The sequence below is a fragment of the Bidens hawaiensis genome, unplaced genomic scaffold (genome assembly GCF_021521415.1).
Source record: "Bidens hawaiensis isolate Kalapana, Puna unplaced genomic scaffold, B.hawaiensis_p1.1 tig00035458_1, whole genome shotgun sequence".
Classification (NCBI taxonomy): domain Eukaryota; kingdom Viridiplantae; phylum Streptophyta; class Magnoliopsida; order Asterales; family Asteraceae; genus Bidens; species Bidens hawaiensis.
Genome location: NW_027496162.1, coordinates 133,583 through 197,452, shown reverse-complemented (window position 1 = coordinate 197,452; position 63,870 = coordinate 133,583). Strand labels below are relative to the sequence as shown.

General features: G+C 38.9%; 4 protein-coding genes across 9 annotated transcripts in view; 2 read left to right on the top strand and 2 right to left on the bottom strand.

The window, feature by feature from the left end:
- The first annotated feature begins 3,865 nt into the window (after window positions 1-3,865).
- Window positions 3,866-6,893, top strand: LOC143587323 (uncharacterized). Its single transcript, XM_077068646.1, has 4 exons — window positions 3,866-4,585; window positions 5,209-5,454; window positions 5,941-6,091; window positions 6,783-6,893. The coding sequence occupies exons 1-3, from the start codon at window positions 3,866-3,868 to the stop codon at window positions 6,070-6,072; spliced, it is 1,098 nt and encodes a 365-aa protein (XP_076924761.1). The 3' UTR covers window positions 6,073-6,091; window positions 6,783-6,893.
- Window positions 6,622-14,034, top strand: LOC143587324 (G-type lectin S-receptor-like serine/threonine-protein kinase At4g27290). Its single transcript, XM_077068648.1, has 8 exons — window positions 6,622-7,976; window positions 8,072-8,200; window positions 8,422-8,549; window positions 8,771-8,951; window positions 11,606-11,635; window positions 11,722-11,959; window positions 12,035-12,185; window positions 13,443-14,034. Exons 1-8 carry the CDS (start codon window positions 6,695-6,697, stop codon window positions 13,746-13,748), a joined length of 2,445 nt encoding a protein of 814 aa, XP_076924763.1. The 5' UTR covers window positions 6,622-6,694; the 3' UTR covers window positions 13,749-14,034.
- Window positions 14,035-17,471: 3,437 nt separating this feature from the next.
- Window positions 17,472-31,063, bottom strand: LOC143587322 (cold-responsive protein kinase 1-like). 6 transcript variants are annotated; one of them, XM_077068643.1, is made up of 7 exons: window positions 31,014-31,062; window positions 30,903-30,974; window positions 19,820-19,935; window positions 19,211-19,421; window positions 18,887-19,124; window positions 18,645-18,795; window positions 17,472-17,948 (listed from the first exon to the last, which is right to left on the bottom strand). In XM_077068643.1, the coding sequence occupies exons 2-7, from the start codon at window positions 30,970-30,972 to the stop codon at window positions 17,544-17,546; spliced, it is 1,191 nt and encodes a 396-aa protein (XP_076924758.1). In that variant the 5' UTR covers window positions 30,973-30,974; window positions 31,014-31,062; the 3' UTR covers window positions 17,472-17,543. The 6 variants fall into 6 exon arrangements, with proteins under 6 accessions (XP_076924758.1, XP_076924755.1, XP_076924757.1 ...); XM_077068640.1 differs by lacking the exons at window positions 30,903-30,974; window positions 31,014-31,062 and adding exons at window positions 20,032-20,104; window positions 20,234-20,539; XM_077068645.1 differs by lacking the exons at window positions 17,472-17,948; window positions 18,645-18,795; window positions 18,887-19,124; window positions 19,211-19,421; window positions 19,820-19,935 and adding exons at window positions 28,248-28,771; window positions 29,407-29,557; window positions 29,646-29,883; window positions 29,966-30,176; window positions 30,697-30,812.
- A 27,762-nt stretch (window positions 31,064-58,825) lies between these two features.
- The window catches only part of LOC143587327 (DNA repair protein recA homolog 1, chloroplastic-like), a 7,266-nt gene continuing 2,221 nt past the window's right edge, over window positions 58,826-63,870 (bottom strand). The window contains exons 4-13 of the mRNA XM_077068649.1: window positions 62,647-62,709; window positions 62,444-62,573; window positions 62,234-62,319; window positions 60,809-60,934; window positions 60,577-60,681; window positions 60,377-60,433; window positions 60,207-60,269; window positions 60,040-60,116; window positions 59,854-59,926; window positions 58,826-59,111 (exon numbers count right to left, since the gene is read on the bottom strand). Of these exons, the coding sequence (XP_076924764.1) occupies window positions 59,004-59,111; window positions 59,854-59,926; window positions 60,040-60,116; window positions 60,207-60,269; window positions 60,377-60,433; window positions 60,577-60,681; window positions 60,809-60,934; window positions 62,234-62,319; window positions 62,444-62,573; window positions 62,647-62,709 (888 nt within the window). The 3' untranslated portion in view covers window positions 58,826-59,003. The remainder of the gene's footprint in view (window positions 59,112-59,853; window positions 59,927-60,039; window positions 60,117-60,206; window positions 60,270-60,376; window positions 60,434-60,576; window positions 60,682-60,808; window positions 60,935-62,233; window positions 62,320-62,443; window positions 62,574-62,646; window positions 62,710-63,870) is intronic.

Sequence of the window (63,870 nt, the reverse complement as noted above, 5' to 3'; positions counted from 1 at the left end):
CCGATAAACTGGGTATGAAGAAAGATTGAAACTTTGCTCATCAAGAAAGTGGTTGTGAGGGTTAAATGGCAAGTGTTAAGAATGTGGTGGATGTTGGTGGTGGATGATGATGGTGGGTGGTGGTGGTTGATATGAGTACGAAGAAAGATTTAATCTTTAGTTGAGTATCAAGTGTAAAGAAGATGGTGGATGGTGGTGGTGGGTGGTTGATATGGGTTTGAAGAAAAATGTATGTAAAGATTATGGGACTTTAATAGGTTTGCCGGAAAATGGTGGTGGTGGACGGCGGTGGACGGTGGTGGACTATGGTGGTGGTGGTTGAAATGGGTATGAAGAAAGATTCAATATTTGGACATAAAATGCATGGAAAAATTATGGGTTTGATGTAAAGATTCAATCTTTAGAGGTAAAATGTATGGAAAGATTATGGTGGTGGTGTGGTGGTTAGTGGTGGAGTTTGAAAAATGTTAGAACAAACCAATACTTCCGAAAAAATATAAGTTTCATCTAAAAACCATCGAATATCATATATTTGTAACAAAATTTATCTTTTTTAACATCTATTTTTTCTATGCAAAAAAGATGACTTTCATCTAAAAACAATCGAATTGCAAAGATTTGGAACAAAATTCATCTTTTCTGACAACTTTTCTTTTTATGCAAATAAAGATGAATTTCATCATAAATGCATCCGAGGAGATGAATTTAAAAAAAACGCGGAAAACCATGACTTTTAAAAATTCACGGGCCGGTAAATTTCATTCGAAAACCATGATTTCTATGGAGATGATTTTAGCTTGAAAAGTATCTAGGAAGACAGATTTCATTGTAAATCTCACGTCACCTTTACTCGTCTCATAATGTGACTGGTTAACAAAATCTCACGTCACGAATACCTATGTGTCGCCGGAGATGATTTTACTTGGACTATTTGGGACTTTTTAAAATTTTGGGACTATTTTGGGAATCTCTCTCTAACTTTGGACTATTTTGAGAATTTTCCCTTTATTATAAGGGGGGAAGGTGTGGTTCATTGTGATGGTTTTTCCATTGATTTGAAAAAATTTCACGAACCAAACGTACCATTTATTTTAATAATAAGAAAAAATGATCCAGTTACAACAGAGAGGCAGGTAAGCGGACAACAAGCTGCGCCGCCACCTCCCTTTTCCATTACTTTGACCACCCAATGATGTTGTGCCACATCACCCCACCCAAATCCATCATTAGTGATGGAATTTAGTGGGAGTGGTGTGTGTTTTTAGTTTTTATTTTTTATATATTTTTTAATAATATTACAACTTAAAATTTTAAAACAATATTACTAGAACATATTACAACTTAAAATTTAAAAACAATATTACTTCGTTTGCCCCTCGCGCCGTAAGATTCTTGAAACCATTCTTCGCTTGCTTCGACGTCGGCTACAATCTTTAGAAATAAAGATTTTGGCAAACGAAACCGATCCCTAAACTTCCCGTCATTGTATTTCGGTAAACGATCCTCCACAAAATAATCTTTCATTAGCACTTCGTGGGCATGTATACGATCACGATCCACAATTTTTTTTCTTTGGACGGCTCGAACCTTCAAGTTCGTTATATAACAACGGGAACCATTCAAGAATGTCATCGTCCGAAGACGAAGAGTTATCGGTGTCTAGCGGAAACGAGTTGCTTGGAAATTCCATATTTTTTTGTTTTAAAGTGGTGAAAGAAATAGGTTTTTGTAATAGAGCATTGAGAGTGTTTTGAGTTGGATTTAAATTGTAGGTTATTTATATTGTTTAAAAAAATTAAAATTTTCTTTTTTAATTCTCAACGATCACAACTCAACCCCCACCCTACCCAACGGTCATTTTTAACGCACGTGATCACCACCAAGGTCTTTCCCCCATCACGCGTGATGGGGTGCCGGCAACGATGTTTCACGCTATACAACGCGTGGTGGGAGCTCTCATCACGGACCACCCCCACCCCCTAATAGTATATAGTAGATTGCTCCCTCTCCTTTCTTGCATAGGACAAAACCTAATTAATGCCCTTGATTTGTCAATTGTTATAAGTCGTTGTAAAGATGTCACATTTGTTTTTTTTTTTTTTGAAGTTATTACAATGTTATGGACTTCAACCTTTGAGACAAATGGACAAAAGGAGTATGAAGTGTCAACTACGTATCACTGTGTCATTTGCATTCTCCTTACATTATTTCTTAGGGTCTCCTTTCTGTGGGTGGTCAGGGGTTCGAATCTCGCTGGGAGCGAAAATTAGTCAAAAGTAACTTCAAGGGGGGTTCCGAGGTGTTGGCCGTTCAAAAAAAAAATTTAAGCAAGTCCTTCCCCACAATTTGTTTTGAGAGTTTGAGCCTCTTGCAATATTAGATGCTCCATCATATTATCTACATATTTCAAAGGGTCTCAAGTTCTACATATTCACTGTATCAAAAGATAGATAATAGAGATACAAGAGAAGTGGTGTTTGAGAGATTCATTTTAATATCTGGTTTGATAAAAAATTACACAATGATAATCAAGTAATCAAACTTTGATTGTAAGGTAGGATGCTTATATGTTGAAGTTGTAATAATGTAAGGAGAATGCAAATGACACAGTGATGTACGAGGAAAACCCTTGATCCTTAGGATTGCCGGCACAAAACCTCGGGAGGCGACTGAACGTCGACCTACCTTAGACAATATTATAAATAAAATGAAAGATTACAAGTTTGGAAGTGTTTGATCGCTACTAGTAGTACAAGAGAGTGTGTATGAGTGTGTATTTGTGTCGTGTTACGATCAATACAACTTCTATTTGTAGTTACAATGATTATAATAAGTAATAACAAGCAATAATGAACATTAAATGCTCCGAAGAGGATCCTGGAACCGTTAGGGATTGTGTATCTTTGCCATTGACGAGTTGTAACTGCCTCCAACGTCCATAATCTTCAATGTTTGACCGAGTCTTCAACTAGACATTAATTGCTTTGTTGCTTGCAAGACTAAGTCAAGAATGAAAAGATAATGATAAGTAATAATGAAACTTACTGAGGATCCTGTTTGTCTGTGATCCTAATGCACTGCGAGAATTCTTCTGACGATTCTGCCTGTCAGGATCATTGAAATTTCACCCACAATAATATCCCTTTTCAACACCCATGTTTAGGTGAGTGATTTGTTTGTGAGATTTATCCCACTAAAACATATACAAACTTACGAGAGATTAACCCTTTTAAGATTTGGGAAAATATGTAAGGACAAGTGTGAAATGTTGAAAAGGTGATCTACTACGTAACCTTATCTCGTGGAGTATAATACGTAACGACTTAAAGGAAATTAAATATTTTCCTTTTCATTCTATCCTCTCTTTTCGTTTCTTTCATTTTAATAGAGATCCTCCCAAAATACTCTTTGTTTCTTCTAACTTTCTATTTCTTTTTTTTAATGGACTCGGGAACACACATTTTGTTTTTTCCTTTCTTTAACTGAGAACACAACAATTTCTTTCCATCCATCCATTTCCTTTTCTTTCCCGCCTCTGTTCCCAAATTTCATTTAAGAAATGAAAAGAAAAGCATGAGAGGAAAAGAAGAAAAGTCTTGTGTTTCCAAGCTTTATTAAAGGAAAGAAAAAAATGAATAAATAAAAAATATGTCCTTGAGTTTCATTTAGTGAACTCGGGAAGACAAACAAAAGTCGGGATGTTCAAAGTGTAAAGAAACAACTAAAAAAGATTAAAGAACCGACTACAAAACCAAACCGATAACTAAACCAAATCCTAAATAAACAATATTTTTTCCTACAATAACACCTTAATATATCCATAATCCATGTAGCTTCAATCAAGAAACACCACCACACCAACACAATGAATCTTTCAATTTTGGCGCGAGCCACATCATCTCTCCCAACAAGAACAAAAACACTCCATCGCACCATCTTCTTCAAACCCATTTCATGTTCTTCACTTCCATACACACCCACTTCACCAAACCCTTTATTCCTCCGCCCACCCATCTTCACCACCACTCTCTCAGACCTCACAAAGTTTCAATCTTGGGCCAAAACCCTAGCCTCATCAATCGGCCCATCTTTCGCAGAAACCGACAACGGCCCGGATGCCGAAACCCTCCACCGAGAACTCCATTGGCTCATCCAAGACACCCTCCAAAACCCTGATCAGTTTCCACCCAAATTCGATGCATTCGGTGTCGAAAGCGATAAAGTTTTGAACTTGAGGGTGGAATTGGGGGAATTGTATGAATTATGGAAGGAGCGGATCGAAATGCGCAGGCCGTTGCAGTATATTGTGGGGTGTGAGCATTGGAGGGACTTGGTGTTGTGTGTGGAAGAAGGGGTTTTGATTCCGAGGCCGGAGACCGAGCTGATTGTGGATTTGGTTGAGGGTGTGGTTAATGGGGATGTGGGGTTGAAGGATGGTGTTTGGGTGGATCTTGGGACGGGGAGTGGGGCGATTGCGATTGGGATTGGACGGGTGGTAGGGGATGGTGGGAAGGTTGTTGCGGTTGATGTTAGTCCTGTTGCGGTTCGGGTTGCTAAGTTTAATGTTGAAAGGTATAATATGCAGGTAATTTGGGAATGCCTTTTACATGTGATTAGATATAAATTAATAGGGCTGTAAACGTAATGAGACAAGCCGAGACAGGCTGTGTTCGGGCTCGGCTAGGCTAGGCTAGGCTAGGCTCGTGTATCCAAAGGAGTTGAAATATTGAACTCGAGCTCGAACTCGGCTTCCCATTTAGCTTAAAGAGTCGAAATATTAAGCTCAGGTTGGCTCGACCCCGTTATCGTTCAAATATCGAGCTCAAGTCGGCTTGGCCCGTTTATCTTAACAAGTTTAAATATTGAGCCCGAGCTCAAGCTTGGCTGGTAAAAGGCTCGAGCTGGCTTGTAAGAAGATTGATTCTGGCTCATAAAAAGCCCGAGGTGGCTTGTTTATCTAAAGTAAGCTTAATTTTGTATTTTTACATGTACTAATATGTATAAAAAGAAAAGAAAAACAGTATTACTTTTAAGATGCACATAATGCATAATTAATAAACTACAAAATTTATAATTTGTATATATTAAATATGGGTTTTAATTTAAACGAGCTGACGAGCCAGCTAAATGAGCCTAACAGGCGAGCCACGAGCCGTGAGCTTCTCAAATAGCTTTGCAAATTAACAGAAGATTCCTAATTTATATCAGGATAAAGTTTGTGTAAAGCAAGGGTCATGGTTTGAACCATTAAGCGGGTTTGAAGGTCGAGTTGCAGGGCTTGTAAGCAATCCACCCTACATTCCGAGTGGACACATTAACGGGCTCCAAGCGGAAGTTGGTAGACATGAACCGATACTGGCTTTAGATGGTGGTCAAGATGGCTTGTCTGACCTTCTGCATATTTGCAATGGTGCTTCTGTTATGCTAAAATCTGGTGGATTTTTCGCCTTTGAGGTAATGATTTTGTTATTAATTATAATGTCATGTTAGAGTGGCGGTTTTGACCCGATTAGTTAAGAAGTTTTGTTTAGGGCAAGCAGCCCAGATTTGGCGAATTTGAAAATTTAGTCAATTTAGTCAAAAGTGGAATGGGTCAAACGGTCGAACAAGATTTGGTCTGATGATGCTTAACCAGATCGGGCTTAATGAAAAATGTCTTAGGCCCAGTCGCCATAATTCAGCCCATTGGGCCTAACACGACCCACACTCCTAACTATTGACAGTTATCAAGTCTTTTTTTTAAAGCATACAACCTCAAAAGTCGTTTTATTTAAGTTTTTTTCTAAAAGTTTTAGAAAAGTCAACCCAAATTGACCCAGTTTGTTTAGAACTGCACCAACAAGACCTCTTTTGACCCGTTAATTCATCTTTAAGATGCTATTTTGCATTCAAGTTTTAGTGCCATTTTGACCCATTTTTATTTGTGATTTTTTTTTGCAGACGAATGGTGAAGATCAATGCAGGTTTCTTGTAGATCATATGAAATCTGTTCATAAAGACAGCTTTTATGATCTCAAGATTGTACCAGATTTTGCTGGAATCCAGCGTTTTGTAACCGGGATCAGATTATAAATTGTTAAAAACTTTACCTGTAAGATGTAACATTATTGCTGCTCATTTCATACATGCATGAGTTTGTTTTTTGTTTTACATGAACATTTTGACCCGCATAATTATAAATGGTTGACCTGTTTTTTTTTTTTTTTGTTTTTTTTTCTTTTCTTAAACGGGTCGAGCTATAAAATATAACTAATAGTTGGATACGATGAAAGTCGAGTGGACACATGGCACGTTCGACACATCAAAGATCTTGTTTTAAGCATAAACAAACGGTCATATAACCTGTTAAAAGTGTCTTGTTTTAAGCATAAACAAACGGTCATATAACCTGTTAAAAGTGGTGGTCTGTATGAACAATATCGGTCACCACTTTTTCTATATATATAATTATTAAACCTCCCCTTTAACATTAATGGATGCCAACCCTGATGCCTTTTAATATGTAAAAACATAAAAAAAAATAAAGCCATCAAAATGGACTTTTGCTTTAGACATAAATCATTAATGGATCCACCTTTCAGTCAACAAATCAAACCCCACAAGGACTAAATTCTTAGGCCATTGAAAATGGACTTCTGTATTTTATTTTCCAAACTAAATCTTTATATTTGAGTGTTACTGATAATAGAATTTGATGGAGGAAAGAAGTGTGATCAAGACCAACTTGATCTTTCACTTTCTTATTGTGTTTTATGCATCAATAACTTCTACCTTCGCTGCAGACACGCTGTCTGTAAACCAAACCGTTAGATATAACGAAACCATCGTTTCCCGGCAAGAAACCTTTGAACTCGGTTTCTTTCGCACCAGTAAGTCCATGAACATTTATGTAGCAATCTGGTACAAGAAAATACCAAACCGGACCGTTGTATGGGTAGCCAACCGGAACATGCCACTCGTACATACCTCCTGCGAGCTAACTCTCACCCTTCAAGGAGTTCTCATCATCCAGGACGCCACCAAGGGCGATATAGTATGGTCGTCAGTGAACTCGTCAACCACGTCAGTGAAGAATCCGATCGCTCAGCTTCTAGATACCGGCAACTTTATAATTCAAAATCAAGGAAATCCCATATGGCAAAGTTTTGACAACATGACAGATACTTTACTTCCCGGAATGAAGTTAGGCTGGGATTTAGTTACGGGGCTTAACAGATACTTGACGTCATGGAAATCCGTCGATGATCCTGCGGTCGGTGAGTTTTCATTCAGGATTTACGCCAGTGGTTACCCTCAGCTATTCATCTGGAAAGGCCAGGAAATAATATTCAGGGGAGGTCCATGGAACGGGCTCAGGTTTACTGGGATTTCTCAGTTGAAATCGAACCCGTTTTACAGCTTCACCTTTGTTATTAATGAGAAAGAAATATACTACCAATATAGTCTTATAGATACTTCAGCTATTACTCGGGCGGTGTTACTAACAGATGGTCGAATAGAGCTCTTCTTTTGGATTGATAGCAGACACGAATGGAACCCTTTTTTGGCCCGACAAAACGATATTTGTGATCAATACGCTTTGTGTGGGAAGTTCGGGAGCTGCAACGTTGACAAGTCTCCAGTTTGTGAATGTTTAAACGGGTTTGAACCCGCATCTCCTGATCAGTGGAAAATTACGGATTGGTCACACGGGTGTCGACATATTATCCCTTTGGACTGTGACCCGGGGGAAGGGTTCAACAAGTATACAAATTTGAAGTTACCCGACACTTGGGAGTCATGGTATAAACGGACCATGACCCTTGTAGAATGTGAGAAGATGTGTAAAAGTAACTGTTCGTGTACTGCGTACACGTATACGAATATATCAGGGACGACGAGTGGTTGCTTGTTATGGTTCGGTGGCCTAATTGATATCAGAACGTTTGCTGAAGGCGGGGACACTCTTTATATACGACTCTCAGCTTCCGAGTTAGGTAATTAAAACGATATTTTAATTTTCGTTAGTAACTTTATAAACATCTGTCTATAATGTCAAATTAATTAACACATTTTCGTACGGACTTGATAGAAAACACAAGAAGCTCAAATTCGGGGAAAAGAGTACTAATTATTGTCCCCATAGCAGTTGTGGTGTCGGTCATACTAGTTTCTGTATACTTGTTTTATCGTTATAATAGGAAGAAGCGGCTGCAGCAAGGTATTTCTCTACTTATGAATCACATTTTTACTACAAACATTATTGTTTAAATAAAATAATTTATTTAATTTAATTTGATTTATTTTGATGTTTAGAAGACACTATTTCTAATGAATCAAATTGACATAGAAACATCTATCTTGTCACTTATATGCACCTGCAATTTTACTAGTTCCTTTAACAAAAGCTGCGTTTTTATTTATTTATTTATTTATGTTAAGTTAAAAATGGAAGTGGTGATGAAGATCTAGAGCTACCACTATTTGGCTTGTCTGCAATACTTAAAGCGACCAACAACTTTTTGATGAACAACAAACTCGGAGAGGGCGGTTTTGGACCGGTTTACAAGGTATTATATCACTATATATTCTTCTATGTAGTATATATGGTGTTCATGTGTTAGTGCAAGATGATTTATAGCTTAAGTTATAGAATATTCTTAGTCGAATAAAAAACTGTTGTAACATATTTATGTGACACATATCTGTTATGGTGAAACATGTTGTGTTCGAAGATGTATAGAACCTATGGTGCCATACTTTATACTTATCTTAAAAAGTTATATGTCAGGGTGTACTTGAAGACGCACAAGAAATAGCAGTGAAGCGGCTAGCAAAAACGTCCACTCAAGGAGTTCATGAGTTCATGAACGAAGTCATCTCGATATCTAAACTACAACATCGGAATCTGGTCAAGCTCATGGGCTGCTGCATAGAGGGAGCCGAAATGATGTTGATCTATGAATACATGCCAAACTGTAAGGCCCCGAACCCGGTGACCCTACTTTAGCGTCGGATTTACTCATAAACACAGTTCTTCAAATCAGAGTTTATTAAAACTTTTCGCGGAATATAAAACATCAATAATTTGTTACAAAACATTAAATCTTTTCTTTGATACCATAACACAAAACTTTATATTTAAAACATCTTTACTTCTTTCTTCAGATGCCAGCCGTTCAATCCATGCCGTGTGTCATCCTCATGCTAACTCTATAATCAGCTCACCTGCGTGCATACTAAAAGTCAGCTACGCTGAGTGAGTTCTAGTTAATCGAACGCCATACAATACATACACATACACACATATCCGTAGATACATATCCATACTTCACTAGTCACCCTTCTGTTCTACATACATACTTGCTACCATACATACATACATATCTACAATCACTAACCTCAGTCTACCGAGAGTACGTTCGTAGTTCACCGTCTATACCTGTACTCAAGGTCGTGAACACGTACAAGGTTCGCAGTCCTTACCTATGTTCACCATTTATGGTACGTACAAGGATCGCGGTCCTTCCCTATACCATAGTACATCCACAACACGTACAAGGTTCGCAGTCCTTCCCTATGTTGCAACCTAATTCATAGCACGTACGAGGTTCGCAGTCCTCCCCTATGCTACAAAATCAGCACGTATAAGGTTCACAGTCCTTTCCTATGCTGAAATACATCCACAACACGTACAAGGTTCGCAGTCCTTCCCTATGTTGCAACCTAATTCATAGCACGTACGAGGTTCGCAGTCCTCCCCTATGCTACAAATACAGCACGTATAAGGTTCACAGTCCTTTCCTATGCTGACGCCTATCTACATTACGTATAAGGTTCGCAGTCCTTATCTACGTTTACATATATCATCTACTTCACGTATAAGGCTCGCAGTCCTTAACTACGCCATCACCAGCCGAGTCTATGTCCGACAGAAGCTAGAGGGATTTGCCATCCTAACTTACTATGTCGAACGTAGAACTCACATGCCATTCGTGTACCTATATACACATACTTACATTATAACATAAGAACACTCTAGGCATTCTTTACCTCATTCATTTAACAACCATACCCCTTGTCGTTACGTGCAATATCCGAAGATCGTTCACGCCCCGACAAGTATTCATTTGAAATATTCATACATCTTCGATATATAATATTCGTACCTTTATTTTTAACCTGACAGTACGCGCAATATCCGAAGATCGTTCGCGTACCGACAAACAATCATTCATATCTATCACACATATCACATATGACATACACTTATCACTTAGGATAAATGTATTAACAACACATCGAGTATGCACACAGCCCCGAAAACATAACAAGGAATGGGGCTAGAAACTCACCTGAACACGGTTACGTTCACCGTTAATCGTAATCCCTTTCTTCAGCTGTGCACGGCTGACTATATAACAAGTACACGTATCAAACAACTATCACTACTCATATCATCTTTCCAGTCTTAACTACTACCCACAACGAACGGGGGTCCGGGGGCAGCGCCCCTGGCAGCGGGGTCTAGGGGCGGCAGCCCCTAGCAGGGTCCAAGGGGCAGAGCCCCTGGCTGGGGTCGAGCTGCCAGGTCAGCTTGGAAAAAATTTATTTACATTAACTGTCTTAACACATTTTCCATTAGGTTTTTAATTTATTTTCTAAGCGAACTTAACTTTAGGCGAAGTTAAACCTTAAGCGAACTTAGCTTTAGGCGAAGTTAAACTTTAGGCGAACTTAGCTTTAGGCGAAGTTACCAGCTAGGCGAACTTAGATTTACAGCGAAGTTGCCATCAGGCGAACTTAGCTTGCAGGCGAAGTTAAACCTTAGGCGAACTTAGCTTTAGGCGAAGTTAAACCATAGGCGAACTTAGCTTTAGGCGAAGTTCATCAGGCGAACTTAGCTTGCAGGCGAAGTTCATCAGGCGAACTTAGCTTGCAGGCGAAGTTGTCGTCTGCAGGTTCTATTCGCTCTTAAATCCTTCGTTCCTTAACCAAATAACTCGATTTAGGTACCCATGGAATCGTCTGACCAGCGCCTACAAACCCCAACCATCAAATCGACCTAACATCGATGTTTAGAGGGTGCGATTTAGGCATATAGGTTACGGGTCCTTTTTATCAATCGATTAACCCATCAAATCATAACCATTTTCAGTAAGTTTAGCTTTGTTGGATTCGTTTTTACCATACAAACTCAGATCTACCATTTCTCAAATCAAACCGAACCCATACGAACGATTTCTAACCATAAACGTACCTTGAACGAGTCGAACTTACGAACACGAGCTGGTCTTGTTGCTTTGGTTCGTCACGACGATCTAGCACCAACTAACGCTTACTCTCTCTCGGATCCTGCTCGTTTATGGTGTGTGTTTTTGAATGTGTAGAGATTAGAATGGAAAGAGATGAGGTTTAGGGTTTTATGGTGGTTTAGGGGATATTTATATCCCTTAAAGCCCATGGACCTAAGGCCCATTCTCATTTAACCCATCTCAAATAATCTAACACTAGCCCGACTCATACCAACTCCTACTCTATTATTTATTTCCCGAACCCGAGTCAACTTTCCCTCTATTATTAAGTAATATAATTAATATCATTTTGGAAATTTCGGGATGTTACACAAACAAAAGCCTCGACTCCTTTATATTTGGTAAATGGAACAATAATCAAAGTAGCTAAAACATAGAAAGTTATCAAATTAACAATTACGTAACCTAAACTTCTAACTATTCGCAGATGAAACACAAAGTGAACTGCTTGATTGGCCAGCACGTTACCACATTATCGAAGGAATTGCTCGTGGACTTCTTTATCTTCATCAGGATTCTAGGCTCAGAATCATACATAGAGATCTCAAAGCGAGCAATATTTTGCTTGACAAGGATATGAACCCGAAGATATCGGATTTTGGTTTGGCTAGAACTTTTGGAGGAAATCAAAACGAGGCAAACACAAACCGAGTGGTTGGCACATAGTGAGATTCACCTACCCTAAGTGCCTCATCCAAGTTTATATAGTAAACACTTACGTTAACTTTAATTCTTCACAGTGGCTACATGGCGCCAGAGTATGCGGCAAGGGGTATCTTTTCGATAAAATCAGACATATATAGCTTTGGCGTATTGGTGCTAGAGATTGTGTGTGGGGAGAAAAACAAAGATTTTTCTCACGAGGAACATTGCAACAACCTTATTGGACATGTAAGTTTCGGCCTTTTAATATTGAGATGGAAATTTGTATAAAAAAACTAGATTCTAAAATGCTTTGCTTTTATTTTAAAGGGATATTGGATTTTAATAATCCAAACTTTGTCCTATTGGCTGAAACTAAGCCAAACTTTAAAAATGTACCACAATATTCCAAAGTTTCGACCTATTGGCCGCCAATGAGCTTTTCACTAATGGGGTTTCCGTTAATTTTTTATGACGTGTACTGCTTATGTGGTAAAAAAAATTTTTAAAATAAAATTAAAATTTCTAACCAAAATAAACGAATCGAACCACTTTTTTCAATAAAAATAAACGAAAGAACTACTTTTCAACCACTTTTTTTAACAAAGTAAATGAATCGGACTACGTTTCCAACAAAAATAAACGAACCAAACAACTTAAGTAAATAAAAAATAAACGAACCGAACTACCTTTTTTTTATCAAAAAATAAACGAACAGAACTACTTTTTTAGTTTTAATAAAAATAAATGAACCAAGCCACTTTTTGTTAACAAAATCAACGAACCAAAGTACCAAACCACTTTTGTTAACAAAAATCAATGAACCGAACCACTTTTTTTTTTAACAAAAATCAACTAATCAAACCACTTTTTTTTAACAAAATCAACTAACCGAACTACTATTCTAATAAAACACATTTCGGGTCGGAAGTGGTTCATGCCAGAACAGTGGTGATGGTGGTTCGGTTTGTTTATTTTTGTTAAAAACAAATGGTTCGGTTCGTTTATTTTTGTTAGAAAAGTAGTTCCGTTCGTTTATTTTTGTTTAAAAAGGTGGTTCGGTTCATTTATTTTGGTTAGGAAATTTAATTTTAATTTAAAAATATTTTTTTACCACATAAGCAGTCCACGTCACGGTTTTTGCCACATCATCTACATCATCAAAAACTAAGGCAATATAACCCCGTTAGCGAAAAGCTCGTTGGCAGCCAATAGGTTGAAACTTGGGAGTTTTGTGGTACATATATAAAGTTTGAGCTAGCGCCAACCAATGAAACAAACTTTGGATCAATATCCCTATTTTAAATAATTATCGTATTCACCCATATAAAGTAAATTAGTTAAAAAAATAATATTTATAATTGAAAATTTGAAATCCTCCTAAGATTACCAAAAATTGACAACCTACAAAGATTATCAGAAATCAGTTTTTTATATTTTTTCAAAAAACTATTACCAAAATAGAAATGATAACAAAGTTGGTTACTCGTCTATTGTTCGTGGCAGGCATGGGGACTCCATAATGAGGGTAGATCATTGCAGTTAGTTGCTAAGTGTCTAGGTGAATCAATCAACGTGTCTCAGGTTCTATGGTCAATTCACGTTGGTTTGTTGTGTGTTCAACGTCACCCTGAAGATCGTCCAACAATGACTAGCGTGATCCTGATGTTAGGGGGTGAGGGTCCATTGCCTTCACCCAATGAACCAGGATTTTACGTTGGAAAATCTACGCAAGATACCACTCGTTCTACAAGCTCATATGGAGCAAGTTCGAACAATGAGCTAAGCATTACAACGTTGGATGGCAGATGAAATGAAAGTTGCGTGTATTAAACTCGTCTTATCACATAGGTGATTATAAATCAGAACCTGCTTGTATACCAAGATTCTTAAACGAGGACGCATCTCGTGACTGCTACAAGATGAACAATTGGTTTGCATTCTATCATCGGTATTCCCAGATTTCGCTACTGGTCTAACTTGGTCCTCATGTGGTATGCTTCCAAGGTCGCAACGGGCGTGCTTAGGTACTTAACTTTTATATTTTCGGTTATCTTCATTGTGTTTATATATCTTCTTGATCCATAGATGTAAACAATGTAAATCACCACCAAGAAAGGTGGGGAGGCTTTGTACATATAATATAAAATAATAATATACAATGAGTTATGAGAATAACTTTGGGGACAACCAAATAGTAAATACAATGAGTTACCATGATATCTGGAGTTTGTAGCGAAACGATGGTGGACCAAGCCAAGGCGTAGCATAGACCGAAAGTATTCAAATTGAGCACAGGAGAGACGTTTGGTGAAGATATCAGGCACTTGAAGCTTCGCTGGAACTTGTATATTACTTCCATGAAGAGACTAGTTTCCAAATAAAGTGATAATCTAAGTCAATATGTTTTGCTCGTTTGTGTGAAACTAGATTTCGAGCCAAAAATACCGAACTCCGGCTTTCACAGCCTCTAAGGTTCGTTGATCCGTATGCACCACGATACGTGTGCAAGTTACATTTTTCTTTATACAGTCTTAAACAGGCTCTAGGTCGTGGTTCAACAGGTTTACTCGTTTATTAATTATTACTATAAAGGAGTTCAAGAGCAGTGTGCCACAATTCTTTATTTGTCTATCGACATGGTTCCGAGATCACTCACTTTAATTTTATATTGAATGGCATTCTTGTTACCGCGTCATCACGGTTTTTAGTCCACGAGTTTACGGTCTACTTCTGGTTATTGTTCTTTTGGAGCTTCATGTTTCCTTGCGTCGTGCAACAATTGTCTTTTGCGATAATGTCTCGGCTGTATATTTGGCCGGAAATCTGGTTCAGTATCCGACAAAACACATTGAAATCGATACAAGTATCTTATATGCAAGGCCGGCTATGAGGCCCTGGTGGACAACCGACCCCGGCCCGACACCCCGAAGGCCTGAATTTTTGTTTTTTTTAATTATATACATTTTTTTAAATGTATTTTTAATATTTAAACCCAATTTCTCAACTAATTTGAGGCCCACTTTTTTTCCGCCTTCTGCCCAAAAACTTTTCACGATTCTCAAAGACGACCTTGCTTATATGATTTTTTCTTAATTTAAATTTTCTCTGAATTAAAAGCAAAGCGTATATATAATTCACATAGAAATTTTGTTATTAGGGGGTGTTTGGGATTGCTTATTTTCATCAACTTATAACTTATAAACTTTTAGAAAAGTAATAAGGCGTTTGGGATTGCTTATATTTGTGAGATGAAAAGTAGCATAAATTACACTTTTGTAACTTATTAACTTAATGAAAAGTTATAAGAAGGTAAATAAGGAATCCCAAACACCCCCTTAGACCACTCTCATTGACAAACCCAAAATAGGTTTGTGACACTATATTTGAATTAAAAAATATATAAAAAAGCCAAAATATATGGCAAACGGTTTGGTGCACCAAACTTGTCTACAATGTTTGGGTTTGCCACATGTCATCTCTTGAATGGACTTGCCTGTTTAATTTCTTTTCCTTTTTTTATCACACTAATTAGTTTTAGCTTTAATCTTGTTTTTTTCTAATAACTTTTAATGATTAAGTTTTTAAAAAAATCAAAAAACATAGTCTTGTTCAACTTTTTTTTATGAACACACCGGTATAAATTTTATAAAAAAAAATAAGTTTGTTTAAAAATATACTTTTTAATATAAAATAAATATTAATCAATACCGAATTTTTTTATTTTTTTTAAATAATTTCAATTAGATATATATTGTTTATTTTACATAAAGAAATTATTTTTTATATTTCTAGTCACTTTTAATAAGCAAAACAACAATTATAAATTTTATTTAATTAATAAAAAGTAGTGAATGTTGGGTTGCTAATGAATGTGAAAAGTTTGGTTGGGTAAACGGAAGAGAAAGAAATTAATTTTATGATAAAAATTGGATTGGGTTGGTTTGTGAATGAGGATGGTGTTAAACAAGTCATTGAACATCATCATGACATAATCGAAGTATACTAAACCTCATGTCAAGTATTAAATCAAAAAGTAAAAACAATTTTAAGGAGATCATCCGATAAGAATTTGGGTCAAAGATCATAAATAATTTAATCGTAGTGTAGATTGCCTATGATTCCGTAACATTGGACAATTTTAAGTTATTCTCAGTATTTTAATTGTAATTTGTATTATTTAATTGTAAAGTTATTCAAAGTCACATTCGAAAATCTTTTGGTAAGAATAGCTTAGTATATATTATGCACAAGAAACGTGCCTAAAAAAATCTAGTTATATTTTTTATGATTCATATTTTTCAAAATTGCAAGAATGATTGTTGAATTGGATGGATGCTTAAAATGGTTATTAAGACTAAATTTTATATTTTGATGTGTTATTGTTCTAATTGGTTTATTTTATGTTTATTTTATAGACTAGTATAAAGTATATCTATTTACATCATGTTGTAAAAGTTACTATTGATTCATTTGAGTAATTAAGATATATATTTCATAAGTCAATGTTTAAAAAGTAGTATACGGAAAAAAGACAAATGTGTAATCAAAGAATGATTGCATTGAATTATTTTGTTTAGTATAATGGTTTGATTCTTTTTTTAAATAATCCACCAACTAGCTATTATTTTATATACATTACTAGCCTGTGGGCATGTTTAATTGACGACTTGGCGATGAGCCAATTTTAATAATTATCGGAATATCTATTTTCTAAGTATTCCAACTACCTACTATTTTATTTATATTACTACCACTAGTCTATGGGCATGCTTAACTGACGATAACCTAGTTTATAAAATTTATTGGAATTATTATGTATATCAGTATTCATTTATAAATTAATATTACTTTGGAAAATATTTAAAGATTAAAACGTACACGAAAGAAAAACAATGCTCCAAAGTATTCAAGTCAATAATACTACCATAACACCAAACTTGTCACGTGGAAAATAACGTGACTTATCCCCTCAGCCGCCTCCCATATACATTTACAACGCAAAACAAATAAAAAAACATGATTTTAAAAAATGTAAATTTGTAATACATTAATCCCACCAGCCTTAAACACCCATTGTTTAATCATCAAGACAAATTAGTCTTCAATTTGTAATACATTAATCCCACCAGCCTTAAGCACCCACCAGCCTCCGGATATTTACATCAATACCACTCATACTTTCAAAAAAAAAAAAAAATGAGTTGGTAGTGGAGTGGTAAGGAAGATACTTGATGTTATATTTAACCCATGTTCGATTCATGCCCCCCCCCCCCATCAATTAGTTTTAGCGGCACAAGATGATGATGGGGGACTAGGCGAGTAGGTGGCGTCACTAGTTGGGTCCTTAAACTGAACGGGTTTTTCTCACCACACAATGGTGCCTTCAACAAGTGTTCATGGGCGTTGGCCTTAGATAAGGGTCGTGAATAGAAAGAAGGAGCACATTTGGAAGAAAAATTGGAGGAAAAAGTAGTAAAAAACCAAACCATGTATCACCATTAATTTTCCCATTTGAGAAAATAATAAAGAACCTTTAGAAAAAAACCCCATTTTTTCAAATAACATAAAAACATCTACACATTTACATTTGTGACATATTTGCATCTAAGGAGTCTGATCCCATGTATCTGTATATGCCATGGTGTGTGGTGATGTTGTGTTGGATGATGATATTGAATGCTCTGCATTATCAGGACTTGAAGAAATAGTAGTAAATATGTTCTTTTTTGGGTCTTCACTATCGCGAGCGGTTTTACAAGGGTTGCTTCTGATCTTGAGATCCATGAAATCTGAAATCAGGCCCGGTTTTGTGATAGTGTACTTGTCGACATTTATTTGACCGGATAACATCTTGACCACGGTTGACATCATGGGTCGAAGCTTTGTCATGTCTTGGGTGCATAAAAGACCGATCTTTAAGTATTTGCATGCTTGCTCTGCATTGAAGTCGCCGTGCATTGATGTGTCTACAAGCTCTACTAATTCGTTTCTTTCGTAAAGATCCCATGCCTGTTTAAGACGAAACATAATAAAATCATTAGATGATTAGAAGCAAAATATGTTTACCCAATCATTAAAAATTGATTTGTCATTATTAGGGTAGTAAACAAGCTGAGCTGAGCCAGGGTGAGCTCGAGCTCGACTCGTTTATCGTAACAAGCTGAAATGTTGAGCTTAGGCTCAACTCATCTATCTTAAAAATTTGTATCACGTATTGATATAAATTAAAACTGAAAAATAATATTTGTAACATAATATAATGAAGAATTTATAAACTATAAAATACATAATTTATACATATTTAAATTATTACAGTTGTAACTTTGTGTTGAAGTTCTAATATATATTAATTAAATTAAATTTTAGTTACTTTTAACGCAGCCAGACTAGAACTTTCCATTATTCTTTTTCATAAAAAATGCCATAATTATATATAAAAATTTGATCTTTAATTTAAACGAGCCAACAAGCCAACTGATGAACAAGCCAACAAGCAAGCAACCTTGGCTTTGGCTCGGCTCATTTACTGATCTAGTTGGCTTGGCTTGTTTGCAAACTAGCGATTTCGAAGGAGCTTTTTTAAAAGAAAATTCAAATAAGCCGCCAAATTTTTGAACAACCCTAATTAATACATCTAGAAGCTGTCATAACTAGAATAAAACAAGATAAAAAAGTGCATAAAAATATCTAATAAAAACTACTTACCCTCTCAAGAATAAATTGTTCTTCAAAAGGCAATAATGAGTTTGTGTTGCATCTCCCACTCACAATTTCTAGGAGAAGAACACCAAAACTATAAACATCCGCTCTACGTGTTAAATGGCCTCTAATCGCATATTCTGGTGCCAAATAACCACTGATACAATAAAAAAAATACATTGGTAAATTTTAACAACAAAAAGTAAATTTTTAAACGTAAATAGATTAAAAACAAACTCAAAACTTACATTGTTCCAGCCACTCGCGTGCTAATATGTGTCATATTCGCGGGTATTAATTTAGCAAGACCAAAATCCGAAATCTTAGGTGTTAAATCTTTATCAAGAAGAATATTACTCGCTTTAATATCCCTATGAACTATATGCGGCTTCACTTCCTCATGAAGATACGCAAGCCCTTTCGCGATTCCAATGCAAATCTTGGTTCTTGTTTTCCAACTGAACTGAATTGAACTGTGGCCTGAACCTTTATATAAAAATCCAACCATTTTAGCAAAAATGGATACAAAAACAAAACATCAAGAAACAAAATATGATGTAATTGTGAAATACCAAGAAGGGTCTGAGCCAAGCTATTATTCTCAACATAATCATATACCAAAATTCTATGATTTCCTTCGACACAACACCCACGAAGCTTTGCTAAATTCTCGTGCTCGATTTCATAGATCACTTTGATTTCTGTCAAAAATTCTCTAGCTCCTTGTTTTGATTCAGAAGAAAGAACCTTTATTGCAACATATTTCCCATGTTTTAATCTTCCCTAAAGATTACAAATATGTCACAAATTAATAACCTTATATACACCTTTTTTTAAATAATGATATATTTAAAACAGAAAATAGTAATTATACTAATAAAACATTTATTTTAGATTATCCCTTATTATTTTGAAGTCTAAGTATGTAGTTTTTATTTTCAATCAAATAGTATATAAAAGTTAAATTATGTTAAATGATAATTCATGTACCTATGAAATCCAACTTTATATCAATTTTCAAATATTATTGATTTTTTTTTAATCATTTATATATATAATACATTTTTCCACTGCAAGATATTATGTATTAATATTTTTCACCAGTGCAATACACTGTAAAATATTATGTACTGATATAACAAAAGAAACAATTAACTAACATAAAAATTATTCGAACTTACCCAATAAACCGGACCGAAACCGCCCTCTCCTATCTTGTTAGCAGGGCTGAAATCATCAGTAGCAATTCTTAGCTCCTTGTAAGAGTAAACTTTAAGATTCTGAACATCTGATAGCTCTGTTTATAATTCATTAATTAACAAAAATTAGCAATTAATATAAGTGCATCAGCAAGATAAGAAATATATAAACCAATGGTTGAATAAAAGTTTACCATCTTTAAATTGTGGAAAATGTTTTTGTGGGTCAGCTCTCCGGTTGAAGAAAAAAGAGAAACAACCCATGATCTGTCAAGATTCAATTCAATCAATCTAATGATATAAACATATATAATCTTGATATATATTGTTTCAAGAAAATAATAAGCCTTGATCATTAGATATATTATATATAACCTCTATCTAAAGAAGAAATACCTGATGAACAAAGATTGATGGCGGTTGGTAAAGAGAGAGTTGGGACAATGAAATATGTGCCTCTTGGAAGTATATTAATGAAGTGAGTTAGAAAGTCAGCCAAGTTAAGCTAATGATGTTGAATTCTTGCTTCCTGGAAGGAGGGTTTGGAGTATGAGTATGAACACAAAGGGTTATATATAAAATAATGTCTTTTGTCTTTTAGTTATTTTGGGGTATGAAATGTCTGTGTGTTGAATTCTAGATTGAGCTTGTATAGTCATATATACATGGCATTCATAAACTTCTCCACGCAATACTGGAATTTGGATACAAGACCAACTTGACTAATAAATGTCAAATACAGTAATTGTTATCAAAGTTGCTTCGTACACTAAAACACTGTTAAATATTTATTTTACAATTGTGTTATATTTTTTGTTGTATTAGTTAGACTTTTGTATTAGTTACTTCATCATAATGCTACACTTTTGTATACACGATTAAATATATTACAATGGTGTTATATTATTTTGTTTTGCATTTTTTAGGTTGCTTCATTTACTTTTGAAATTAGTGTTGGTTATATACAAACTAATTTAAATTAACAAATAATGTTGATCAAAAGCATTAAGTTAAATTTTATTAAAAGAAAGTTGAATTACACATTGAACCTATTTGGCGGGCAATGTTCCTTCACAACGTTACGGTAGGGATGCCAATTTATGACACGGACCTGTTAATACGACACGTCACACGTTTTAACAGGTTTGAGTTTAAGCTTAACATGTTTCGTGTCTTAACATTATAAAGAACCGTTAACCTGTTAGTAACATGTGTAAATTTTTATTTTATATATATATACACACACACACACACTCCTAAAGTCTTAAACCTATAGTCGTACTTCCAAAAGACATTTCACTAATGTCCGTCAGAACCCAATATTATATTTTTTTATGGATGTTATGTTTACTTCAATGGTTTTTTTGTTTCAAGCATGTTATTGATTTGTCGTCTTTTGTTTCTAATTATGTTATGGATTTGTGCTTTTTTGTTTCAAATATGTTATCGATTATCTATTTTTATAAAACTTTTATGTTCGTTTTGAAAATTTTGGTTTTTACATATGTATTACTCATTGTGTCTTTAAACAAGTCCCTTAACAGATCTTAACATGTTAACCTGCTACAAAACAGGTTCGTGTTTGAAAAAATGACACGATTAGTTATCGTGTCGTGTTCGTGTTTAATACCACAAATCATCATGTCTTATCGTGTCGTGTCCGACATGTTATGACAACCCTACGTCGCGGTGCCACATGGGACAACCCTCACGCATCGAACTAAGTGTATAATGAATAGTGAATGTAAAAGTTTTAAGGATGAGTGAAGAATGATCATATTACTTAAGAAAATTTTAAATGAAAAATAAGTGGGTCATTGTTATTGTTAAACTTGAACATGTGGTAAGAACTAATCTTGTATCAGCAGAACAAATAAACAAAACAAAGAACAAAAGGTTGGCTCGTTAAGTTTTTAACGACTCTTTCTTAATAAACTGGATTCCTAATCGAATTACAATTCAAAAGAAGACTAGTATGGTTTATATAGTAATACCCTGTACAATTTGACTCCTAAACAAACTATAACAATTTAATAAACTTAAAATAAAACAATGAATCCTAAACCGATAAGGTCACACTTAACCGGATAAATCAAATAATTAAAACCTAATTTTAATTGTTATCTTGATCTCCTCCAGCCTCTCCATAAGATCGAACCGTACCACCCTAAAATATCGTCTCGTTTAACACTCCCTCTCGAAATTTGCTTCCTTCATTCCCAAGCGAGTACAAAACTTCACAAGCTTCTCTTTGTGAACATATCAACGGCTTGCTCCAACGCGTTAACGTATTTAAAATCAATTTCTCTATATAACACTTTTTCACGAATAAAGTGATAATGAACTTCAATGTGTTTCGTACGCGCATGAAACGTGGGATTCTTAGCCAACAATATCGAAGACACATTATCCCATACAAGGTTACCTTCTCGTTCTTATTTTGATTTAACTCGTTTTGAAAATGAACCAACCACACGCACTCTTGCGCAGCCATAGTCGCACCCCGATACTCCGCCTCGGTAGTCGAAAGTGACACCATAGGCTTCCTTTTGCTGCACTAAGTAACAACACTTGAGCCAATCAAGAAAACATACCGGATGGTACATTGTCTCGTATCCGGATATTTGGCATAATCGGCATCGCATAATCCGATTAGCTCCATAGTCGACTCCCTCTTAAACTTAACACCATAGTTTGGAGTCGACTTCACATACCGCAACACTAACTGAGAAGCTTCGAGGTGCGGTTTTCTTGGAGCTTGAATAAATCTGCTAAGCACACCAACGACATACGTAATGTTGGGTCGAGTCAAGGTCAAATAAATAAGACTTCCAATTATTTGCCTATATATAGTTACTTCTTCCAACTCCTTTCCTTCTTCAGCTCGAAGAGACCCGTTTGGTTTCGTGGGTACCCGTATCGGTTTGCTTCCATACCGAATTTCACCAAAATATTTACAACATATCGATTTTGGTGAAGTACAAACCCATTCTCATACTCAAGCTCTAGACCCAAAAAGTGCTTTAATTTTCCAAAGTCTTTCATGAAAAAACGAGTGCACAGATTCGCTTTTAACTGCTCCACCACGTAGACTAAATTGTTGGTTATAATTAAGTCGTCTGCATAAACGTGGCAACAACGGTTTTGTCACCTTCGGCTTGGACAAACAAACTGGTATCGGCTATTGTAGGAACAAAACCATTAAGTTCTAAAAACTCACTAATCTTACCGCACCAAGCCCGGGGTGATTGTTTCAGACCGTAAATTGATTTCTTTAACTAACAAACACAATTAGGAAAATTTTGACTTACAAAACCTCCCGAATGATCCATGTATATTACTCGATCTAAATCACCATACAAAAGCGCATTACTTACATCCATTTGCCATAAATCCCAAGCTTTGCACGCAGTGTTAGCTGAAATTACTCGAACCGAAACGAGTTTAGCTACGGGACTAAACATATCTTCATAATCGATCCTGTAATCCTGTGAAAAAACGTGTGGCACTAATCTAGCTTTATATCTTTCTATCAACCCTTCAGCCCGTATTTTGATTTTAAAACCCACTTACAAGATATGGGTTTTACAATGCCCGGCTTCGGAACAAGATGTCAAGTCTTGTTACTGGCTAAAGCTTCTTACTCTTGCTTCATGGCTTCCATCCACTTAGGATCCAGTAGGGTCTATTCTACGGTTTCGGTTCACGTTTAGTTTCTCGACTAACAAGTAAGGCGACGTTTGCATACCTCGGGTTTGGTTTACTTGCCCGTTCAGACCTCCTGACAGCTGTTGAACTTACCTCAACAGTTGCTTGATTGCTCGACTTTATGTAACTGTGCACCATGAACTGACCCATGCGCTGCCACCAGGTTCAATGTTTTCAGTTTGGATCTCAACCGGTTGAATAGTGGATCAACCTCCACTTCATTATTAAATTTCACTGAAACATAATTATCCAAACCTTTTTGCAAATCTTGAGTGTCGGGTAGCACTTCTTTACTCGGGGACTACCAAGATGGGTTTTCATCGAATATTACATCTCGTGATATATAAATTCTCACGGTACTTGTTTTACAACCACGCCAACCTTTCTTTTCATTATCGTAACCAACAAAAATACATCTCGTTGCCTTTTCTCCAACTTGTGTCTGAGATGCCCCGGGATGAACACATAACACGCACATCCAAAGACCCAAAAATAACTAACAGTCGTTCAGACTTTGAACATCTTCTCATATGGTGACTCGTAGCCCATTCCCCTTGTGGCAATCAGTTACTTACGAATGCAGCGATACTTATTGCCTCAACCCAAAATCTCCTCGGTACATTCTTGTTGTGCATCATGCTTCCTATCATGTCTGTTAGGGTTTCGTTCTTTCTCTCCGAAACCCCGTTTTTCTCGGGAGTATTTGAACAAGTAAGTTGACCTCTAATCTTTATTTTCTTTTAAAAACAAAGAAAATTCTCTGGAGGTATACTCGCCTCCGTTATCGGATCGGAGGCACTCGATGTTTTGTTTTAACTCTCGTTCAGCTTCCAACTCAAATTCTGACTGAAACTAATGCAAGGTATGGGATTTGTCCCACATCGGTTGTATGGGCAACTGATGTAGGGTTTATAAGTCAAATGGGTTCCCTCACCTATCAGACTAGTCTTTTGGGTTGAGTTCTTCTGTTTGGCTTGTAACATTGGTGTCAGATCCAACCTCGGAGTGGTGGCCCACGGAGTGGTGGCCTGGAGGAAGCCAGCCGTGACCAACGTGGCCGTGACCAACGAGGACTCGGAGTGGTGACCCACGGAGTGGTGGCCTAGAGTGAGTCATCCGTGACCAACGTGGCCGTGACCAACGAGGACGTTGGCCCTTAAGGAGGGTGCATTGTTACGGACTGAAACTAATGCAAGGTATGGGACTTGTCCCACATCAGTTGTATGGGAACCCATTTGGCTTATAAACCCCACATCTGTTGCCCATACAACCGATTTGGGACAAGTCCCATACCTTGCATTAGTTTCAGTCCGTAACAATGCACCCTCCTTAAGGGCCAACGTCCTCGTTGGTCACGACCACGTTGGTCACGGATGGCTCACTCCAGGCCACCACTCCGAGTCCTCGTTGGTCACGGCCACGTTGGTCATGGCTGGCTTCCTCCAGGCCACCACTCCGTGGGCCACCACTCCGAGGTTGGCTTTGATACCAATGTTACAAGCCAAACAGAAGAACTCAACTCAAAAGACTAGTCTGATAGGTGAGGGAACCCATTTGGCTTATAAACCCCACATCAGTTGCCCATACAACCGATGTGGGACAAGTCCCATACCTTGCATTAGTTTCAGTCCGTAACAAATTCTTTGAAACGTTCAAAGGCCATAGCTTTCTCCTTTCATGAAATATACCCACAATATTTCGAATAATCGTCAATAAATGAAATAATAAAAATCAAACTATTGACCGTTGGTTGCTTTACCAGACCGAACAAATCCGTATGAACGAGTTTGAGAGGGGCTTTGGCTCGATAACTAGAGTTCTCAAACGGTTGCTTATGAGCCTTTCCAAACTGACAACCGCCACACACCACATCTGTTTTTTTTTACTTCGAGTTTGGGTATTCCCACCACCAACTTCTTTTTCACGATTAATTGAAGTTTATCGTACCCGATTTGACTTAAACGTTGGTGCCACATATTTGCATTTAAATTCTTCTCCACCTTATTCACATACGAAGTCCCGGCAGACAATACATAAATCGAGTCGCTCTTTCTCCTTCGAATCACCGGTATGGATTTAGTTTCAAACTTATCGAAAATATTCACCTCGTTTGTCCCAAACAGAACATATCGTCCGGTGTCGGTGATTTGAGGAACCAACAAGTTCTTTTTCATGTCGGGAATATGAAACACGTTTTTAAGAACCAAACCACTTTTCTCGGAATCTGATAAGAGATCAACCTCACCCATATGAGTTATGCCGTGTCGCGAGTCATCTACTATAACTACCACCTGATTACTCTCGTACTTAACTGGGTTCTTTAACCTCTCCTTTTCATCCGTTAGGTGATTCGAAAACCGGAATCTACAATCCATAACCTTCTTCATTTCCGACATTATGGGCCTCGACATGCCAAGGCTCTTAAGTTTGATTTTGCGTTGTCATAACGTTTCCTTCTTCAGCTGCACCCGGTGTACAATACTTTGCGATGTGTCCTCCCATGCAACAATTATAACACTTAAAAGCTTTAGACGATGGACGTTTACCCTATTTATTACGGTTCCAATTATTTCGATCATTATATCCATCATGTTGGTTTCGTTCCACGGGTTTATACCCTTTGTTGAAGTAGTTAAATCGATCCCATGGTTTCTTTTCGTAGTAACTGTGGTTGGGTTTGAACTTTCCTTTGCCCGGAAACAACGCCTCATTTTCTTGCTTTGGTACGGCGGAGACCGACTCACCGGCTATCTGTTTAGCTAAGAATTCCTGCCCGAATAACAAATTTTCAAATTCCGAGAGTGACGGTTGGGTCGCCCAACCCTAAATAGCAACAACAAACGACTAAAATTTCAGCCTCTACCTGTGATTAATAATCCATTTCATCCTCGCGTCTCCAAACCTTGATTGCTGATCTAAATAAGCAATCTTGCGACAAGACGATATCACTTTATGGAAGTACTTTGCAATCAACATATCTTTCTAGGTAACCGAAATCAACTCATTTTCAAGAAGTTGTAATCGGGTGTCGTTTTTCTTCGTGAATAGTCGTTCAAGAACATCCCATGCCTGCTTTAGTTTTTCGGCTTCTTGAAAGTGATCCAACATCTCCTCCTCCACTGTTGTTTTTAACACGGTCATCGCCTTCCCGACCTTTACTCGCCACTTCATGATAGCACCTCCTATGTCATTTCTTGGCAGTGTTTCCGATCCGTTGGTTACCTCCCCAAGGGCTTGACCTTCAAGGTATGACATAACACATGTTAACCAATCTCGATAATTAGTTTGGTTCAAACGCTTGATTTCGGCAAAAAACGACGTACCGGCCATCGTTTCCTTCTTCGTTGACTTCTTTTATTAATATGTTAGCTTAAGATCTACAGACCCGGATTATCGCCAAAGGCAACTGTCCGTGAGACTAATCTCTTGGTTGGACTCCGATTGTAGTGAACGAGCAAACGTTTTTGGTGCCATGGGACTCAGTGGCGAAGCTTGAGCGAAGATGTCGAGGGGGGCGGACGAATATACACATAAAAAAAACCATAAATGGAGGGGGCCGGGATCAAATTTTCGGTTGAAAACGGGTAAATTTACACCACGTATAAAAATGTCGGACGTAAACCGGTAAATTTACACTATTGCACGGAAAAACGGAGGGGGCCGGGGCCACCCTTGGCCCCAACTATGCTTCGCCACTGGCTGGAATTAGAATAACAACCTATTTCCTTGTGAACGAAATTGATAACCTGATCTGATACCACTTGTTAAACTTGAACAAGTTGTGAGAACTGATCTTGTATAGGCAGAAAAATGAACAGAACAAAGAACAGAAGGTTGGCACGTTATGTTTTTGAACGATTCTTTCTTAATAAACTGAAATGGAATCGAATTACAATTAAAAAGAAGACTAGTAGGGTTGATATAGTACTACCCTATACAATCTGACTCCTAAACAAACTAGGACACTTTAATAAACCGATAAGGACACACTTAACCGGATAAACAAAATAATTAAAAACTAATTTTAATTGCTATCTTGATCTCGTCTAGCCTCCCTATGAGATTGAACCGTACCACCCTAAAGTATCGCCTCGTTTAACAGTTATTGTATCGGTGACAAGAACATACTTGAGTGAAGGATGAGCCATGCATTACAAGGGCTCTAAGTTGTCTATCAACATCAGTATTATAGACGCTCACAAGCCTCTTTCTTTTTTCTTCATTGACTAACGACCAAGGATGTCTCTCATGAGCTTCTCACTCTCCCTCTTCCTTCTCTCAACCCCTTGATAATTCAACTAGTTTATTAAATGTTAGTAATTTTAGACCGTATTCACAAGTCGGTGAATATAGAAGGACTTGAGATGGCAATTTGGTCATGCTGGTTTAGTTTCTAATTGTAATAGGATTAACATGGTCTTGGTCATCAAGTTATGGGTAGATCTATTAAGTTTAGGGTTTGGGTAGAGACTTTGAATGGGGTGATCAATAGTGAATTATTTTATCGATTTTTTGAGTAAGTTTTCTCTTGCATAATCAAAGTGTTTGTCAATCATGTACATTGACAAAAAAAAACCTTCTAAGCCGGCGATTTTTCCGGATATTTACATCCATACCACTCAAAAACTAAAAAAAATAAAATAAAAACAATTTGGTGGCAAGGGTATTCAAAGCCAACCCATTTTTCCAAATCTCTTACCATTAATTTTCCCAATTAAAAAAAAATAAAGAGCATTTACAAAAACACCTCATCTCTTCAAAATTCAAATCATATAAAAGAAACATGTACACATTTACATTTGTGAGGAGTGACATTTGCATCTAAGGAGTCTGATCCCATGTATCTGTATATGTCATGGTGGTTGGTGATGTTGTGTTGGATGATGACAATGAATGTTCTGCATTATCATGACTTAAAGAAATAGTAGTAAACATGCTCTTTTTCGAGTCTTGATTATCACAAGCGGTTTTACAAGGGTTGCTTCTGATCTTGAGATCCATGAAATCCGAAATCAGGCCCGGTTTTGTGATCGTGTACCTGTCGACATTTATTTGGCCCGATAACATCTTGACCACGGTTGACATCATGGGTCGAAGCTTTGTTATGTCTTGGGTGCATAAAAGACCGATTTTTAAGTATTTACACGCTTGCTCTGCATCAAAGTCCCCGTGCATTGATGTGTCTACAAGCTCTACCAACTTGTTTCTTTCGTAAAGATCCCATGCCTGTTTAGTACAATAAATAATTAAATTATTAGATGATTAGCAGCAAAATACGTTTACCCGGTCATTAAAAACTGATTATTACTAGGGTTGTAAACGAGCGAGCCAACATGGGCTCGGATCGCTTATCTTAATGAGCTGAATCATCAAAAGCTCAAGCTGGCTCGTTTATTCTTATAACTTTGAAACCTTTTTAAGCTTTTTATTTTCATAAAAACTACCAATAATTTTTGTAACATATATATAATGCAGAATTTACAAACTATAAAATTTATAATTTATATAAATTGATAATTGGCTTATAATTTTGTGTTATAACTTATGTAAATTGACACTTCGGCTTTACTTTTAAGCCAACGAAACTAGAAATTTCGTTATTTTATTATTCTTTTTATTTAATTCCATAAGTATATATAAAACAAACTGAGCTTTACTTTAGATGAGCCAACTAACGAGCAAGCCAATGAGCAAGACAACCTTGGCTTGGGCGTGGCTCGGTTTGTTTACAAACGAGCCGATTTCAAGCGAGCTGCGAGCGTTTTGAACAACCGTGATTATTAGGGGTAGAAGTTGCGGCAAAACAAAGTAAAATTGCACGAAAATAAGCATATATCTATTATCTAATGATAACTACTTACCCTCTCAAGAATGAATTGTTCTTTATAAGGCAATAATGAGTTTGTGTTGCATCTCCCACTCACAATTTCTATGAGAAGAACACCAAAACTATAAACATCCGCTTTACGCATCAAATGACCTCTAATCGCATATTCAGGTGCCAAATAATCACTGATACAACAAAAACAAGTAAACATATATTAGAAACTTTAGCAACAAAAAATAACTTTATAAACACAAATATATACTCAAAACTTACATTGTTCCAGCCACTCGCGTGCTGACATGCGTCATATTTGCGGGTATTAATTTAGCAAGACCAAAGTCCGAAATCTTTGGCGTTAAGTCTTTGTCAAGAAGAATATTGCTCGCTTTAATATCCCTATGGACAATATGTGGCTTCACTTCCTCATGAAGATAAGCGAGCCCTTTCGCAATTCCAATGCAAATCTTGGTTCTTGTTTCCCAACTAAACTGAATCGAACTATGGCCTCCACCTTTAAATAAAAATTCAATCTTTTTAGCAAAAACAAAACATCTAAAACAATAGTAATGAATTTGTGATATTAGTCAAATTACCAAGAATGGTCTGAGCCAAGCTATTATTCTCAACATAATCATACACCAAAATTCTATGATTTCCTTCGACACAACAGCCGCGAAGCTTTGCTAAATTCTCGTGCTCGATTTCATAGATCATTTTGATTTCTGTCAAGAATTCTCTTGCTCCTTGTTTTGATTCAGCAGAAAGAACCTTTATTGCCACATATTTCCCATGTCTTAATCTTCCCTAAAGATTACAAAAATGTCACAAATTAATAACTAAAAATCTATAACAAAAGAAACAATTAATTAATATCAATATTATAGTACAAATATATATATCTTAACGTGAAACTAGAGAACTTATTATTACACTATTGTTCCAAAACGTGTTGTTCCGGACACGCAAACCGGCCCACGTCAGACCGTCCCAGGCCCATCACATGAGAGGTAAATCAGCCTCACTCAGCGGCAAGGCGATTGGCGCTTAGAATCGGTTTCGAACCCACGACCTCTAGGTTATTGTTCCAAGTCTTACGCCCCCTAACCAACTAAGCTACACGGCGGGGACTATTATTACACTATAGTAACCAGCATAATAATAATAATAATAATAATAATAATAATAATAATAATAATAATTGCGCTAGTTCAAAAACTAAATCGCAATAATAATTACTCTAGTTTTAGAGTAATTACTAACTACCCTGGCTTCTGGCGTTAAAAGTTGTTTGTATATTATCTTAACATAGATTATATAAACTTACCCAATAAACCGGACCGAAACCGCCCTCCCCTATCTTGTTAGCAGGGCTGAAATCATCAGTAGCAATTCTTAGCTCCTTGTTGGAGTAAAGTTTAAGATTCTGAACATCCGATAACTCTGTTTATATAATAAAGATTAGAATTTAATATATGTTTATTAGCAAGAAAATGAATTTATAAAGCAATGGTTGAATGAAGGTTTACTTACCATCTTCAAATCCTGGAAAGTGTTTTGGTGGGTCAGCTCTCCGGTTGAAGAAGAAAGAGAAACAACCCATGATATGTCAAGATTCAAATAACTCAATTTGATAGATGGTGAGCAGTTGATGGGAGATTGGATTAATAAAGATTGGTGTGGGTTGGTATGAATATATGTATGTATGGTTGGAAGTATGTTAATGAAGTGATGTGAGTAAAGTCAGCAAAGTAATGCGAAGGATCTTGACTCTTTCTTGGAAGCCAATGGCTGTTCTGGATGGAGTGTGAACTCAAAAGGGTCTTTTTGGTGTGTACAAAGTCAACGTGAGTTGATTTCAAGATTTTAGCTATTTGAGTAAATGAGTAATTTGTAGTTATTTTTTAACTGGAAATCTAACTCTACTTTCAAATTAGGGAAAATTCCTAAAGGGATCCGTTAAAAGAGACAATGATTTTGGTCCAAAATTATGTATCTTTCCAAAATGGCTCACCCAAATTTTTCATGGAGACTATGCATTTAGTTTTGTGCTGACGTTTTTCGTTACCCACTAATATTATGTCACATGTAATTTGTCTGATCCCATCTGTTAAATTTCAAAGCAAATCTATCAGATATGTGAGATTTGATACCAATACCGTCTCCTTGAAAATCGTCTCCTCCGTAAGTTTTGAAAAAGTTGCAAAATCCAAATTCACTCATCATTGATTCATCACCACCACCGTGATGGATGTCCGACCACCAAACATCTCCGTGAGGATCCATATGGGACTATGATCAAAAACCAAAATGCTAATAAACTAGTAGCAAAAACACAATAGAATATTAACAACACCATCCAACACCTTCAAAACTCTCCGGTGAACCACCACGGCAGACATCTCATATGTGATCAACACGGGAAACTTACATTCCTGACCGACGGATCCTCACGGAGATGTTTGGTGGTCAGCATCTATCACGGAGACGGTGGTGGTGGTGGTGAATCAATGGCGAGTGGATTTCGTTAATCAAACTTTTTCAAAACTCACGGAGGAGATGGTTTTCAAGGAGACCGTTTTGGTATCAAATCTCATGGGTCCGATGAATTTGCTTTGAAATTTAACAGTTGAGGTCAGACAAATTGCATGTGACATAATATTAGTGGGTAACGAAAATCAGCAGCACGAAACCAAATGCATCGCCTCTGTGAGATTTAGGTGGGTCATTTTTGGAAAGATACCTAATTTTGGGCCAAAATCATCTTATCTCTCTTCTAATGGATATTTTGGGTATTTTCTCTCTAACTTATTATACTTTTCTTACACTGCCGGGACTTGGTTCCTAATTTTTTAAAAATTCGGTTTTATCTAACTCGTTGTTACTGTTATATTAAAGACTCGTTGGTTAGTCATGTAAATTTAGCATTCACAAACATGTCACGTTATTTATGCACACCTAAGGGCTTGTTTTGGTAACATCTACACTGGTAAGTGCTAAGCTAATAAAAGGCTTGAATGGTTAAGAAACTTTAAGCCAGTAAGTGGCTGAGCACATTGATGTGGTATTGGTGGGTCAAGGAGGTTGTGCGTTAGTGGAAAATTGATGATTATGAACATATGTGAATGGATAAAGGGGTAATATTTTCACTCAACAACATTTTGAAGCTTAGTGAGTAAAAAGTTTGCTAACTAGTTTAGTTGTGTCATTCTGATAAACCAAACACATTTAATAGTGATTTACTCAAATGTAGTAATGTCTTAAGGAATTATTAAAGAAGCTACCAAACAACCCTTTATTTAAATATAAGATTTTCTCTCTCACAACCATAAAGGGCTGAAAAAACTCCTCTATTCTTATATTCTTTTAAAAAAAATGATTTCTCCCGTTTCTTTGGTTTGTTTTTCGTCAATCAATTGTGCATTAGGATTACTTTTAGGAATATATAACTGGTATCAAAGTTACTTCACATACTACTAATGTGTAGTGAAACACACTTACTTTTCTTATGAATTTATCATGGTTTTTATGTTTATTTGTTTATTTTATGAAAGTGTTGGGGGCTAAGTGCAATAATTTACAAAGTTTAAATGTTAATTGTAGGTTTATGAAAGATGGTGAAAAAAGAGTTAATTTGGAAGATTCTAAAGGCCTTGTTGGTCAAGTTTTGAAGCTACAACTCAAGGCCCAACCCAAGCCCACAAGTTAGAAGCCTTGTATAATATTATATGAAGATAATTAATTGAGAAATCAGCCATAATGCAGCCAACAAACCCGAAAATAAAAAACCCTAACCCCTTCATCAAGTTCCGATCGGAACTGCAGCAGAAAAAGAAGAAAGAAAAAGAAGAAAAGGCGGCGGCTGTGGAGGCTGTGGCGGCTGGAGAGGAAGAAGAACATCAAGGGGCATCTTGGCACAGCTGCTAGGCATCAATAACATCCCTAATCTCAGCCATAAACCCTAAGTAATCATCTTTAAACTTTGGTTATTGTTCAAGAACCCTAACTTTGTTAAATCGGTCTTTTGCTTTGGATTGTTTTGCAAGTGATTGATAGTTTGACTTGTGATTGATTGTGTTTGAATCTTGAATGAATTTAATCATGTTTAAGTTGATGTTTGTGATGTTTTTCTTAAGTATACATGGCTGTCCAAAATCAATGTTAGGCTAAACTTGCTTGTTCTGCCTAGGATAGATGATTGTTGAGTAGTTTAGACTTGTATAATGGATTGTTAATGTTCAAGACTTGAATTATTGATGTAAAGTTTAACTAAACCATAAATTAGATTGTGTGTGATGGCTGTGTTTTATGTTTTATTACTTATAATCCGCTTGCATTAGTTAATTGAATTAGTTTTGATTAATTGATTGCTTGTTAGACTCTTGACTTGGTGTTTAGGGTTTATTTGCGGGGTGTACAACCGTAGGGATAAGTGGGTAATATAAATCATCTAAAATCAGTTAAAATACACTTTCTTTGAGACCGAGAGGTGATAAGAAGTAATATTGTCTCGTTGCTTTTACTTGTTAGAATTAAGACCGCGCGAGAGCGGGTTTTTGTCTTGTCAAGTTTGAGTGTTTATGTGCAATTAGTTGGTTTAATTTGGGTTAAGTTAAATTGTTCCTCTATCCTTGGTGACATAGTATTTGTCTCCATTAGGATAGTGTGTCGATGAGACCGAGAGAAGAGTCGTCATTTGAACACGTTAATAATTGTTTTTCCGGTTTATTCTTTAAAATCAATTAAAATAAGTTGGAGTTTGTTAGAGAGACTGAGAGGTAATTTGACTTTCTTCAACAAGTTTTAGTTGTGTCATCTTTTATAACCGGTGTCATGAATATTTTCAATCCATTGTCTTGTTATTTCTGTCAACATGATTCATTCCTAGGTAGACGTCTTTATACATTGAATTTAAACCAAAGTTTTCAAAGTTTTGTCAAAAGTTTTCATTTAATTAAGTTAAGTAGTTAAAATAAATTCTAAAATAAATTAATTAAATATTTTGGTGAGTCTTGGTTAGAGTTTAGTGATTATAAACGTTTTCACGTGTCTTCGAGTTCGATATCCGGACTTTCTTCATCTGTGCTATACGCGACCGGTACACTTGCCGTTTGTGTGAACTAGGATAGATTGTTTGGTTTTTAAAGCTTAGTTGCGACTTGTGTTTTATTTATATATATATTTTCGCACATCAACTACTAAATATGTTACAATGGTGTTGCATCATTTGTTGTATTACTACACTTTTGCTTCTTTTACACTAGATGAAGCAATCCAATATTTTTTTTTACGGTTAACTGGTTATTATGTAGCACCTCTGATGGTCGGGTATTATGTTCATGTATTAATGTGTTAATTATGTAGTTTTATTGAGTTTATTGTTAGAACGTTGGTACTTAATACGTGCTTTTGTATTTCAGGTTATTGATCGTTGAAAATGCTAAATTGGAAACTTGTACGAGCATGAAATGATATCCTGGGAAGACTGGACCATAATTTGGAGTCTTGGAAAGTGTTAGAAGAATTCGGGAAGAGTTTGAATGAGAAACCATATGCCGATGCTAAATAAAATAATATGGGTGGACATCAAATAGTCAAGAAGTAAAACGAGCATATTATGGGCTAGAAAATGAGTTATGGGGCCTATAATATAAGAATTTTTGGTTTCTCGATGACCTAATGTGTATATGTCCATCGTGAAACGCAGCGTACATAAAAAAACGTTAAAAAACGGGGTTTAACCTATGTCTTATATATTACGAACCCTAAACCAATTTTTTGGACTTCCAATCGTCTTGGGACTATGCGGGGAGATTATGAGAGCCCCGGATCACCTCCAATCACATCGTGGTTCGTAGTTTATCACCCTGAATCAATAGCCAAAGATTAATCGAAGATCATGAGCGGCTAATCTCCTTCAATTCATTCCCGGGGGTGTAGAGTATTGTAATCTTTTCAGTTTTTCTCATGTTTTGACCTGATTTACATATAATTAGTGACTGATGATCTATGATATTTGATGTTTGGTATTGTTGAGCATTCAGTTGGTTTAGGTGTATTTCAATTAGAACGACTAGTCCACCAATTGTTGTGATACTTATTTCATGGGATAACAGATTATCTTAGTTAATGAAGCATACAATTATCCTTATTTGAGTCACGCTTGCAAGGACATTTGATAACTAGCGTTGTGTGTTAGCGATTGTTCATGCCTAAGATTAGGGTTTGTTCGGTTTAACTAGCTTTCTCAGTTGATAATTAATACATGACATGAGATTACTGATTGATTACACGCTTGAACCTTGGGTGTGACTCTGTTCTTATTACTTGTTAAAACCGTGAAGTGTTTGTTGCTTCCAAACAAAGCATGCTATTGTGATCAGCACTCGACAAAACTTCATAATTGTTTCTTTATAATTGTTTTGTAAATATAATCAATAAACGAACAAACGTATGACATTGACCGGATGTTACTCTGGATTCGTTACCTGACATACTTTCTCTAGGTAAATTAGGTTTTTACATGACTCGAACGATGATCAACATCCTCGCATGCAAACTATATGTGAACACCCACATTATAAGCCTTGGCAGATACAAAATTACTCTTGGAGGACAATTGGGAGGCTTAACCAAAATTCTATGGGTGACAATTGAGAATTTAGCGTATAAATAACATTAAGTTCTTTTTTATTTTTTCATGGTAGGCGGATGCCCTCCTTACCTTCCATATAGGTACGCCTCTGAATACAAGGGTTTGTCTGTGGCCCTTTATGATGAAAACTTTGTAAGCCACTATGAATGAACTCAAAGAAAACTTTGTGAATTGTGACCCTTTAATTTTTTTGTAATTTCTTTTCCTGTTTCTAAAATATCTTATAACATCTTTCTTTTTTGAAAACGACGACTTTTTTGTATATAGGCTACCACACTCTTCAAATTTGGAGATCCCGTTGTCCCACTCTGGCCACACTATGTTGTCGTAACCGCGCACATGCTGACTTTCAAAGTTTGGCTTGGGCGTTCCCCCGGGAAACCATACCGCGACTACCACTTGACAGTCATTGTGCCACAACAAGAGCATAATTCTCTAGTGTAACACACGGTGGGACAAAAATCCGGGTGGGCTTGGGGATCAAACTGACAACCTTCACACAAAGCCTAGCTCAAATCCTTCATTTCCAATATCCACAAAAAATTACACAAGTTGAATTCGAACACGAGTCTCCACTGAAGAACCTAAACCTTCTACCACTAGATTTCAAGTGAGGATTCTTAATAACTTCTCTTATATATTTCTTTAGATTGGAGGTAATGTATGAACTGTACGTGGTAGTGGGTGGTAATGGTGGTGGACGGTGGTGGTGGTGGGTGGTGGGAGACGGTGGTGATAGGTGGTGGTGGTGGTGGTGGACGGCGGTGGTGACAGTGGTGGGTGGTGGTGGCGAACGGTGGTGGTGGATAGTGGGTGTTGGTAGGTGGGGGTGTACGTTTAACTCTCTGCAGACCTTAGAAGATCTTAAAAGTGGACGGGGCAAGTTTGCATCAAGAAGAGTTCGCGCAAGCGTTTTTTAATAAAACGTTTTCGAAAACAATTAGTCTACAGCTGGTAATGTTTGCGCTGATCTACACTTGCGCAAATCTTTTTTTAGAAAAACAAGCAGGACCTTCGAGTGTAAAGTTAAAAACAATTTATTATATGTATATATGGATTGTTAGTTTTACAGAAATATTCTAAGGGGCTGTTTGTTTTTCCTCAAAAGCTCTTCCAAACCACTTTCCTATTCGCCGCACAGAACAAGCGCAGAGGTTTTGGTCTGCAGTGTGTTTGTTTTCCCGAAGAGATTTCATTAAAAAACCTCTTCGCGCCCTCTTCTCTTAGAAGTGTTGTTCCCACCTCTTCCCACCTCTTCATTCTTATTTTTTCATCAGAGCTCTCAAACCCTCCTCTCAAACCCTAGCCAAGCTCCACCCTCTATTCCCCTTCTCTTCGCCTCCTCCACCCTCCACCCCCACCACCGGCCAGCCTCCACCCCCACCTCCGGCCGCTGCACCCCACCCTCACCTCCGCCCTCCGCCCCCAACCTCGACCTCCGGCCGCCGCACCCCACTCCCACATCCGACCGTCAAGCTCAAGATCTGCCACCACCGGGCACCACCTGTTCACCCGTTCGTCAAGATCCAAGCTCCAAGATCTAAGCTAAATATATGTAAACATTATAATTTATTTTTCAATTTTAGTTTCACCATGTTTTAGATCGGTAATCTTGTAATTTGCCCGATTTTAATGAGAAATTACATGTGTTTGTTTCAATTTTGAGTTCAATTTGATTAATTATTGTGTTTTGTTGTGTTAAAAAGTGTGAGAATTATTCTCCGGCAAGTTTTTCGGCATAGTCTCCGGCAACCCCTTAGCGGCGACGGCATGGTGTTTTCCGGCATTTATATGTTAAACGACTTTTTTTATTTAAATTTCATCTTATTTAAAAATTTCAGTTATATTTTAGAAGTCTGTAGACGTTAAAATACAAACAATCTTCTTCTTGCAAACTGTAGAGGTTTGGTCCACCTCTTTTGCTACAGAAGCTTGCAGATGTGGTCCACAGACTGCAGACATTTTACCTTATAAAAAACAAACAACACCTAAGTCGACGTAATTTTTACAAAGGTTGGAGATTTACTAAATGCGGTGGTCTTAGAAAATGTCCTTACTCATAATGATTAACTTTTAAAGAACCAACATTTTCTTAATATTTATATCGGCTAACTACTTTATTATAATTCGTTAGGTCAAGAATTAGATCTGTCTATATGCTTGTGCATTTTGTGTCTTAGAACTCATATTAAAGCTTAATCCAAAGCCTCTTTTTAAGTTTTTTAACAATTCAGCTAAACCTATGATATCTAAGCTACGTAAGGTCGAAAATTAAAAGGAAAAATTCTTAAAATAGATATTTTAATAAACAAGTTTCTGGTTTTAGGTAGCATTTGCAAAGAATTTCAGAAATAGGTATTTTAAAATAGTCGTGACGAGTAACATATGTTAACAAACAAGTAGTTTACAAAACCAATTAAAACATGCCAAGTGGCCATTAACTAACCGTAACAAGCACACTCAATAATCGTTTAGTCAGGGCCGGCTTAGGGGTGTGGCCGGGTAGTCGACGGCCACAGGCCCGACACTCCGCTAGGCCCGAAAATTTTAAAAAATATATATACATAGGTATTTTATGAAAAAAGATTATGTATATTCAATGTTTCAACATAATTTCATAACCACTAGTTTGGTCTAGTGGCAAATAGGTATAACATCTAACCAAAAGGTTGCGGGTTCTATTCTTAGTTAAGACATTTTTATGTTTATTTTTATACACAAGTTTTTTACACAACTCAAATCAAACTAAGTAAGCCCACTTCAAATTAAATTGTTTAAATCTAAAAAAATGTTCATTTTACTTAAAGTAAAAAAAAATTCCGAATTTAGCCTAAAAATAATTTCATATTTTCGGAGCCGGCCCTGCGTTTAGTCCTCACAAATAAAGAAGTTGCATGTCTCGTAATCAACGCCCACGACTACTTCATAAATCCTTTAACCGTGACAAGTAGATCTTACAACTTTCCGACACACAAGTAGTTTACCAAACTAACCATGACGATGTGTTTTGTTTACCAAATATATCAAACTGATTAGTTTTACAAAGACTAACTAGAACGGTTAGTTTGTAAGCTCAATTAGTCAATACGAGTATATCTTTCGGTATACATATCCAATACGACTAGTTTGTTACCAGTTAATTTGTCGCTACTAGTGTAATCTTCTCTATCTAATGAATGGGGAGTCTGCTTTAAAATTTCAAATCGTCCGCCTTGCACCCACCCCTCGAGTATATGCTTCAACAGGAATCACACAAGGGTAGATTATAAACCTCTAGTAAAATGACCGCCCGTAACCCAATAGTCCGTTTTAGGGATTGGCGACTTACCCATTCAGTAACTTTGGCACTGGACGTTCCCCAAATGGGTACTGTCGGGTCAGGTGAATTCAATAATAGACGCCTGTTGGCATTCCAGCCTTCCTTCGCCTTTCATGGTCACATATCTTTCCGGCTAAGGAATGGGAAATCCTTCTCCTGTTCCATGAATCCAATTTGCATTTTATCCGGGAAAAGCCATCTTTTTCTCAACAATCCTTACAATCTACTCGTGGCTACATGTTTTAGCGACAATCCAATGTATATAAAAAATATATAAAAGTATTATCTAATCTTTTATTTTTATAAACTTTATTATGTTAGAACTAGGTAACGTCGAAAATAAAATGATCCTCAAAACGATAGAAAGTATTTTAATATATTTTCGCACTTCATTACTGAAGAAACACTAACCGGACCCCGGGCAGATTACGGGTAACCTGGGGGTTAGATAGATGTTTCCCACGAGGGGTTAGACCCAGAAAAGATGGTTCTTCTGATAACCTGCAAAACAGACACCGTGAGCTTGTCACTGAGAAGGGGGGGGGGGTTCCTCCTTGTGACCACCCTCCGGCGTGAGAATCAGACTAGATTGCTCTTTAAATATAAATGTATATTAAGAGATTGCTAGAGCAGATATCAGGTATAATATGATGATAATATGATGGTAATGTGATAAGATATGATAAGATGAGATGATCATACCATTTGGGGTATTTATAGCCGAATGTAGGTTTCCAAGGAGGTGTGGCCGGCTGAATAGTAATCCTGTTCCACCAACTGTGGCCTACGCACGTGCCCTGCTGGTAGTTGGTGGGTAGGCAGCGGCTGACAGTGACCAGGCCTGCTGTGTACTATTCCTTTTCCACCAACTGCCGGCTATGCACGTGGTATGACAGGAGTTGGTGAGTAGGCAGCGGCTAATAGTGACATACAGTACAGGAGCATGCTGCTCGCCATACTGTTGTCAATAAGCTGTCGTATCTTTAGTCAGATCTTTTGCCCATACCTCGTCAGGTACAGTACATAAGATCTTCCCGTATCGTACGGACTGGCTTAGTTGGGCGGGAGTATTCCCCCTCCCGCCTTTGTGCGGGATTGTTCCCGGCTTTGCTCATTCCTTCAGGTGACACTGAGTGATTGAGAGCTAAGTGCCTTGTACGTGTAGCCTTGCTGCGCGGGTGGCCTTCCCTGATGGCTTGTATCCGCAGCTGCGGGAACAGGCAGAGTCCTTCACCATTGGGAGGCATTTCCTGCGGGAACAGCTTGCGTACTGCGCGTAAGGACGTCACGTCTCTGAGCATGGTGGGTCCTGCGGATCCAGTTGGTTTCTGCGCAGACGTCCCTCTTCAAGGTGAGTCTTGCGGGTCCAACTGGGCTCTGCTGGGACCTACCTCTTCAAGTCCCCCCAGTCCAATGTTCTTCTCATGAGTGTTTAATAAAGTGAGGTGAACTTTTGGACTTAAGCAAAGGGTTTTGAAAAGGGTTTAGTTTTAAGGTTTTCCATGGGGATTCTTCCCGCGGAAGTCCTTGTCACTTGCAGAAATTCCCGACTTTCCTGCTTGATCTTTGGGTATGATGCGGGTAGGTCTGTAACCTCCTCGCAAGTCAGGAGCGTTGAGTCCCACTTGTGTGGATTCTCCATGAGGTTTTGGTAGTTTTCAACATAGTGATCAATTATGTTAAAACCACCAATTCCATCCTGGAGCTTCAAACAATGTAGTTCTCGACGTTCCCGCTATGCGGGGATTTTATTTCCGTTTCCGCAAGCATTGCCCAGAAGATCCTTCTTAGTTTCAATTCCCTGCGGAGCGCTAGGTATGTGAAGGGTTTTGCCTTTACACTGTACCCGCGCTCGTCTTACGGTTACTTTACTTCCAAGGTATTCCTGGCGTCAATTCCCTGCGGGTGCTAGGTATGTGAAGGGTTTTGCCTTAACACTGTACCCGCACCCGTCTTATGGTTACTTGGTTGCCAAGGTATTCCTGGCGTCAATTCCCTGCGGGTGCTAGGTATGTGAAGGGTTTTGCCTTAACACTGTACCCGCACCCGTCTTATAGTTACTTGGTTGCCAAGGTAAGGGGTATTTTCCCGCTTACTTTTGAATCTTTTTGAATTTTGAAATTCGAAGAGTTGGTGAAAGGATAAGAACAGTCCAAACCTCTGAAACGTCGTGCGACGGTTTCTTCTGACTGTGTCAGGACGTGCAGGAAGTTATGGTGACGTGACAGTACATGGTCATTCCAGACGCTTTTTCAGGCGCGTGGGCGCGATTTTTCGGGCGCGTGGCCGCGAAATTAATGGTACGCGTCCTGTCAACAGCTGTTGCGAGCTTGTTTTTTGCCACGTGTCATAGTTTCATTGCACCTTCGATTTCTCTCTCTTCCGCATTAAATGCATCGCATTAATTGCGATTAGTATATAAAGGGGGAGAGGGTTCTTTGTAATCCACACTTTCACTTCTCTTCATCTTCAAAACGATTTCCGGCGAATACTCATCTTTTCAGTCGAGCATTCCCTTGAAATCGTTTTCTTCTTTCATATCTGCAAGATGTCTTCACGTGATCTCGAATCTACAGCCGATGACAAGAGTACTGCTGGCGAGTGCTAGTGTGCTCTGCTTGTCGATCTGTATCAGTACGTCGTCAGGAAGTTCATGCTCGAGTCTCTCGAGCCTGAGTTTCCTGAACCCCATCAGACGGTGTATGATGCCCCCAGAGGCAAGATCGGGGTATATGCTGCATTCTTTGTCTATGGGAATCTTAGGTTCCCATTGACAAAGTTTGTTCACCGTGTCCTTGAGAGGCACGGTGTACACTTGACCGAGGTGCACCCGATGGCGATTGCGAAGATTCGCCACTTCGAGTGGGTGTGCCGGATTCTGGGCATTGAGCCCTATGTTGACCGCCTGATGACCTTCTACTCTTGGAGGTGCATCCAGGGGTGGTATACGTTGATAACCCGGATTAAGGGTTTGAAGATTTGCGCAACCGAGCGCAGTCTTCGCTCGTGGAAGCGGGAGTTCTTCTTTATCTCCGCTCGCGCCATCCCCCTTGCCATGAAGTTCAAAAATGGGCAAGCACTTCCCAGCTTTCACGCCTCCAACTACCAGGAGGCGGAATGGTTCTCGAAGATATCCCGGGTCCAATCTCCGGTTTACCGGTTTGCGGAGTCTGGGATGGTGATGCTGGGGATGAGCCGGGTGTGGAAGGATGCGGATGCGCAAAAGATCCCAATCGTCCTTGAATACGGTTCGAACTCTGTTCCTTACGGTATGCTCTGTTTCTTTTTGTTGATTTAGAATTTCTTCTAACTTCTTTCCTGTTTATTTCAGAGGGGAACGACTTGCAGTCGCTCATGTACCCGCGGGAGGCTGGGTACTCGCGCTCTAGACGAGAACGAGTTGCCCATCCTAGAACAAACGGCGGATCGGTTCGTGGAGGTCTACCCGCTAGGCCACGAGATCCTGAGCGCCAGGCGGCCAGGTAAGGCGCTATTCAACCCTCGACCCCTCAATGTTGAAACCTCTGCTGGAATTCCTCTAATCGTATGTTCTGATGAGGAATCCGCAGATGGTCCTCCGTTGGTGCGGAAGAAGAAGGTTGCCGGCGGGAAGGGGAAGGAGAAGGTGGCCTCCACTGCCGATCCGGTGCCTCGGTCTGATTCGGAGACCGAGAGCGAAGAGGTGGCGGGGAATCCCGGTGGTGATAAGACCACCGCTCCGGAGGCTGCGACGATTGTCACCTCCGGAGAGCCCAGGATGACAACGGTGACCGGCGTGAAGAGGCCGGCTCCATCGGGTTCATCCCCGCCCGTCCGCACTTTCAGGCTCAAGAAAACCCGTAAGTACAAACTTCCTTTATCTTTAACTTCATAGTTTTCCATCATTAATACTTCTTCTTTGTGCAGGCGTGGATGTTGACGCATTCCAGCGTGGAGCGCAGAGTACCCCTCCGCCCATGACGGTAGGCTTGGTCAGCCTACCTGAGGCGACGACCTAGGCGCCTGCGCCTGCTTCCGCTGGTTCAGTTGCTCACTCCTTTGAGCCGACTGTTCCAGCTGTGATGACGTCACCGCCGGCTGTCAGTGCCATTTTTACCGCATCTTTCACTGAGCCGGCGGTTACTTTTGCAGCGGATTCCGCAACGGCGACCGCGGCGGCTGTTTCCATGCCGCCTCCGTCATCGGCCACGACGGCCGATCCTTCAGGTATGCCTGGGGCTTATCGCCAACCTCTGCCTCCTTCCCATCTGCCTGACCTCTTGGATGGATTTCCGTTGGGTTCAGGTGATGGGTTTGGCGGCTATCGGCCTGTTATTGACCCTACAGGTGCGTAGGGTTCTTTTGGCCCTTTTCATATTTTTATCATCTTTTCCTAACTGCTTTATGTTTTTTGCAGTGTCGGATTCCAATGAAGTGTATGTTCCACGATGGAACATCCGCCGATGAACAACCCTTCGCACACCTGTGGAGTGCGTGGAGTGGGCTCGTCACGCTGCTCCTAGTGGTGCGTTGGGGGAAGCCATGGCTAGCTACCAGGAGGGTAGGCTAACCAATGAGCTTCGGGTTCTCCTGGCCCGGATGCAGCCGCGCGTCGAGCTGCTTTGTCGTGAAAACGACAAGTTAAAAGCAGCTCGCATTAAAGAAGTAGCTCAGGCGCGGGCTGTCCGGGAGGAGAACCAAAGGCTTACCGCAGTGGCTGCAGAAAAAGAGAAGGCCTTCAAGGCCCTCGAGGTTGAAGTTCAGGCCCGGCTCGAGGCCCGTTCCAAGGCTGCCCAAGCTGTTAACGAACAGCTTCGGCTGGCTAAGGAAACTGCAAGGAACGCAACCGAGAGGGCCACCAAGGCTGAAGCTGTTGCTGAGCCTCTACGCCTGGAGAATGAAGAGCTTAAAGCCAAATTAGAGGCTCTCCAGCAGGCTCATGATGCCTTGGCGATGGAGGACGCGAAGAAGCTCCAAGAGATCCTGGACCAGAGGGGCGTGCTTGACCACACTGAGCGGAAGCTAAAGGGCGTCGAAGAGGCTGCTGCAAAGGAAGTGTTGCTTGCCAACCTTAATAAAAGTGAAGCCGAACGTGCCTGTACCCAAGCTCAAGCCGCCCTCCAAGAAGCTCTGGTTGCCAAGGAATGGCTTCTTCGAGAAGCGTTGTCTCAGGTAAGCTTTTCATGTCTTTACGCTTTTCTTTGTAAATAGAAAAGGTTCTGATACTTGTATTTTCTTTTTTGTAGGTTGTGCATCGAGTCTTCACGGAGACGTCTTACGACGATGCTATGAGCGCAGCCCTCAACGCTTCTCACGAGGATGGGGAAAAGGCCGGCTTCCTGCTTGGTCTAGGGTTCGTTGAGAAAGGCATCCCGCCTTCCAACTTCCCTTTGTATAATGTTGATACTGAAGCTGTTTACGACCAAGCAGTGAATCAGTATGCCGCCTTCCCGCATCCGGTGGTGGAGAAGGTGAACCAAGTTGCTGCTGCTGATGATGGGCTAGCTATCCTTAAAGCTTTCCTTGAACTGCCACGCTCTACTAATGGTGCTGGTCCAAGTGGAAGTGGCCCTGAAGCCTGATCCTGAAGATCCCTTCCCACTGCTAGGATAGATTTAGCTTGTATAGATTTATTTTCTTGTAGGCGGGTAATTACCCGGCCATTCTTGTAATGAATATTACGAAATATAAATCTTTGTGCGGGTAAGACCGCTACTTTCTCTGGATTCCTTGCTTTATAAACGTTATATGACTTGCATACTTTAGTTTAAATTAGCAATTTTCCAAGTGTAGAATAAGTTAACCTTTGGACGTGGTAGATAATAGGTTGAAGTTTTGCTTCCTCTTTCGTGATTGTGCGGGTAGGACCGTCACTTGCACTTAGTAGGATGGCTAAACTTTACCTACGTCTGACCTGCGTGGAGGTTTTCCTCATCTTTTTGAAATTTCTAAGTATTTAGAATAAGTTAACCTTTGAACGTGGTAGATAATAGGTTAAAGTTTTGCTTCCTCTTTCGTGATTGTGCGGGTAGGACCGTCACTTGCACTTAGTAGGATGGCTAAACTTTACCTACGTCTGACCTGCGTGGAGGTTTTCCTCATCTTTTTGAAATTTCTAAGTATTTAGGATAAGTTAACCTTTGAACGTGGTAGATAATAGGTTGAAGTTTTGCTTCCTCTTTCGTGATTGTGCGGGTAGGACCGTCACTTGCACTTAGTAGGATGGCTAAACTTTACCTATATCTGACCTGCGTGTAGGTTTTCCTCATCCTTTTGTTAGAAATTCTCTTGAATAAATTAACCGTTCGACGCGCGGTTGTCAATAGGTTTGGTTTCCTCTCATGATTTGTGCGGTTAGGACCGGCACTTTCATTTAGTTGACCAAAGTTTACCTATGACTGACCTGCGTGAAGGTTTGCCGTTTTTTGGGTTTATGCGGGTTTTGCCGCCTTCCACACGCAACGACTTGCCCCGTAATTATGCGGTGAAAACCGGCATATTAGTGTTGAATAGATTAACCGTTCGACGCGCGGTTGTTAATAGGTTAGTGTTCAGTTTCCTCTATCATGATTCATGCGGATAGACCGGCACTTTCATTTAGTGGGATGACTGAACTTTTCCCCTTCAACTGACCTGCGTGAAGGTTTGCCGTTTTTTTGGGTTTATGCGGGTTTTGCCGCCTTCCCCATGCAACGACTTTCCACGTAATTATGCGGTGAAAACCGGCATATCCGTGTTGAATAAATTAACCGTTCGACGCGCGGTTGTTAATAGGTTAGTGTTCAGTTTCCTCTATCATGATTCATGCGGATAGACCGGCACTTTCATTTAGTGGGATGACTGAACTTTTCCCCTTCAACTGACCTGCGTGAAGGTTTGCCGTTTTTTTGGGTTTATGCGGGTTTTGCCGCCTTCCTCATGCAACGACTTTCCACGTAATTATGCGGTGAAAACCGGCATATCCGTGTTGAATAAATTAACCATTCGACGCGCGGTTGTTAATAGGTTAGTGTTCAGTTTCCTCTATCATGATTCATGCGGATAGACCGGCACTTTCATTTAGTGGGATGACTGAACTTTTCCCCTTCAACTGACTTGCGTGAAGGTTTTCCGTTTTTTGGGTTTATGCGGGTTTTGCCGCCTTCCCCATGCAACGACTTTCACACTTATGTATGCGGTGAAAACCGGCATCAGTGTTGATAGTTCATAAAGTATAAATGTAAAATCATCATCGTCGATGTTCTAAGGAGAATCATTTCCATTAGAAGTGGCTCTGGGCCTTTACAAATTTGGAATTGATCTACATGCAAACTGTGTAATTGAGCTCCCTTCCATGTTGTTGGGATGGGAGTGCCATCGAGCCGATACCTGGTTCGGGATCTCGTTCTTTACGCAGCATGTAGTCTCCACATTGAAGCTGCAATTTTATTCGTGTTTTCCCCAGCTGGGGTTCTACACGCATCAGCCTGCTCAGCGTTCATTGCGCCACGAGGTGCGCGAGCGTCCCATCTCTGACAAATGCTTCGACCATATCCTTTACGTCTGTGCATTCTTCAGTGTTGTGGCCTTTTGTCCTGTGAAAGTCACAGTATTTGCTCCGATCAGCGTTGGGACGATGTCGGATTATTGGAGCCTTTGGCCATGGGAGCTCCTCAGTGGCGAATATCTAGGTGACGCTTTTGGTGAGTGGCGTCCATCTGGAGTTCTGGTTCGACCGTACGTTATCCCTTCCGCCTAACCGATGTTGCAAGCCGGATGAGGTGTCAAAGTTTACCCTTGACTGCCAAATGCCTAGCTTCCGCTTTTTGTTTAATCGGGCGGTAAGGACGTTGTCCTCTCTTGTTTTCTGGGTGTAGAGGTTTGTGCTCTGTGGGAGATCTCTACCCAGTTGCTTCTCTGTTTCCGCAAAGCGTTTTGCTGCTGTCATGATGGCATCCCATGTGGATGGCATGCCATCTGTCGAAGCACGAAACGAATCTTACCTGATTCATGACGATGTTTTCACGGATTTTCGAGATGAACGAACCACGTCTTGATCTTCTTCTCCGAGGCTGCGCCTGTGACCTGCAATGGTGAGACCTGCGATGGCTTTTTTGGGGGTGTGGAGGTGACTGCTAAGATATCCTGAGGATTTCTTGTTCACAGACACAAAAAAGTGGTGGTGGCTCTTATTGAGCATGACCCCTAATAAGGAGGTGGAGACCTCCTTATATAGAGAGTCTCATGGCCACCATCATGGTACCCTAATGGGCCTAGCCCAATTAGGGTTACCTCCACAAAACCCCCTCAGCCAAATAACATTGTATTAGTCCATGTAATAAAATGAGCCAAACATAATAGATTTAGGGTCGTAGAACCGGGTTTTAGTACCATACCCCTACAAGCCCCCCAAGTCCAGTGTTGCTCCTGGGCGCGCAAGCGTCTAGGTGGAGCGCTGGACTTTATAAGGTGTGAGGCGGTTTTTCCCTTTCCTTTGGCCTTGTCTTTATTGTCTGAGTTTTGGGAGGTTTTCCCCATGATGGTGACAAGCTGTAAAAATAATGAAGCTTGCGCGTGAGGCGGCTTACGAGCTATAATAATAGAGCCTGCGCGCGAGAGGCGACTTACGAGCTAAGAATAATAAAGCCTGCGCGCGAGAGGCGTCTTACGAGCTGAGAATGATATAGCCTGCGCATGAGGCGCCTTACGAGCTATGAGAATAGTAGAGCCTGCGCGCGAGAGGCGTCTTATGAGCTTTAAGAATAATAATTAAGCTGGCGCGCGGGGCGACTTACGAGCTGAGAATAATAAAGCCTGCGCGCGAGGGGCGTCTTACGAGCTGTAGCATAATAAAGCCTGCGCGTGAGGCGTCTTACGAGCTAAGAATAATAAAGCTTGCGCGCGAGAGGCGTCTTATGAGCTTTGAGAATAATAATTGAGCTGGCGCGTGAGGCGGCTTACGAGCTGTGAGTAATAAAGCTTGCGCGCGAGAGGCGTCTTATGAGCTTTGAGAACAATAATTGAGCTGGCGCGTGAGGCGGCTTACGAGCTGTAGAGTAATAAAAGCTTGCGCGCGAGAGGCGTCTTATGAGCTTTGACAATAATAATGAAGCTGGCGCGTGAGGCGGCTTACGAGCTATAAGAATAATGACAGCTTGCGCGCGAGGCGTCTTATGAGCTGTGTGAATAATAAAAGCTTGCGCGTGAGGCGTCTTACGAGCTATAATAATAATAACAGCTTGCGCGCGAGGCGTCTTATGAGCTGCATGAATAATAAAAAGCTTGCGCGCGAGGCGTCTTACGAGCTATAAGAATAATAACAGCTTGCGCGCGAGGCGTCTTATGAGCTGTGTGAATAATAAAGCCTGCGCGTGAGGCGACTTGCGGGCTGTAAGAATAATAACAGCTTGCGCGCGGGGCGTCTTATGAGCTGTGAATAATAAAGCTTGCGCGTGAGGCGTCTTACGAGCTATAAGAATAATAACAGCTTGCGCGCGAGGCGTCTTACGAGCTGTGTGAATAATAAAGCTTGCGCGTGAGGCGTCTTACGAGCTATAATAATAGAGCTTGCGCGCGAGGCGTCTTACGAGCTAAAAGAATAGTAACAGCTTGCGCGCGAGGCGTCTTATGAGCTGTAATAATAGTGGAGCTTGCGCGTGAGGCGGCTTACGAGCTACTTTATGTCTCGCGCCACGTGCAGATGTTGCATGCGCGTGCGCGTAGACTTTGGTTTTGTGTTATGCGCCACGCGCAGATGTTGCATGCGCGTGCGTGTAGACTGTGACATGTGTGAGCATGTGATGCGTAAGCATGTGTAATATGCGTGAGCATATGTGATGCGTGAGCATATGGTATGAGGATTCCCAACCCTTAAGTTTGGCGCGTAGCCATATGGGATATTATGAGGATTCCCAACCTTGAAGTTTGGCGCATAGCCATATGGGATATTATGAGGATTCCCATCCTTGAAGTTTGGCGCGTAGCCATATGGGATATTAGGAGGATTCCCAACCTTGATGTTTGGCGCGTAGCCATATGGGATATTAGGAGGATTCCCAACCTTGAAGTTTGGCGCGCAGCCATATGGGATATTAGGAGGATTCCCAACCTTGAAGTTTGGCGCGTAGCCATATGGGATATTAGGAGGATTCCCAACCTTGAAGTTTGGCGCGAGGCCTGATGCGCACATGCACGGCGATGGAGTGGTGACTCGTGTGTGCGTGTGCATGGCGGAGGTCTCTTGCGCAAAGCCCAGATGGTGGTTTTCGCGGCGGCACATGCACGGCTGTGGAGTGAGAATCCGCGGGCGCGTGTACATGGCGGCGGAAGTCTGGTACTTTATGGATCTGCAATTTTAGAGTCAGATCTGCAACTTTAGACCTAAAATCCAGGTCTGTATTCTAGACCTAGATCTGTAAATCGGATCTGGACAGATCTGAAGCCCGGAGCAGATTTAAAACCATCACAGATCCGGAGACCTGATCATTCGAATCAGGCCGTTTCTTTTTGCACAGATCTGGAAGCCTCTTTTAGATCTATGGATCTTTTTGAGCTTTAATAGAACAAGCCTTGAAGCCTTTTTCTGTAAAACTTCCAGATCTGGGTTTTTCCTGGGAGAGATCTGACAGCCGAGATGAAGATCGAAGGGTAGTTCGTTGCCGTCCCACGGATGGCGCCAATGTCGAAGCACGAAACGAATCTTACCTGATTCATGACGATGTTTCCACGGATTTTCGAGATGAACGAACCACGTCTTGATCTTCTTCTCCGAGGCTGCGCCTGTGACCTGCAATGGTGAGACCTGCGATGGCTTTTTTGGGGGTGTGGAGGTGACTGCTAAGATATCCTGAGGATTTCTTGTTCACAGACACAAAAAAGTGGTGGTGGCTCTTATTGAGCATGACCCCTAATAAGGAGGTGGAGACCTCCTTATATAGAGAGTCTCATGGCCACCATCATGGTACCCTAATGGGCCTAGCCCAATTAGGGTTACCTCCACAAAACCCCCTCAGCCCAATAACATTGTATTAGTCCATGTAATAAAATGAGCCAAACATAATAGATTTAGGGTCGTAGAACCGGGTTTTAGTACCATACCCCTACACCATCTTTACCCGTTAAGGTGCGGATGAGCTCTGGGTCGTTCGCGCCCTGAATAAAAGCAGCGCGAACAAGATCTTCGCTAATGTTACCCAGACTTAGCTTCTTTGAGTTGAAGCGAGTGATGAAGTCTGGCAAAGATTCATCTTCCTCTCGAATGCATTTGAGGATTGTCCATTGCTCTTCGGTATACTTTCGTTGTTGGCTGAAGTGTTGGCTAAACTTCTGTTGGAAGTCTGCCCAGTCGTAGATGTGGTTGACCGGTAGACGATCGAACCACGCTCTAGCAGCCCCAACAAGCGTCATTTGGAACATGTAACACCACGTAGGTTCCGTCCAACTACTGACGGTTGCCCCCGCTATGAACCTGTTCAAATGATCGTCTGGATCAGATATACCATCATAAGTGCCGATGTTGGACATCTGTTTGGCACTTTTTGGGGCGATTGCTTCCGCAATGTCCCTTGCAAATTTGGACGTTCCCGCATTTGCCACAGTTGGTCTGAATGTTTTGGAGAAGTCACGTGGACTTCCACCTGTGTTTTTTGGTTTGAAGGCTTCTCCAAAACGCCTTCTCGGTTGGGAGTCCGTTTCCTTACGCTTCCCTTTTGCCCTATGGCGAGGGTTCGCGTCGGTGTCGGATTCCTCCGAGTCATCTTCCAAGTATTCGAATTCGTCAGCCTGTTGGACGGAACGCAAGCGTTCGTCCAACTCAGCTTGGAATTCCTTCTGACGTGCCTCCGCCCATGCCTTAACTTCATCGAGTGTTTGGCGGGGGAGTCTTGTTCGTTTCTCTAACTGGGTATCGGTGAATCCCAGTGAGCGATTATTTACTGCACTTGCCCTAGCTTGGGTAACTGGGGTAGTGTTCGTAAAATTTACTTCACTTGCCCCGGCTTGGGTAACCGGGGTAGTGTTTGTAAAAACTATGTAGTCGGTATTCCCCCCAGTAGCTGGGGTTGTGGTTACCGGAGTTTCTTTAACCATCTTTCCAGAAGTTTGAAAAAACTGAAAAGAAATGAAGTTCTAGCTTTTATGCACGGATGGCGCCAATGAAGAAACACTAACCGGACCCCGAGCAGATTACGGGTAACCTGGGGGTTAGATAGATGTTTCCCACGAGGGGTTAGACCCAGAAAAGATGGTTCTTCTGATAACCTGCAAAACAGACACCGTGAGCTTGTCACTGAGAAGGGGGGGTTCCTCCTTGTGACCACCCTCCGGCGTGAGAATCAGACTAAATTGCTCTTTAAATATAAATGTATATTAAGAGATTGCTAGAGCAGATATCAGGTATAATATGATGATAATATGATGGTAATGTGATAAGATATGATAAGATGAGATGATCATACCATTTGGGGTATTTATAGCCGAAGGTAGGTTTCCAAGGAGGTGTGGCCGGCTGAATAGTATTCATGTTCCACCAACTGTGGCCTACGCACGTGCCCTGCTGGTAGTTGGTGGGTAGGCAGCGGCTGACAGTGACCATGCCTGCTGTGTACTATTCCTTTTCCACAAACTGCCGGCTATGCACGTGGTATGACAGGAGTTGGTGAGTAGGCAGCGGCTAATAGTGACATACAGTACAGGAGCATGCTGCTCGCCATACTGTTGTCAATAAGCTGTCGTATTTTTAGTCAGATCTTTTGCCCATACCTCGTCAGGTACAGTACAGAAGATCTTCCCGTATCGTACGGACTGGCTTAGTTGGGCGGGAGTATTCCCCCTCCGCCTTTGTGCGGATTGTTCCCGGCTTTGCTCATTCCTTCAGGTGACACTGAGTGATTGAGAGCTAAGTGCCTTGTGCGTGTAGCCTTGCTGCGCGGGTGGCCTTCCCTGATGGCTTGTATCCGCAGCTGCGGGAACAGGCAGAGTCCTTCACCATTGGGAGGCATTTCCTGCGGGAACAGCTTGCGTACTGCGCATAAGGACGTCACGTCTCTGAGCATGGTGGGTCCTGCGGATCCATTTGGTTTCTGCGCAGACGTCCCTCTTCAAGGTGAGTCTTGCGGGTCCAACTGGGCTCTGCTGGGACCTACCCCTTCAATTACAAAATAATAATATGGGACCGAATCAACATAACTCTCCTCGTACAAATGTCAAACGTAGAAACAATCTTGGTCGAGGTGTAACGATGTAGTTATACTAGTCTCTTCGGTTTGGTTGAAACTTGTGGCGTTGGCTTTGTGCCGAGGACGCACGTACGTACACAGTGGGCCCCACGTTACATATTCAAAAGTCAATTATGTTTGTCTAGTCAACATGCATGCATGACTCTTATTGTTGTGTTCACTCTTGTCCCTAGCTTATGATCATATTATTATTATCTTATTATTAGTATTCCACAAATCATAATTTTTATTTAAAGGTGACTAAATTATATATATAAACAAGTATGCATTCGACGTATAAATACTTATATCTAAACGTTTATTAAGAAACTAAGCAAATTATGCATTTGAGTACTTGAATGACTATCGAATATTTGACTCGGTTCTTTTATTTAAAAACTATATACATGCGTGTACGTGTGTGTATATATATGAAGTGAGATTGGTAATCAACTCGGAATGTTGGAATTCAACATGAAGCTTTGTTTGAATAAAAAGTTGTAATATATATATGTTTTTCAGTCAATTTAAATTTAAATATATATTATAGTTATAAAGGTGGTTATACGAAACAAGAATATTGACGTTTAAAAATATTCTCCTTCGTGTCTTCTTCCTTGTACACTCATGATCTTCATGTTTAAAATATACGGGTGGCCACATATGACCCTTAATATTTTATAAGCTAATTATTTGAAAGTTTGTACATAGCATCTAATTAGCTAGTGACAGTTGACATAATTATTTGCTATCATTAATATTGTTATTATTAAAATATAAAAAGACAAGCTTTTGGGTGTCTAGAACAGATGATGCCGAAGAGAAGGTGATCATGTCATTGAGTTGAAATGAATAAGCCCAAACGTTATTTATATACATTTGTTTGAGTTATATACATTAGTTACAAGTCGGACTCACTTAAATTAATTAAATCATGTAACGTGAATATGACCCCTTATTATATATTTAAGAGACATCGTTTCTGTCATTCGGTCATCAATCCCAAAACTTAAATAAGTTATGATTGGTTAGGTTTACATTTATTTTAATTTTGGTATAAACTAAACACGCACATCTATAAGCAAGTTATACATATCAACTCAAAGCAAGATTTGTTTATTATATGAGTTATATGCTAGAAAAACTAGTTGAAAAAATATGTTTAATTACTAAGTATGACGTAAATAATTATATATGAGATGAAATCTACGGTGTATTGTTTAGTTTATTTTTTTAGAAAATATTGATCCTTTTATATATAACACAAACCGAACTACATCTGGATAATGGGTAAGCGAGTAACAAGCTGCGCCGCTATCCCCTTTTGAATCGCAAAGCCTATTCTACTAAATATAAATCATTGGTTCCTTTGGCTCTGCGAGTCACTGTGGATCACCTTCTGCACTCGCTCCACGAAGCGAACCTCCTCGGGAGCTAGGGATCCAAAAGTGTCGAAGGCAAATGGAATGAACACGTGCTGATTCTTCAAACACAATGTCTCATGCTTAGCAACCTTCCTAGACTCCGCTCTCAAAACCGCATGTCCCGGTACGAAGCCACTGTCTCTCAGCCCCACCAACGGGGACACCCCAGTGAGGTCAACACACGCATGCTTACCCCCTGCCCAGTCAAACACAAGAACATCCGCAGGACGCAATCAGTCAAAAAGTTAACTGGTGCCTCTTTCTTGGCTGAGATCCCGGCACGTCTAAGCACATTCCATAACACATCTCTAACCCAGTCATGACGATACTTGAATCCCGACAATTCTTTACAGTGGAGGGCATGCGAAACTTCAAGCTTTTGATTTCAATCATCGAGTTATTGAGTCATTTGATTGTTTCCATTCTCGCATCAGTGCGCTTGAAGGAGAGTTCAAATTTCATTGGTTACTTCTTTTATATGTATTTAATGTGTCATTGTAACTTGTTTAAAATAAACGATATCATATTGGTTTTCCACAACTAAACAAGAAGAAAACCATATTATTTTTTTCCAGCTTGGACTACCAATTATCATTTTCATGTAGGGTTCATATGGTGTTAGAATTGTTGTATTGATTGTGATCTTGCTAAAGTTCAACAGATATATAGTCTAGCAAACAATTCTATAACCCTGACTTTTCTTCACGTGTATTCTACTTATGAATAAACCATTCATACATTTAAGAGATGATTATTTTCTCACCTTTATTTAGAATATTAGATAACTGACATGTGTGAAAGTTAAGCAGATTCAAAGAACCTTGACAAATAACAAAATCGAACTAGACCTAGACGTGCACAAAAAAACCGGTTCCGGAACCTAACAGGTGGAACCGAACCGGAACCGGTTCCAGTTCCAACCCGGTTGGAACAATACCCGGTTTGGGTATTTTTGTACCCGAAAATCGTACCCGGTTCTAATATTTATATGTCAGTGCCGGTTCCAAACCGGTTCCTACCTGGTTCTTAATTGGAACCGGTTTGGTTCGTACCCGGAATAACCGGTTCCGACGGGTTTTTTTGAAGGGTCAAACCGGTAATATAGCCGTTGGAACCGGTTCCAACGGTAATATAGCCGTTGGAACCGGTTTTTTTTAGACACCAATTAGCCGTTGGAACCGGTTCCAACGGTAATATAGCCGTTGGAACCGGTTTTTAAGACAATAGATCCGTTGGAACCGGTTCCAACGGTAATATAGCCGTTGGAACCGGTTTTTGGGCCAAACCTATATATAAGTTGTTTCCATTACTTGTTTCACCACCAAACTCAAAAACAAACTACAATACTACTCCTTTAGCAAACCCGTTCCTTTACCCGACCATCCAACTAAATATTATTATGGCACCCATCAAAAAAACTAACAACAAGGCTAAGAAGAGTGTTTTTGTTGCCCCCGTTCCTGTTACGGAGGACCCAAGGGTTGTTACGGTAGTCAACCATAACCGCAACCAAGACGTATGGAAGAATTGGGATTTGATTGCGGATGACGAAGGTTATCAAAAGGCTCGTTGCAAACTATGTGGTTCAATATTAAAGCACGATTCCAACTCTACTTTGAGAAAGCACATCGAGAAGCCATATTGCAAGGCGTTGAAAGGGATTGGCGCGACCGATCAAATTGACTTGGGTAAAGATGGTACACTATTTCGTTACAACACGACTCAAGTTCAAGATAGAATGGCAAAGTTCGTTATTCAACGAGGTTTGCCGTTTAACCACTTTGATGACCCGGAGTTGACGTCGTTGATTCGCGAAACTCTACAACCGAGATACACACATGTAAGTCGTACTACCTTAAGACGTCATTGTATCAGGTTGTGGGAGTGTGCTAAAAAAGAGTTAATCGAGTCTTTTCATTCTTTAGAAGCCATGGTTAGTTTAACTACCGATGTTTGGTCGGCACCACACGGGTTGCCCGAATCATACATATGTGTCACCGCTCATTGGGTTGATCCGGTGACATGGCAATTGATGAAACGCACCATCGCTTTTGAAAACTTCCCGTTCCCACATACCGCCGAAAAATTGTTTGAATTACTTGATGAAGTTATAACGACTTACAACTTGAGAAATAAAATATTTTCGATTTCGTTTGACAACGCTTCAAACAATACTAAGGCGGCTGAAAAATTTATCATTAAATATTCACCACCTTGTTTCGGGGATTTTTTTCATGTCCGATGTGTTGCACATATCATCAACTTGGTTGTCCAAATAGGTCTTGACAATGAACACATTTGTGATGATTTAAAATACTTTAGACTTATGTTACAAGATGTCTTCAAAAGTGGTAAAAGAAGACATCTTGAATATAAGAACTATTGCAAGTCGGTTGAAAGAAAGTATTTGGGGCCGAATTGGGACGTTCCAACCCGTTGGAACTCAACTTGTCATATGTTAAAGTGTGCTTTTGCCCAACGCCAAACTTTACAAGCTTTTCATAACAATCTTGTTGAAGAACGCGAGGCCGATATGTTTCCGGAAAGTGTTTGGGTCCAAGTCGGTTATTTGTTGGAGTATCTTGATGTGTTCAAAAAGTCAACAACAAAATTATCGGGAGTCTATTACCCTACTAGTTGTTGGGTTTTGCAAGAATTGTACTATATGTCTTGTGTTTTTAAAAGCTTTGCGGAGAAGAACAAACTCTTCGAAAATATTATTGCGGTGATGAAAGAAAAGTTCATAAAATATTTTGAAATCATACCGCCGGTCTTTACTTGTGCCGCCGCATTAAACCCCTATTGGAATGTTAATGGGGTTGAAACAACGATTGAGGAAATATTCGACAACTTAGGTATGCACGAGATTGACCCGAAGTTGTCGACGGAAGCGAAGGACAAGTTCAACAAAAACCTTCAAGACCTTTATGACCATTATTTTCAAATGTATGGTCCAAGCACGAGATCGTCTTTTGTGAAAAAAACAACAACTGGTAGGCCGTGCAATGACCCACTTATAAACTTGATGAATGGGATTCGTGAATCGGCATCTAAGAGGCAAAGAGGAAACACACCAAGTAGCGAACTTGGTCGATATAGTGGAGCAAACTATGTTGAGGGCGCAACGGTCGACGAAATTCGCAATATTGATTTGTTGGCTTGGTGGAAAGGTAAACAAAACGAATTTCCCATTCTATCCGCCATGGCTCGTGATTTGCTTGCCGTACAAGCCTCAACGGTTGCTTCCGAATCGGTTTTTTCTCTTAGTGGGAGGGTGTTATCTATGCGAAGAACAAAACTAACTCCCGAGTCTCTAGAGGTTTGCATTTGCCTAAAGGACCATTTGGATGCGGTGGATCGTGTACAACACAAGGCGAACTTTGAAGACGAAATACCAATAGAGCGTCATATTCATGATGAGGAGGCGGAGGACGGGGTTTCTTCCGATAACGAAGACGAGGGTGAAGACGAGAATGAAGACGAAGAAGAGTTGTAATTATTTGTTTTGGTAAAATTATTTGTAACTTGTTCAACTAATATTTAGTTTTGATTTGTTTTATTATAATTACTTTTGTTACTCATGATTAATTGTTTGTTACTTTTTTAATAACGACGAACATTTTACTCATCTAAAAAATAACTATTACAAACATTATTTAAACATAAACGATACTAAACATAACAACTAAAACATAAAAAACAAAGTCCGTCGTTTTAACCCGGGAATACTTATTTTTGGGTTGTAGAGCCGGACGACTCTCCCACTTCCGTTTTTTTAGCTTCCATTCTTCTTTTCTCTCGACAATACTTATTCGTATGTTTTCGTAATGTCGAGTTGGACACTGCTTTAAGAAACTTCGAGCAATATTTGCAACGTGCCAACTCATGTGAGTCGGTCATGAGACACAAATCGTAATGAACCCAAACATCGGGGCATCTTGTTGTTTCGATCACTATAACAACGTCATCATTGGTTGCCATTTGTTGTCGGTTTAAGGTTAATTGTGGTTTGGAGTGTGTTTTATAGTTTGGATCTATTCATACCATATGGGCCCAGAAGGTTAGGTCTCTCTATATGGTCTAGACCATATAGAGAGACCTAACCTTCTGGGCCCATATGGTATGAATAGATCCATTTCTTTGAAATTTACACACTTTTTCTTAAGGTGAAATAAAACCCGAAAAAAAATCCGGAATCGGTTTCTTTATACCCGGGTTTTTACTACCCGAAGGTTGTACCCGACCTTACCTGTATGGTACGTCTAGGGTATGCATTTTAGTACCAAAACTCGTACTTGCAATCGAACCCCTTAAATATCTTATTTATACCCGAAAAATACCCCCAAAAAGTGCAGCCTCTTAAAAAAAATCTATACCCGAAAAATATCCAAAAAAACTCGAAAATAATGTTTTTTTAATACCCGAAAATAGCGTATTAAAATGCCATGTTTTAAAATACCCGTATCTATATCCAGCCTGAACCCGGTGCATCATCTAGACCTAAACCCAAACCAAGTATGACGGTACCCGGTCATACCCTAACCGGGTATCAAAAAAACCCGATTTAAGCACCTATATTTTCTTCCATGTCTTTAAATCAAGTGTTGTGGTGGGTGTGACGGGCCACCACTCCTTGCCGGTCTGCCACCTCATCCAACTTTAATAATCAACACACTATTAGACCACACGTAGTTATAACTAAACACATAGAGCGCCACCCACTTCAAGGTTATTTGGCTAACACCCAAAGTAAGTTTATGGTACAAAGTTTGATCAAACTTGACTAGTTGTGCAAAGAATAAGCAAATGATTATATCAACTCCCTCTGTTATAGTTGTATTTTAAGTTGGTTAATGTCTCACTCACTATCTACTTAGCATTTAACATGACATCACTTTTTGTATAAATAACCCAAAGTAAGATGTTACTTTTTTTACTTAAAATTGACTCAGACTAGACATGACATAAACCACAATATAAAAACCCTTAACGAAGAATACAACACATTCAGTTTATAATTCCGAAATCAATAGTCGAATATTCCTTCAAGTTTCTACGTATTTTTCATTGCAATTCTTCAACTAGTTCATCCTCTTCTTGAAATGGTGTTGAGTGCCGTGCATAAGAAGTAATTGCATGCCCACTTCCATCCATCATTGCTGACCTTACAAGCTACATATGAAAAAAAATGCAATGAATAATAAAATATGTTTTTCTTATTAAACTTTATATAAACAATAAACTAGGGGTGACAATCTTGACCCATGGGTTGAATGAGTTGTATCAAAATGTATAAGATGGGTCAGAATAGGTCAAACTAAAAAAAGAAAATGATTGAAACGGGTCAAAACGGGTTGACATTTCTCGGGTTCTATTTTTTTTTTATTTTTTTTAGGGAACGAGAAAAACGTAGGAAACTTTTTGGCGTTTTTACTTTTTAAGTTTTTGATTTATATTTCGAGTTATAATTTTTTAATTATTTTTTTTGAATTTTTTGGTGAGAGGTTTTGAAACGGGTCAAAATTGGTAGAGATTTCAAAACCCCTCACCAAAAATTTCAAAAAAAATAATTAAAAAATTATAACTCAAAATATAAATCAAAAACTTAAAAAGTAAAAATACCAAAAAGTTTCATCTGTTTTTCTCGTTCCATAAAAAAAAAAAAAAAAACTCGAGAAATGTCAACCCGTTTTGACCTGTTTCAATCATTTTCTTTTATTAGTTTGACCCATTCTAACCCATCTTATACATTTTGATACAACCCATTCAACCCATGGGTCAAGATTGCCACCCCTACAATAAACCTTTGCTACAAATAATTGCCCTACTTATGAACTTAACTATATATCTAATCATAAGTTCTAAATATATGATAAGAAATTAATAATAGTGTTGTCATATATAATATATATACCTTTTCTATTTCATCACAAAGGGGAAGGTTTTCTCTCAAATACTGCAGTGTCCTGTCTCTTCCTTGCCCCAACCTTAATCATAATCATAAATAAAAATAATAATTAAATAAATAATAATAATAATAATAATAACAAAAATTAATATTAATAATACCACCAAAGAAAGTTAAAATTAATTTTCAAACCTTTGATCTTTATAGCTATACCATGAGCCCTTCTTCAAAACAATGTCCATCATTTCAGCACAATCCAATATACATCCCTATATATATAAATTAAAGTATTAAACCAAAGCTATGTAACATATATATATAGATATATATAAAAAACAGAAAATGGTAGGATAACAAACCAATTTGCTTGCACCCTCCCCGAATATTATTTCAAACTCTGCTTGCTTGTACGGTCTAGAAACCTATATAATATTACAAAGTTCCAAAAAATAAACTAAATATATTTGTTTTTACAAAAAAACTTCCTTTTGGAAGGATTTAAAAATTTTATAAAAATAAAGTTATGCACCTTACTCTTTTGAACTCTCACTCGAACCTTAAGTCCAATGTCCTCGTCACCCTTGACCTGTCACACAACCAATAAATATCCACCTCATAAAAATTAATTTTAAACCAAACTATACATGTGTGTATGTGTATATATGTATACATAATGAGTGTGTGTATGCATATGAGAGAGAGATTAAATTTTAGAATTCATGTGCTTACAGACTTAATCTTCCCAATAGGGCGTATTTCAAGTCGAACAGATGCGAAAAACTTCAAAGCAATACCTCCACTTGTAACTTCCGGATTTCCATAATATACTCCTATCTGATTTCAACACAAAACAAATACATTTGCAAAAGACGTGTCTTAATAATATTAAAACAATTAACATACCATATACTGGCGTTTATTGCTTCAAGAAACTTTGTCTATAAATAATAAAAGTAGAAACCTTGTATCTAATTTGGTTAAGAAAAATAAGAGTACATCCTGCCTTAGACGCATTTCCCGACATCTTACGCAATGCTTGACTCATAAGTCGCGCTTGCAAACCCATTTGCTGCATTCCAATTTCTCCCTGTACAACAGATTACATCAGGCCTGTAAACGAACTGAACGAACACGAACAGGGCATGTTCGTGTCTGTTTGTTTAACTTTAACCAAACAAACTATCAAACAGTTTCGCTTGTGCTTGTCCCATGTTCGTTAGTTAAGAAAATGACCGTGTTCGTTTCTGTTATTCGTTAACAGTATAAACGAACGGTTACCGAACGAACATAACTGAACAAAAACCAATTAAGGTAAATGTGAACAACAATGTGTTTCGCCTAAAACGTTATTAATACTAGACTGAATTGTAGCATGTCTGAAAATGTTTAAATGAATATATCAACAAACGTAAACAAATGAACACAAACATACGTTCACAAACATAAATGAACGAACAAGACATGTGGTTTATGTTCGTCTGTTTAACTAAAGGAACACGACTTTTTGTTCGTGTTCACTCATAAATGCAACATAAACGAACTTCTAGCCAAACGGTTCACATAATGTATAGTTCGCTTACAGACCTAAACTAAATAATGATAAAAACTAAGAAAATCTGTTTATAAGATAATAGAACTGCTAAAAAGATATGGCAATTTCGACCTAGAAAATAGATTACTTCAATATCGTATCGCAATTGAGTTGTAGACAAAAAATTAATTATTTTAAAAATATAGTTTGGTAATCATATTTAATACATAAATGAGAGTTAATTACATGAATATTTTTTGGCAAAGTAATGCTAACTTTGAAAAGATGCACATTTACGCCCTGTTGTTGAGTTTTTTTAAAGGAGGGAAAGGAAAGGAAAACTAAGGATAGTTAAAAAATGTGTGTTCTTGAGTTTTTTTTAGGATGGAAAGGAAAGGAGTAGGAGGAGTTAGGAAGGATTAAATTAATGTATTTTCCCAATAAGTTATCCTCCCAAAAATGGGATGATTACTAAGGATAACTAGTTTTTAACATAGTTATCATTTCCTTTCCTCTAATTTCCTTCCAACTCAAGAACACACCTAATTAAAAAAAATTCCCTTCCCTTCCCTTTCCTTTCTTATCATTCCCTCTTCTTTCCTTTTCTTTCCTTGGTTAAAAAACTCAAGAACATGGCGTTAGGGTCCATGGTTTTAATTTTGTAATAAATTTGGATATCAGCACTAACTTCTGTTAGGTCTAGATAAAATGACCAAAAATACTCTTGAATATTAGAAACCACAAACCCCAAAATGCAACTTTTCAAAATTTTCAAAATACCCTTGAATAATTAAAATGACGAAAACACCCTTGTCCCGTTACAACCCCCCTCCCCTTTTCAATCACATAACTTACTTCAATTTCAGCGCGCGGTGTAAGAGCGGAAACAGAGTCGATGCAAATGAGATCAACCGCACCAGATCTACACATACGGTCTGCAACTGAATTAAAAAAATAATATTTATATTAATACATCTCACAATCTTGATATAAGTAAAAAATATATATAAAAAACATAATTTTGTTATGAAGCAATTACAGAAGAGAAAAAATAATAATTAGTACTCTCAAGTGCCATTTCTCCATTATCTGGTTGGCAAACGATTAAATTCTCCACATCAACTCCTAATGCTTTAGAATATGATGGATCAAATGCATGCTCTGCATCAACCAGCATTGCATTGCCTCCCAACTTCTACATGATTGGTTATAAAAATAATTTAATATCTAATTCCAATAAAGAAAAATTTAAGATAGTCAAAGTCAACCTGCACTTCTGCAATGGCGTGCAGTGCTAAGGTGGTCTTTCCACTACTTTCGGGTCCATAAATCTGTAACAAAAAACATTTAAGATTATCAGATCCTTAAGAGAAATAATGCCTAAAACACAAATATGAGTGGGTCTACCGGTGTAAACACGCTGAGATCGATTTTGGCTCGTTTAACTTACGAAAGCTCTAGCTCAGCTTGTTTCGAGCTTTATTTATAGAACTTGAGCTCGTGATAGTTTCTTTAATTATTAATATTAACATTTATAGTTATAATTTGTATTAGCCCTGCTTGTGGTGCGCACATATGATGTATATATGTGTGAACCCTCGGGTGGGCAAAAGTGAAATTGCACTAATTTTGACGTTATTTTACTAATCTCTTGAAAATAACGTTAAAAGTGACGGACGGTTAATCAGGCATCATGTAGTGGCGTTGATAGCCGAAAGACAAGGGTACATGCACCGATCAGCCGGTGTCCCGATGATTGAGTGCTATGTGCCTTATGTCCAAGGCTTGATGCAAAACTACTATCGAGCCGGGGGTCTCACCGAAAGCAGCCTCTCTATCCTTATAGGGTAGAGGTAAGGCTGTCTACATCTTACCCTCCTCAGACCCTACCATAGCTTTGCTATTGGTGGGATATACTGAGTACGATGATGATGATTATGAGTTATAATTTGTATGTTTAACACAATAAGTATTATTTAGTTATCTTTATGATAATTTTATATATAACAATAATTATTACGTAAATATATATATTTAATATATTAAAAATAAACTATGTAAACAAAAAGGCTTGTTTAGGTTTGTGAGCCTACCTGAGCTCAATAAGTGAAGATCAGGCTTGTTTATTAAACAAGCTTACTTTTCAGCTCGAGCTAGTTTAAGCTCGGCTTGATTCAAGTTTTTAACTTGAGCAGCTTGGCTCATTTGCACTCCAATAACATTAATCTGAAACACTTTTGGTTCAATTTTTTGAATAATTTGTGTCTTAACTGTGATCGTTGGAAAAACAACTATAAATTCTACATTCTTTAAATAAAGCAATTTAGTAGGTTGTATGCATTAATAATACACTGGCATTCAATATTCAATCCTTTTGACCTGTTTCGTATTAGGCTAAACTTTTTTCATTTTAACATTTGCCCCTTTAGAGGATTAAAACATAACCAGAATCGACTATTTACCAAGTACAAGTGCTAAAAATGCCACCTGTA

What these genes read in the sequence shown, in the direction of transcription:
- LOC143587322 (XM_077068644.1), bottom strand. Translation starts at nt 30,972, where the DNA reads ATGGGTTGTTTCTCTTTCTTCTTCAACCGGAGAGCTGACCCACCAAAA. An exon ending in CTTGGCTCAGACCATTCTTG is followed by an intron (nt 29,884 to 29,965) that starts GTAATTTGACTA and finishes TTTTATTTAAAG; the next exon opens with GTGGAGGCCATAGTTCGATT. An exon ending in ACGCGAGTGGCTGGAACAAT is followed by an intron (nt 29,558 to 29,645) that starts GTAAGTTTTGAG and finishes TTGTTGTATCAG; the next exon opens with TGATTATTTGGCACCTGAAT.
- LOC143587323 (XM_077068646.1), top strand. Translation starts at nt 3,866, where the DNA reads ATGAATCTTTCAATTTTGGCGCGAGCCACATCATCTCTCCCAACAAGA. An exon ending in TTGAAAGGTATAATATGCAG is followed by an intron (nt 4,586 to 5,208) that starts GTAATTTGGGAA and finishes AATTTATATCAG; the next exon opens with GATAAAGTTTGTGTAAAGCA. An exon ending in GTGGATTTTTCGCCTTTGAG is followed by an intron (nt 5,455 to 5,940) that starts GTAATGATTTTG and finishes TTTTTTTTGCAG; the next exon opens with ACGAATGGTGAAGATCAATG.
- LOC143587324 (XM_077068648.1), top strand. Translation starts at nt 6,695, where the DNA reads ATGGAGGAAAGAAGTGTGATCAAGACCAACTTGATCTTTCACTTTCTT. An exon ending in ACTCTCAGCTTCCGAGTTAG is followed by an intron (nt 7,977 to 8,071) that starts GTAATTAAAACG and finishes CGGACTTGATAG; the next exon opens with AAAACACAAGAAGCTCAAAT. An exon ending in GTTTTGGACCGGTTTACAAG is followed by an intron (nt 8,550 to 8,770) that starts GTATTATATCAC and finishes GTTATATGTCAG; the next exon opens with GGTGTACTTGAAGACGCACA.